Genomic DNA, 72,089 nt, shown 5'->3' with positions numbered 1-72,089 from the left:
TTAAACGTCATATTCTTTCCGAGTGTATGAGAGCAGCAATTCATAAACAGAAAACTCATGAATTTAGTGTAAATACCTTAAACTGTATTGTTGCATGCGCCTCCTGATGGTCCTCTTTGACACACCGAACATCGCTGCAAATTTGAACTGCGGGAACTCCACAAAGAAGTTGATGCTCCAGAACTGCACTCGGTATGTCAAACGCCAAACGCCCGGTCCCTGTGTGTGTTGGGCCTGAAGTGCCCTGGTACCAGAGAAGCGGTGGACAACTTCTTCTAGATTTGCAATCACTCTGTGGTCGATATCTTCGTCGGAAAGTGCGGAAATGACTCCAACAACTTCAATAAGTTCCTCTGCTTTACTAGCTACATGCTCTGGGTCAGCAGGTCCTGCTTCTACATCCTCTGCTAAGTTTAAAATGTCTCTAACCAACTCCCTGGAAAGTTCACGGAGATCCTCCATTGTCTCTATCCAGGTTGGCCTACTCTACTTCAGACCAAAGCAATGGATCAGACTAGATTCGCGTTAGCCCCGCCCACTGACTTTGATGGGTCAGTTTGACAGTTTTAAGTAATTCATGAATCACTGCAATGCAGGATCATGAAATGTAAATGTAAATAGTGAAATAATTATATATGTATTTTACATAAAATGAATCGGTATTTGAATTAATTAATGATACATTTAATTACACATTTATGTATTTAATTCTAATTTTAATTAATTAATGACACATTTAATTAATTAATGACACATTTAAGTAATTATTTAATGGTGTATTTATTTATTTAATTGTGGCACTTTTAGTCCTCCATATTTCCACCGCCATTTCTCGCATAATTAATTATAGTGACACAATAAGATTCCACCATGTCGAACTACCAAATTGTCTGTAGGCATTTATAAAATTGTACTGGCATTACATTTTTCCATCAGCCCAGTCGTGACTTTTTTCATAGGACATGTAATTCATCTGCATGAAATGGTTGGACGGAAACGTGTTTAGTTAAATCTACAGAGCATTCAGAAAGTCTTCAGACCCCTTGACTTTTTCCACATTTTGTTACGTTACAGCCTTATTCTAAAATGGATAAAATAATTTACACACAATACCCCATAATGACAAAGCGAAAAAACAGGTTTTTAGAAACGTTTGCAAATGTATTGAAAAAGAATAACAGAAATACCCTATTTACATAAGTATTCAGACCCTTTGCTATGAGACTCGAAATTGAGCTCAGGTGCATCCTGTTTCCATTGATTATAGATTAATTATTAATGACTAATTATTACACCCTGAAACTGTGTATAATGTGTTAGAAATGTGTGAGTGTAGGACCAGTAAAGACTATGGCATTGAGCCACTATTTAGCAATGTGAGTAAGAGTTAGGCCAGACAACAAAGGACAAGGAGAACTGTCTACAGGCAACTGATAACTGAGGAATTTAGGGAGGAGAGAAACTGTTAGGCTTTTTAATGAGTATGAAAACATGGTGCAGAATATTGTGAGAACGGCGATAACTGAGGAATGCAGGGAGTAGGGTATGATAAGAAAGTGTGTATGTATGAGTGTGTGTATGCATGTGTGTGTGTGTGTGTGTATGTATGTATGTGTGTATGCATGTGTGTATATGTTCGTGTGTGTGAACTGATGGTCAGGAGAGCAGTTTTAGAGTGAAAAACTACAGCCCGCCTACAGAGGGGAGGGATTTTTTTGTATGACATATGAGTATAAAAGATGGACTCTGAAATTGTGATGGCAGAATTCTCAATGAATAAAGATCTCTAACTATGCAGATCGGGACTCTGTCCATTACTTAAATCCCAAAAGACGTACAACCTTTTGGGAGACGCACAGAGACACTGAAATAGTTTGTTTAATAATTCACGTAACAGCTTGGTCCTTCTGAGCCGGACTCCAATACCTGCTTCTGTCATTCCAGGTAACTCTGAAAACCGTCGACGGGCGAATTATACATTCGTAAATAGAAAGTCCTGCCCTTTAACATTAAGGGTTAAAACAGGCCAGAGGACACCTGATTAATGACAGAGACGGTGACGGAATCCAAACCTACATTCAATCTCGGCTGCAAGGATAAGGTCAGTAGTCTTTATTCATTATTTGGTGAAATTGATTTGAGAACTTTCTAAAATATTGACTGAGGGTAACGTCATAATTTAAAGTCAGAGCACGGCGCTTGTAACGCCAAGGTAGTGGGTTCGATCCCCGGGACCACGCATACACAAAAATGTATGCACGCATGACTGTAAGTCGCTTTGGATAAAAGTGTCTGCTAAATGGCATATTATTATTATTATAAAGTAGCAAATTGATCAATGCGTAGCCATTTTAAGGTAGCCAATGTAAGGTTGTAGCCGGTAGCCGATTTAAGGTTGTTAGCCAATTTAAGGTTGGTGGGTCCGTAACGACTCACGGTAATAGGCCAATTACCAAAATAAACTACCCGGTGTTGAGATAGAAGGAACTATTAAAAGTACACCTATGGGATGTAACCTGTAAGAGATTATAGAACAGTCAACAAATAATCTGGGTTAAACAAATACAAAAAGTACACCAGAAGGAATTAAAATAGCATGTGTGAGAAATAGAATATTAGTAAAGTCAAAAGTCACAAACAACTGTAGATTTTGCTGTAACTATCCGTTCTGGAGCCTTACAAACTCCGGGTTACCGATGGTGTTAACCAATAATCATGTAAGGTTGTATACGTGTGAGACCTAATGTTTGCTCAAAAGTCACATCTATGAATAATTCCAGGTGGTTGTATAGAGAAGAGGGAGAACCCATTCCTGTTGTATGAGACTGTCAGGAATTGTCAAGATTACATTGTGGGTATAAATTCCTCCGTAGAGTAGGAGATAATTCTGGGGGACTAGTCAAGAATACCTATACAGGGAGGGGTGATTCCAGGTGTTGTGGTGTGAAGCTGTTTTGAATTACTTGTTATATTGACTTGTTATATAGAAGAGGTGGCTAAGGGATTTTTAACAGTACCAACCATGGGGGGCAAATCCTCACAAGAGGTCCCAGAATTTACTGGGGACGAGAAATACTTGATGTAATTAAACTGGAATCCATGATTAAACAAATGCATGTAAATTGTGGTACTGATCTACAGAAACAGAAAAGAGAGGGCTTAGAAACAGCCAGGGTGTGGCTAAAAGAGAAGTGAGTGAGAGTGAAAGAGAAGTGAAGGTTGAGGTCTCAGTGCTTCCCCCAGAGCAAAGGGCAGAAAGGTTATATCCAAACTTGGCAGACCAGGCATGGAGGGAAAATCCAGATGATGAGTACGTAGTGAGGGGAATAATCTCGGGTAATCGGACCATAACTAATGTGGTTATAGAAGTAATGTATAATATAGTAGACAGCCAATTTAGGGTTCCATTTAACTATTATGGTTTATTGGGCATTTCAATGGCATGGTTTGGGTTGTAACCGGATACTACTGAGTATTTGGTTTGGTGATGTTGAATGGATGATTTGTAGCGTGTTTTGGGTTAAATAGAAAGGCTCACTTATTCAACCGGAATAGGTGCGGGGAGAGAGCTTTTGTGTTGCTGAATGAGGTGAGAGTTAAACTACTGAGAATAGAGAAGTATTATGGACACTCCATTGTAATAAATAAACTGAACCAAACATGACGTTACTACAGCAATAGAGGATGGTTAATGTTGTTACGTTAGTTTTTAAACCTGATGATAGAGGTAAATGCAGAACGCTGTTTGAGAGTGTGTTTTATTTTTGCTACTAGGGGATTTAGTGTTTGAGATGAAAGGGCTGGCTAGTCGGGAGTGATGACGTGGCTGGCTGTGTGACATGGAAGTGGTTGTTTGGCGTGCTTTGAAAGGATTGCGGATTTTGTGGAGTGACTGGCAATGTATGTAGAGGGTCCCTGGTTCGAACCTAGGTAGGAACAGTGGGTAAAGCTTTCGCATTGGGGCTATGGACCTAGATTACTAGGTGGATTGAGAAATGTGAAAGGTTGAATTAGATCGCTTAAGTAGATGAATATTCTAGTCATGTCTATGAAAATATGTTTTTAAGTAGTAATGGGTTGTGGTTACAAGTACTAATGACATGATTTCGCAAGAAGGAAGATGATTAGGGCAGGTCCCCGCGCGTCCCCCGTTGTGTAGGAAGGAGCAGGGGGAGGGGGAAGGGGTGAGAAACAGTACATATTTCAAATGATAGGAATAAAATTAAATGTATGCTTATCAACGATAGCAAGTATTTGTTTTATTAATTAGGGCCTAATCAGAGAGAACAGTTAAAGAAATTGAATAGCGAACTGAAAATTGCTATAGAGACAATTATTTGAATTGAGAAAAAAATAAAATAATTGATGGTTCTAGTTCACGGGTAAAAGAGTTGTACTTGCTTGACTGTATCGAGCAGAAGTTTGAATAGTTGAATGAAAAGCATTTATTTGACAAATTCTAATGCTTATTACTTTATTGTATAGGTTGGGTAACACCAGTGGTGTATGAAAATAATTGGTGATTTCTAAAACGATAATCTGTTTATGGTACGTTGAACAATGGGATATAGTTGTGACTATTAGGATGATGAATTGAATAAACATTGGCTATAAGTATGAAGTTATTAAACAATAGGTTTATATATTTTTTTAAACATCAATGCAACAGGTTGTGATTATTAAATTAATAAAAAGGGGTTATAGGTTTATATTAGAAGGTATAGTGAACTTAATGAAACGTGGTATTATATAGTGTCTTCCAGGATTGATGGAAGTCTCCTATAGCATTATGTCAAGTGGATGCCTGGGATAAAATATAATGTCTTACTTACACGGAGGATGTGATTGTATTGGCTAATGAATGAAATATGACATTTACAGGGGCGACAGGAACAATAGAAGGGGAGACAGATTTTCCTATGGTGTTGATCAAATAATTGATAATGGATCATTTGATATGAGATCACATGGAGCAGATTTATGGGTTCAATAATCATTGTGAGATTTAAAGAGGATACGATCTGAAGGGTAATCAATTAAACATAATCATTGTATACTTGAGGAATTTTGAGTGGTTTTATGGATTAGTTATGAGGAATTAGATTGATACAAACGATTATTGATGAGTTAGGCATTATTTAGGTCATAAAAGGGAGCTACCAAATTAAGTGGGGCCTGGCTATGTTCGGTTGTTCTTTTTTAATTGGGGTTTTCAAATAAAAAACAACACACCTAGTATGATGTTTATAAAGGGTTGTTGTTTCAATTTTGGTTTTTTTTCAGCAGGTCAAGGGTGATAGGTCTTGGAGGACGCACAGTGAATTTTATGGAGTTTTTCGGTTTTGGCTGAGTTTGGGGTATATATGATTTCTTATGAGAATGAATGTCATGAGGACTTAATGAACACTTGGGATAAGTAACATTTGTGAAATATTTAGAATGATGGTAATGTTTGGTATACTATGGGATGGAACAGTTCGTTGAATAATTTCAATTGCCTCTGAACTCTGTTTTAACTTTCTGGTGTTAATTAATCATCCACACTGGTAAATCTAAAGGCATGAGAGGAGGACTTTAAGATAGTTTATTTTACCAAGTTGAGGGTAATTTATAATACTGTGAAAAGTGTGAAGAAGATTATAATTTGGTAATAATATATATGATTTGAACCATAAAATAACAGAAGAGAGAGAGAGCTTTCCCTGAATGAGGGATACCTGTTGCTAGTCAATTGTACTAATCTTGGATTACTTTTACGGGATAGAAGTAAGTTGAGGTATTATCAAATGTTGTCATTTAAATTTAATTTTTATTATGCTTTAATAAACAACAAGTTGGTATTTGAAACTAAATTAATGCAATGAGCTGCAGTAATCATAGGAAGGCACAATCTAATGCGAAACAGCTATTACCTAGATAATTTATTTAGTAATAAGATCAGGAAGATAGGAGCAATAAAGAAGCAAGGGACAGTCTAAAAAATAAATAAGGGATGGCAATTGGATGATAAATTACCAATATTACTAAGTGATTGTTTAGGTAGGTGGTAATATTGACACATGGGCAGTGACATGTGTCAAGAGGAGGGATGGATGGTAGAGCAGATTAGACAACACTTTGTTGCATATGGGATTACTAACTATAAAAAATAAAAAATAAAAATAAAACTTTTGTTCAAGATGTGTTATCTGTGCTCAAAATAATCACCAGGGCAGACAAAGGGCTCCTCAGGGTGAGTATCCTCCGTCTAAGTACCCTTTCCAGCAATTGGAAATGGATGTTATAGAGTTATCACGGAGTGAAGGGAAGAAATTTAGAGTAACCCCAGATAAAGATGGGTTATCCCCCTTTGAGAAAGTGTTTGGAAGACCTTACAGAATGCCACAGTTGGCATATGTCAATCTCCATACACAGTTTAAGGACAGGTGGAGTATTGTGAAAGTAGGGAATTACCAGAAATGGCAGTGCGACCCATATAAGGGTAGGTACTGTCTGAAAGTCCGAATTACGCTAAAACAGGTTACAGACCTGACAAGTGAGATATCCTCTTCAACTGGGGCACCCTATAGAGTAAACCTCTCTGAGGGAGGTAGTGAGACCGGGGCTGTGGTGAAGATAGTGCAAACTATAGACCTGAAGGAAGTAGTACAGGTGGAGACGGGGTATAGGGATCCTAACCTGTGGTTGGAATGGATTCAGTATACGGCAAGAACTATGTCTAAAGAGGACTGTTATGCCTGTGGGACAGCCAAACCAAGGTTAACAACTACTCCGTTCCCCTTGACGGGCTTTAACTCTCCGTCAGGTTTATCCTGCATGATTAAATTGTTCAAGCCACCTGGGAATGTGGTGAAGGAGTCTTGTAGTAACTTGCACTATCTGTATCCCCCGATAACAAAGTCACCCCGACCTAGGTTGCCTCCGTTTGAAGTCTCAGGGGATTCTTATTAATGTTTTTCTAGGACTAATAAGATAGGATACAGGGTAGGGCATCTTAGCTCCTGCTCCCACACAGAGAATGTCACAACTAAAGAGACCATGACTAATCTCTCCTCTTTGTTGCAGCCAGAGGATTTTAGGAACCAAAACCAGGCCCGTGCTGACATCTGGTGGTTGTGTGGTGATAACAGATTGTGGCCTCACCTACATACGCAAACAATCAAACGTGTCAGAGACTGGTGAGTTGTCACGTAGAAAGCCGGACCTCCTCCCGTGATCCTTTAATGAAAGGATATATATTGATGGGATAGGAGTACCTCGAGGGGTTCCAGAAGAATTCAAAGCTAGGAATCAGATCGCAGCTGGGTTTGAATCAAGTCTTTTCTGGTGGATAAATATTATTATTATATAATTATATTTACTATAACCAGCAAAGATTTATAAACCACACTCGTGATGCAATTAAGGGATTGGCTGAGCAGACAGCGGCAACTAGCTTAATGACATGGCAGAATAGAATAGCTTTAGATATGCTTTTGGCTGAGTGGGGCGGAGTTTGTGTTCTGTTTGGATCTATGTGCTGTACTTTCAACCCCAACAATACAGCACCGGACGGGTCCGTGACCAAAGCGCTTCAGGGACTCACCACTCTGGCGAACGAACTGGCTGAGAACTCTGGTATTGATAGCTCCCTAAACGGTTGGTTTGATAACATATTTGGTAAATGGAAAACTATTGTTGTAACTATTCTGGGTGTAGCTATAGCATCTATGGGTATGCTTGTTCTTTGTGGATGTTGTCTTATTCCCTGTGTCTGAGGATTGGTGAGCAAGGCGTTGGAGCAGTATCACAGCAGATGGTGAGATACGGCCCAATCCCGGACTCCGACCTAAGGAATGAAGAATATGACCCACCAGGCTTGGTGGAGGACGACGACGATTCAGATAGTTTGAGACTGGATGTTAACCTAGAACTACAAATCTCTAGTTTAAAAGTTATTGTAATGATTTTTGTGTAAGTATGATGTACTAATTAATCAATATTGCAGGATGTGATGAAGCAAATGTTCTTCACTACAGGCTTAGACTGTTGTTTCCAGATAGTGGGTAAACAGGTTAGGTACCATTGCTAAAGAGTAACGTTACGCTTTTAATCATGGGGTAACCCTGATGAACCTGTATTGAATGAGACACTTTTTAATGTTTTTATATGCAAACCTACTTATATACTTCAATGAGTGTGATTAATTTCTATAACAACATATTTTGTATGTGCGTAATATTTAGTCAAAGGGTGGAATTGATAGATTAATTATTAATGACTAATTATTACACCCTGAAACTGTGTATAATGTGTTAGAAATGTGTGAGTGTAGGACCAGTAAAGACTATGGCATTGAGCCACTATTTAGCAATGTGAGTAAGAGTTAGGCCAGACAACAAAGGACAAGGAGAACTGTCTACAGGCAACTGATAACTGAGGAATTTAGGGAGGAGAGAAACTGTTAGGCTTTTTAATGAGTATGAAAACATGGTGCAGAATATTGTGAGAATGGCGATAACTGAGGAATGCAGGGAGTAGGCTATGATAAGAAAGTGTGTATGTATGAGTGTGTATGCATGTGTGTGTGTGTGTATGTATGTGTGTATGCATGTGTGTATATGTGTGTGTGTGTGTGAACTGATGGTCAGGAGAGCAGTTTTAGAGTGAAAAACTACAGCCCGCCTACAGAGGGGAGGGATTTTTTTGTATGACATATGAGTATAAAAGATGGACTCTGAAATTGTGATGGCAGAATTCTCAATGAATAAAGATCTCTGACTATGCAGATCGGGACTCTGTCCATTACTTAAATCCCAAAAAACTTACAACCTTTTGGGAGACGCACAGAGACACTGAAATAGTTTGTTTAATAATTCACGTAACAATTGATCATCGTTGAAATGTTTCTACAACTTGATTGGAGTCCACCTGTGGTAAATTAAATTGATTGGACATGATTTGGGAAGGCACACACCTGAATTTTCCGTAGAGCTCCGAGACAGGATTGTGTTGAGGTACGGATCTAGGGAAGTGTACCAAAATATTTCTGCAGCATTGAAGGTCCCCAAGAACACAGTGGCCTCCATCATTCTTAAATGGAAGAAGTTTGGAACCACCAAGACTCTTCCTAGATCTGGCCGCCTTGCCAAACTGAGCAATCAAGGGGGAGAAGGGACTTGGTCAGGGAGGTGACCAAGAACCAGATGGTCACTCTGACAGAGCTCCAGAGTTCCTCTCTGGAGATGGGAGAACCTTCCAGAAGGACAACCATCTGCAGCACACCACCAATCAGGCCTTTATGGTAGAGTGGCCAGACGGAAGCCACTTCTCAGTAAAAAGCACATGACAGCCCGCTTGGAGTTTGCCAAAAGGCACCTAAAGGACTCTCAGACCATGAAAATCAAGATTCTCTGGTCTGATGAAACCAGGATTGATCTCTTTGGCCTGAATGCCAATTTTCACGTCTGGAGGAAACCTGGCACCATCCGTACAGTGAAGCGTGGGGATGTTTTTCAGAAGCAGGGACTGGGAGACTAGTCAGGTCGAGGAAAAGATGAACGGAGCAAAGTACAGAGAGATCCTTGATGAAAACCTACTCCAGAGCGCTCAGGACCTCAGACTGGGGCAAAGGTTCACCTTCCAACAGGACAACGGCCCTAAGAACACAGCCAAGACAATGCAGGAGTGGCTTCGGGACAAGTCTCTGAATGTCCTTGAGTGGCCCAGCCAGAGCCCGGACTTGAACCCAATCGAACATCTCTGGAGAGACCTGAAAATAGCTACGCAGCGACGCTCCCCATCCAACCTGACAGAGCTTAAGAGGGTCTGCAGAGAAGAATGGGAGAAACTCCCCAAATACAGGTGTGCCAAACTTGTAGCGTCATACCCAAGAAGACTTGAGGCTGTAATCGCTGCCAAAGGTGCTTCAGCAAAGTACTGAGTAAAGGGTCTGAATACTTATGTAAATGTCACATTTCAGTTTTTTATTTTTAATGTTTAAATTCCTGTTTTTGCTTTGTAATTAAGGGGTATTGTGTGTAATTAAGGGGGGGGGGCTATTTAATCAATTTTAGAAAAAGGCTGTAAAGTAAGAAAATGTGGAAAAAGTCAAGGGGTCTGAATACTTTCAGAATGCACTGTATGTAAACATGAATAAAATGTCATACATTTTTTTTTCAAAAGTCTGCCGGTGCAGTGTGCACTCCTTGTGGGCTGCGCTCATGAAATTGGATACCTCACCCTTTGGAGTCCTTGACCGGCACGCACTAACGCATTCCAAATAGCCTACCAACTATATTTTATATATTCATATATTTAATTAAAACAATTATTTAAAAAAATTCTAAAAATCTACCGGTGCCTGTGCGCTCCTCATGAACTGCGCTTGAGGAAACTGGATGCCTCACCCGTTTGGAGTCCTTGACCAGCATGCGCACTGATGCATTCCAAATAGCCTACCTAGTTTACTTTTGGGCAAGTAGGAAAAATACAATGGGCTACCGCAGCAGGTAAGGCTCTTTACTATGCTTAACGAGGGTTAAGATATCATACCTAAAAGGGCATGAACGTTTATAAATATTTTGTTGAAGGAATGAAAGAAACCTGTTTTTTAGCCTTAAGAAATGTGTTCAGTTCAAAGGTATGACAGAGTTTTTCAGTTTTAAAGTAAAAAAATAATTATATATTTTGATTTGTTTAACACTTTTTTGGTTACTACATGATTCCATACGTGTTATTTCACAGTTTTGATGTCTTCACTATTATTGTACAATGTAGAAAATAGTAAAAATAAAGAAAAACCCTTGAATGGGTAGATGTGTCCAAACCTTTGACTGGTACTGTACATCCACTTGCCATTTGGTTTCTTATTGTTATAGGCTAATGCAAAAGTAGTGATGCAATTAATCTGTAGGCCTTTCTGGAGCATTCACTACGGACAAGTAGCCTATAGGCAATAATTGTTTTGATAATACAGTTACATTCTAGGTCAGCGTTTCCCAAACTCAGTCCTGGGGACCCCAAGATGTGTACGTTTTGTTTTTTGCCCTAGCACTAAACAGCTGATTCAAATAATCAAAATTTGATGATGAAAAACAAAAACAAAACGTGTACACCTTAGGGTCCCCAGGACCAAGTTTGGGAAACGCTGAGTTGGATTGACTCATTGACGCACTGCACTGATGCTTTTTGCCACCATAATTATGCCATGTCTTTTTAGCTGTCAATTTAACCCAAACTTTAAATTAATGGAGGGGAGAGCTTAACCTATGCAGGTAGATTAACTACCGTATGCTATGCTATTTAATTTGACAATGTAATAGTTTGTCTATCTATATTTAGGCTGTGGCGTGCACAAAGATTCCTTGCTAGATTTGCCCATGAGCATATGGTGTCATCACATGGTTGACATTTTGTATCAATAGATTGTAGTCGTGTTACATTTGTAGAAGTGATGGGAACTTCTGCTTTTTTTAATGACTCATTTGCAAAACGTACAATATGTTACAAATTTGCAAAATGTATAATTTCAATTTGGTGTGGTAAACATTAGCTAGCTGGCTAGGTGGCTAACGGTAATGTTAGCTAGCACTAGGGGTTAGGGTTAGGCGTTAGGTTAGGTTTAGGGGAAGGGTTAGCTAATATGCTAAGTAGTTACAAAGTAGCTAAAAAGTAGTAAGTAGTTGCTAATTAGCTAAAATTGACCGGGATGAGATTCGAACGCGCAACCTTTAGGTTGCTAGACGTTCGAGTTATAGGCCACCCATCCACCTCAACCAACCACCCTCCTTTAGTTTTTGACTTAAGTAACCTTCTATCTTATGTAACCATACCAAACGTAACATATCATACTAATTTGAGTGTCTCAGATTTACATTTACCATGTTACGTCTAGTCTATGAGACCAGTCTGCGGAAAATAGATCATGCTGCAGGCAGCATAGAGAAGAAAAAGACATGTTTAGAACTGATAATTGATCGCATGGTGCAAGAATGAATGCAATTAATTGTTTATTGAATGTTATGGACACAGCTTTGTAGAACCAAACACACACAGCCTTCGCTCAACAAACTCGAACTCGAGAACGAATCGTTTGTGGTGCTGCAGTTCGCAAACGATATTGTGCTTATCACCCTCAGTCAAGCAATGCATTCCGCCAAGAGTCGTTCAATGCATTCCGCCAAGAGTCGTTCACAAGCTAGTCCGGTTACGGCCACAACTAGCCCTCGCTCGTTTCAAATGTATCAAGAAATAATCTTGTTTGTATGTCTGGCAATCAACAAATGTACATTGTTTAAAGCACACTTTTACAAGTGTCAGTCACAAATGACAGCTCCAATAAGCCCCTTATGGTGAACGACATTTAAACGAAAAGCTTGTAGAATCATGACTCTCTCGACGAGGCCAAGATGTCGACACAAGTCCAGAGGATAGAATAGATGCCGGAAGGGAAAGGAGGGGGAAAATTGAGTCCTTTGTGAAGGCAAGAAACCGATGGTGGTTAGGAGAAATGCAGTATTATCATAAGGAGACGTATACTTGTATGAATGAGGAGGAATGGAGGGAAAAAGAGAGGCAGAGGAGGTCTAAGAGAGAGAGGGAGGAAGACTGTGAGTTTGAGTGGGGAAAAAATGGCGGGAAAAAGGGAGAAGGTTTGTTAAAGTAGAGTGGTAGGAAATGTAAGCAAAGTGAGCTGAAGACAGGAGGAGAAATTGAAGTGAATGAGGGTGAAGTATCGGAGGTGGTAGGTGTGGTGAAGTACTCGGAGCCCGAGGCTTGCACAGAGGGTCAGGATAAAGATGAGTCTGTGACAGTAGGAGTGAAGTTTGTGGAAAAAGTGGATCCTTGCCTTTTGGCTGATCCATTTGTGGTTTCAAGATGGGTGAAAAAGCGTTGGGTATAGTGGAATCGGAGAGGGTAACCAGAAGTGGTCTAGTGATAATTGCTTGTGTTTCTGTTGGGCAGAGGGAGAAGGCGCTCAGAGTTAAACAAACGGGGGAAATAATTGTGAATTATTTCGCTCTCAAGAAAAGGGCGCCATTGAAAGGAGTGATTACTGGGGTAGCAGTAAATGTAAAAGTGGATCAACTGAAGGAGAAGATTCCCATTGTTTGGTGCGACGCAAACAGGGTGGCGAGAGTGGGGAAACAGAAGAGTCATTGTCTGTTCTTTTGAGTTTTGAAGTTGAGTCTTTGCCTGATAAAGTGAAATTAGGATATATAAGTTATCCTGTACGAGCTTATGTGCCGAGTACATTACAATGTTACAGGTGTCAAACTTATGGGCATGTGGCAGCAGTATGTAGGAGGGAGATTCCAAGGTGTGAGAAGTGTGCAGAAGGGCATGAGACAAAGGAATGTGAAGCAGTGGGGAAAGTGGTGGTATGTGCTAATTGTAGGGGTGGCCATGGGGCTGGGGATCAGACATGTCCAGTGCGAGAAAAGCAGGTTGAGGTTTCCAGGGTAAGAGTAGAGAAGAAATTGTCATATGCGGAGGCAGTGAAGAAAGTAGAGGAAGAGGGGTCAAGGAGGGGGAGTGGTGAGAGTAGGAGATATGTACCAGTCCAGTGGGATAGGCAAGCAAGTGATATATGTTTCAGTAAGATTGGATTTTTAGCTTTTATAGCAATGGTTATTAATTGTACTGCAGGGATGGAACGTAAGTCGAAGAAAATTGAGGTTGTGGTGGCAGCTGCAGATGGATATTTGGGTGTGCGAGACTTGACAGCAGAAGAGTTACAGGGAGTGTTAAGTGGTGATGTCCCATCATTTCAGGTTGAGGGCATGAGGTAGGAGTGAGTATATTTAAATAGTGGAGAAGGGTAGGGTTAATTATTAGTTATAGTTTTGAATGTGTGAGTGTAGTGTCAGATGGTAGGGTATTTCTTTGCTTTGTTTTATTTTTCAAGGAAAATAAAAGGGAGTTGTACTCCAGTCTAGTAGGTGGCGGTAATGCAACAAATTGGATGCCAACCGCCGTTAAACCTCATAGAAGAAGAAGAAGACTCTCTCTCTCTCGACATAGAACCCGTCGGGTGATTGGATGCGCCTTCTTGAGTGCGTGACATCACTCCGAGACCTTACCAAAACACGAAACGTGGCGGACAATTTCTCTCACCTCGGATCTGAAACCAGTAGTAACCACCAACTTCAATGACAGTTAACATAAACTTCAAAAACGAATCTGACATTCCCACTCCCCAATTACATTGTCGCAGAGGAGGGCTTTTTTATTTCTTATAAAACTGCCCTGCTAGCTAGCGAAATGCTAATTCGCGACGCTAGCTTTAGCCTCGGGAGCTCATGGGGACATAGGCTTCAGGAGCCAGTGGGTTATATTTGATTCCACCATGGACAACAACTGGCTACTTGTTCGTTTTCAGCCAAATACACTTATGTTTCAACACATTTAAAGGTTAGTTAGTGACTGAAATGTAGCTGGCATGCTGGCTCACACTGGCCATGCAGTGGTCAACTAGCTAGCTAATCGTGGACGCCAAAAGACACCGCTTTCGAGACTTGGGAGCTCATGGGCACACAGTCTACATTAACCAACTCCGGAGCTCATGGGGACATGTTGTCATTATTGTGCTATATCCCTCAGTGACTGTGTCAGTTTGTCAATGTAATGTCCAGACGAACAGATGGCATTGAAAGGGCAATGATGCTAAGTGCAAACCAATTGCTGCATCATGGCTACACACATTTAATCTTGATTCTTAGTCTTGGTTATAATGGTTGTCAAACAACCATGCACAACTAATATTTCCAGTGTATGGATACAGTTAACCTAGAGACCAAATCAGAATTAATAATAGGTTATAATTAGAGAGAAAACCTGCATCATGGTAGACAAGTTGCCAGGTCTCTCTTGAGACCATACAACAAACAGATCGATAGCCTAGTAGTGCAATCATATACACATAGCCCTATAAGACGATGCACTGTAAAACGTTGGACGCAAACAGAAATAACAGAAGTTCTCGGAGCCTGTAAATCACACGACTAGATAATATTGATAGCTCATTTGAACATATAATTTAAAACCTTGAGGTGCGTGCTCGCGCATCCAATAAGTATATAGGCTTAATAGCCCTATAAATAGCCCATATAATCTTATTATAGTGTCACAAATATAGAGCTTTTTTTATGGTTGACAGTCGAAATGGCCATACAACATATAGCCTGACCCTGACAGACTGCGATTCCTGCGCCCTAGGCTATTTTATAGCCAGACGCATCGCAATTACCAAGTAGGCTAGCTGGCCTAGGCGACACAAAACAAACATGACAATCTGATAAAATTATATAATTTAGGTGGACATCTCTTTGGGTCTGATGAGTCTGTGACCCGTTTTGTTTTTACGAAGGTGTCTGTCTGGAGCGCGAGGCTTGGGCTGGGCTGACGCTCTCTACTCCACCTCGCGGCAGCACCGACTCTGCATTGCGATGCTGTTCTGCCGCTCGGTCTCCTCATCCCCTCAGTGACGCTGTCATCATGGAGGAAGAACAGTTACCTGCTATCGAGTGAAGAGGACAATCGCACAAACGCGAGGCCACCACCGGCGGCAATATATTGCGTCTTTATCCGGCTCTTTATCTGGCATTCTGCTTCTTTCCTGTGAGTGCAATTATTGATCTATTTGTAAATATGTGCATGTTCCTTTTCAGGACGCACGATTGATTTCATTGTGTTACTCGAGAGCTCGTGTTATGCATGGTGTGCCTTGGGTGCCAATTATTAGCTTCGAGAAATAGGCTAAGGCTGCACCAAACCACACAACTGTGTGATTTATTTACCTTATAATGAGATTAAGAATGTTCTTTCCATCATATTGCAGGTAGCCTTACCTGAAGAACTGGTAGGCTAGGCTATATCGATTCAATGTGGTTTACTTGCTCACAACAATGTAGCATATAGCCTATAATCTGACGGCACAACAGCACCATGGAAACTGCCGACCAAATAAGACGCGCCATTCACCAGACATTAAAACGTTATATGCTATCCTTATGTTTCTGTATGCTTGTATTAATAATGTAAAATGATGTTTTTCCCTTCCCACTTGTTTCTTTTTTTATGCAGGAATACATCGGTCATTGGCCGTGTGTCAATTCTAAAGAAAAGAGAAGGAACTCGGCAAAATCATCAAAATGAAGAATTTTTTGAGGTAGGCAAATATACGCTCTTTCTTAAAGGGATACTTTGCTATAGGCCTAGCCTACTAAATATATATTTTTAATGAGTGGTCAGAACTTCTTGTAATGAGGCCTTGCCTATACTGTCAACTCACATAGGCGAAGCCTAAAATGTTGTATGCTTTCTTTTCACTCATGTGGATTGACATTTTGTCTATATAGCCTTAAATGGTAATTTAAGTCCTCCCAGTGGCCTTATTTGCATGTTGTTATTCCATGGTCAAATGTGAATGAATAAGAAGCTAGTTATCAAGAAGCTTGATAACTAGCTAAAATTGAAAAAAGATGAACAACCCAAATTTAATTCACACCATATTGTTTAGATAGGCACGATTTTATGTGACAAACTGTGCCCTTGTGTGTGTGGTGCTGAAAGGACAGCTCCGCCAATCGGTCAGGTGTAGGAGAATAGAGATACTTAGGAGAATAGAAAACAGAGGGCTTTTGCAGGCAACCAGGCCTTTATTCCCGCGCCTTTGCGCTTTTACGAACCTTTCAGTGACGACGCTCGGTTAGGGTGGTTATTGTGCGTAGTGTAGGCCTACCAATCACTTAATTACCGTGTGAGTGTTTGCAAGCACAAGTGCTCTCAGCCTACTCCCGTGTCCCATGGCAGTGCTTATTGCTGCTCCATGGGCTAATGGAGTTGGCTAATGTTTGAATGCGCTCACCGTGCGTATGCTTGGCCTACTTAGCATGCCAGTCTCGTTCTCAGGCAGTGGGGAGAGAAAATAGTCCCCCGGGATTTGTGGTCTGTGATCAATACACTCAGTGGACATGTGTTAGATAGTCTACTGGCTGCTGTGTATCCTTTCATACTATAATCTGCTTCATATTAGTAGGCAGCAGGGCAAACCCGTTTTGGTGATTTCTGGTATATCATCAACATAACACAATCGCAGCACGTTTTTGGACCCATTCAGCAGTTTTTATATGATTAAGTACAATACCATTGGAGATGAATGTTGAAAGTTCAATTTATATTGCTTAAACTTAAGTTGAAAATGATTTTTTGATAAATAGGGTGAATTTAGAAAGAGTGGGACATCATATAAACTGTGACAGCTTAATCCTGACTTGTCTATTTCTTGGTCTGACAAGAGAAAAGCTAAACTATTGTTACTAAATCCTTGCAGAAACCACATGATCAAAATCACATCACTTCATTGGTGTGAATCATAGAGGGGGGCAGAGCAAGCTACAAACAGGGAGCTCACCCTGCAAAGTACACAGTAAGATCAGCGACATAGCTTTTTTCTGTTTTAATGTTAAGGTTATACAACTGTCATAAATAATGCACTGTGCCAAATTGTAATTTAAATGTGCATACTATTTACTGGTGCATCAAAATATATATAAAAAAGTTGCCAATATTATGTTTACATTTTGTAATTGTAATTTTTTTAGTTGTCCCGCTTTACCAACCATAGCTAGCTAAAGTAGGACAGCATGGAGTAGCTAAACTGGGACAGTCTTATGGAGGAAAGAGATCCAGTTTACATTAGGGACCCCCTGTAGCCTACTTAGGTTAGGTCGGGCTCTGGTTCTTGTAATACTATATCCTTTTCATTTTTTCTTGTAGGACTGTTATTAGTACTGGTCCCGTGTGGCTCAGTTGGTAGAGCATGGCGCTTGCAACACCAGGGTTGTGATTTCAATTTCCACAGGGAACCAGTACGAAAAAAACGATGAAAATGTAAAAATGTAAATTAATACTGTTATTTGAGTGAATTCAGACATCTATCCAACATATTAGCCCAACACTATACATTTCTGAAATCTTCAGATGTTTCCTAATCAAACAAAATGTAATTCAATTGTCATTGGTGTACAATTAGGACTATAATAATGGTGTCCCAGTTTATCTAACCTGCTGTCCCAGTCTACCAAAATGCAAACTGAAAATATGGCCTTGACTCAAGTGTCATGCCTCCTGTGAATGTGATATACAGTACCAGTCAAAAGTTTGGACACATCTACTCATTCAAGAGTTCTTCTTTATTTTTACTATTTTCGACATTGTAGAATAATATAATATGCCATTTAGCAGACGCTTTTATCCAAAGCGACTTACAGTCATGTGCGCATACATTTTTACGTATGGGTGGTCCCGTGGATCGAACCCACTACCCTGGCGTTACAAGCGCCATGCTCTACCAATTGAGCTACAGAGTACCAGAATAATAGTGAAGACATCAAAACTATGAAATAACACATATGGAATCATGTAGTAACCAAAAAAGTGTTAAACAAATCAAAATATATTTTATATTTGAGATTCTTCAAATAGCCACCCTTTGCCTTGATGACAGCTTTGCACACTCTTGGCATTCTCTCAGCCAGCTTCATGAGGTAGTCACCTGGAATGCATTTCAATTAACAGGTGTGCCTTCTTAAAAGTTAATTTGTGGAATTTCTGAAACTGGTTCTCATGAGGACCACCACAGGAATGGAAGACCCAGAGTTACCTCTGCTGCAGAGGATAAGTTCATTAGAGTTACCAGCCTCAGAAATTGCAGCCCAAATACAGTGCCTTGCAAAAGTATTCATCCCCCTTGGCGTTTTTCCGATTTTGTTGCATTACAACCTGTAATTTAAATGGATTTTTATTTGGATTTCATGTAATGGACATACACAAAATAGCCAAATTGGTGAAGTGAAATAAAAAAAATAACTTGTTTCCAAAAATTCAAAAAAATTAATAACGGAGAAGTGGTGCGTGCATATGTATTCACCCCGTTTGATATGAAGCCCCTAAATAAGATCTGGTGCAACCATCTACCTTCAGAAGTCACATAATTAGTTAAATAAAGTCCACCTGTGTGCAATCTAAGTGTCACATGATCTGTCACATGATCTCAGTATATATACACCTGTTCTGAAAGGCCCTAGAGTCTGCAACACCACTACGCAAGGGGCACCACCAAGCAAGTGGCACCATGAAGACCAAGGAGCTCTCCAAACAGGTCAGGGACAAAGTTGTGGAGAAGTACAGATCAGGGTTGGTTATAAAAAAATATCAGAAACTTTGAACATCCCACGGAGCACCATTAAATCCATTATTAAAAAATGGAAAGAATATGGCACCGCAACAAACCTGCCAAGAGAGGGCCGCCCACCAAAACTCACGGACAAGGCAAGGAGGGCATCAATCAGAGAGGCAAAAAAGAGACCAAAGATAACCCTGAAGGAGCTGCAAAGCTCCACAGTGGAGATTGGAGTATCTGTCCAAAGGAACACTTTAAGCCGTACACTCCACAGAGCTGGGCTTTACGGAAGAGTGGCCAGAAAAAAACCATTGCTTAAAGAAAAAAAGAAGCAAACATGTTTGGTATTCGCCAAAAGGCATGTGGGAGACTCCCCAAACATTTGGAAGAAGGTACTCTGGTCAGATGAGACAAAAATATAGCTTTTTGGCCATCAAGGAAAACGCTATGTCTGGCGCAAACCCAACACCTCTCATCACCCCGAGAACATCGTTTTTCATCGGCAGGGACTGGGAAACTGGTCAGAATTGAAGGAATGATGGATGGCGCTAAATACAGGGAAATTCTTGAAACCTGTTTTGTCTTCCAGAGATTTGAGACTGGGACGGAGGTTCACCTTCCAGCAGGACAATGACCCTAAGCATACTGCTAAACACTCGAGTGGTTTAAGGGGAAACATTTAAATGTCTTGGAATGGCCTAGTCAAAGCACAGACCTCAATCTAATTGAGAATCTGTGGTATGACTTAAAGATTGCTGTACACCAGCGGAACCCATCCAACTTGAAGGAGCTGGAGCAGTTTTGCCTTGAAGAATGGGCAAAAATCCCAGTGGCTAGATGTGCCAAGCTTATAGAGACACACCCCAAGAGACTTGCAGCTGTAATTGCTGCAAAAGGTGGCTCTACAAAGTATTGACTTTGGGGGTATGAATAGTTATGCACTCTCAAGTTTTCTGTTTTTTTGTCTTATTTCTTGTTTGTTTCACAAGAAAATATATTTTGCATCTTCAAAGTGGTAGGCATGTTGTGTAAATCAAATGATACAAACCCCCCCAAAATCAATTTGAATTCCAGGTTGTAAGGCAACAGAAATGAAAAATGCCAAGGGGGGTGAATACTTTCGCAAGCCACTGTAAATGCTTCACAGAGTTCAAGTAACAGACACATCTCAACATCAACTGTTCAGAGGGGACTGTGTGAATCAGGCCTTCTTGGTCTAATTGCTGCAAAGAAACGACTACTAAAGGACACCAATAAGAAGAAGAGACCTGATTGGGCCAAGAAACACGAGCAATGGACATTAGATGAGTGGAAATGTGTCCTTTGGTCAGGAGTCCAAATTTGAGATTTTTGGTTCCAACCGCCATGTCTATGTGAGATGCGGTGTGGGTGAACGGATGATCTACGCATGTGTATTTCCCACCGTAAAGCGTGGAGGATGAGGTGTTCCCACGGGGGGCCAGTATGAAAAATAAAAAAATGATGTATGCACTCACGAACTGTAAGTCGCTCTGGATAAGAGCGTCTGCTAAATGACTAAAATGTAAATGTAAATGTGTTATGGTGTGGGGGTGCTTTGCTGGTGACACTGTCTGTGATTTAATTAGAATTCAAGGCACACTTAACCAGCATGGCTACCACAGCATTCTACAGCGATACGCCATCCCATCTGGTTTGGGCTTAGTGGGACTATCATTTGTTTTTCAACAGGACAATGACCCAACACACCTCCAGGTTGTGTAAGGGCTATTTTACCAAGAAGGAGAGTGATGGAGGGCTGCATCAAATGACCTGGCCTCCACATTCCCCTGACCTCAACCAAATTGAGATGGTTTGGGATGAGTCGTACCGCAGAGTGAAGGAAAAGCAACCAACAAGTGCTCAGCATATGTGGGAACTCCTTCAAGACTGTTGGAAAAGCATTCCAGGTGAAGCTGGTTGAGAGAATGCCAAGAATTTGCAAAGCTGTCATCAAGGCAAAGGGTGGCTATTTGATGAATCTCATATCTAAAATATATTTTGATTTGTTTAACACTTTTTTGTTTACTACATGATTCCATTTGTTATTTCATAGTTTTGATGTCTTCACTATTATTCTACAATGTTAAAAATAGTAGAAATAAAGAAAAAACCTAAAATGAGTAGGTGTGTCCAAACTTTTGACTGGTGGGGGGGGGGGTTTACATTCCCCATTTTCCAATTTTGCAGGTATTACTATATCACTTCTTTCATATAGCCACATTTCCTCTGTTTGCAAGTACTTTTGGGGGTCAGGGAAATTGTATGGAGCAAAAAGTACATTCATTTCTTTAGGAATGTAGTGAAGTAAAAGTAAAAGTAGTCAAAAATATAAATAGTAAAGTACAGATACCCACAAAAATGACTTAAATGACTTAAAGTAGTGCTTTAAAGTATTTACACCACTGCAAGAGTGGTAGGTGGATCGTTTGTCCAGATCTGGGGGGCGTTAGCTTAGTGGCTAAGAGCGTTGTGCCAGTAATCGAAAGGTCACTGGTTCTAATCCCCGAGCCGACTAGGTGAAAAATCTGCCGATGTGCCCTTGAGCAAGGCACTTAACCCTAATTGCTCATGTAAGTCGCTCTGGATAAGAGCGTCTGCTAAATGACGTAAATGTAAATCTGCAATAGGTTAACTAGCAATCACAACACACATAAAATCATTAAAATCTGCACAAGTTTTCTATATAAAACCAGAAGAACATAGAGGAATAGCTGATAGGCAGCGGAGAGGTCCGGTGCGTCATTGCGCATGAAAGAACAGTGAAGACATGAGATACGCAGCTCAAAAAGCCCCCCTATTGATCTTGTTTAGGCCATACAAATTGAATTTACTATATAACGGATGCCCCTCTTCACATTTCTCAAAATATAAAAAATTAATAATAATAGTGATTCATTTAATTCATATGAAACTATTGTTTTTAAATGATTATTTTTAACGAATTGAATTATGTGTTTCGCCATTGTAGTAGTTGGGGTTCAGTTAAATCGCGGTGAATCTAATCATGGTAATCAAAATAATAATTTGTGAGTCGCAAACAGTAAAAGGATTGTGTCGATGCAAAACGTATTTTGTATATACTTTTAGTTGATTTGGACATTCAATTAATGGGACATTGCAACTCAATAGATGCTAGTAGTCAGCCTGAAGTAAACCCTGCTAAAGTTAAGATATAAAGCCTATCGGCTATATAAAATCTGCGATGCATGCAGAATGTAATTTTCAACCTTTTCCCCAAAAAACCTTCCCAATTAAATGTTGACTGCAAAGTAGGCCTACCCGCCGAATGATATCATGATGATTTTTTGCAATCGGGTGCACATTTGTTTTGCATACTCTGCCATCACATGTGCAGTACAGAAACCTGACAGAAACACTGCTAGCCTAAAATAAATGTACTGTGACTAAAACCTGTCTGGGACAATGTTGCTCTTCAACACCTGTGCCTTCGGAAAGTATTCAGACCCCTTGACTTTTTCCAAATTTTGTTAGGTTACAGGCTTATTCTAAAATGGATTAAATCGTTTTTTCCCCCTCATCAATCTAAACACAATACCCCATAATGACAAAGCAAAAAAAAAAAGGTTTTTGGAAATTGTTGTTATTTTATTACAAATACAAAACTGAAATATTACATTTACATAAGTATTCAGACCCTTTACTCAGTACTTTGTTGAAGCACCTTTGGCAGTGATTACAGCCTCAAGTCTTCTTGGGTATGACGCTACAAGCTTGGCACACCTGTATTTGGGGAGTTTCTCCCATTCTTCTCTGCAGATCCTCTCAAGCTCTGTCAGGTTGGATGGGGAGCGTTGCTGCACAGCTATTTTCAGATCTCTCCAGAGATGTTCGATCAGGTTCAAGTCCGGGCTCTGGCTGGGTCACTCAAGGACATTCAGAGACTTGTTCCGAAGCCACTCCTGCGATGTCTTGGCTGTGTACATAGGGTCGTTGTCCTGTTGGAAGGTGAACCTTCGGCCCAGTCTGAGGTACTGAGCGCTCTGGTTTTCATCAATGATCTCTCTGTACTTTGCTCCGTTCATCTTTGCCTCGATCCTGACTAGTCTCCCAGTCTCTGCCACTGAAAAACATCCCCACAGCATGATTCTGCCACCACCATGCTTCACCGTAGGGATGGTGCCAGGTTTCCTCCAGACGCGATGCTTGGCATTCAGGCCAAAGAGTTCAATCTTGGTTTCATTAGACCAGAGAATCTTGTTTCTCATGGTCTGAGAGTCTTTAGGTGCCTTTTGGCAAACTCCAAGCCTTTTACTGAGGAGTGGCTTCCGTCTGGCCACTCTACCATAAAGGCCTGATTGGTGGAGTGATGCAGTGATGGTTGTCCTTTTGGAAAGTTCTCCCATCTCCACAGAGGAACTCTAGAGCTCTGTCAGAGGGACCATCGGGTTCTTGGTCACCTCCTTGACCAAGGCCCTTCTCCCCCGATTGCTCAGTTTGGCCGGGCGGCCAGCTCTAGGAGGAGTCTTGGTGGTTCCAAACTTCTTCCATTTAAGAATGATGGAGGCCACTGTGTTCTTGGGGATCTTCAATACTGCAGATATTTTTTGGTACCCTTCCCCAGATCTGTGCCTCGACACAATCCTGTCTCAGAGCTCTACGGACAATTCCTTCGACCTCATGGCTTGGTTTTTGCTCTGACATGCACTGTCAACTGTGGGACCTTATATAGACAGGTGTGTGCCTTTCCAAATAATGTCCAATCAATTGAATTTCCCACAGGTGGACTCCAATCAAGTTGTAGAAACATCTCAAGGATGATCAATGGAAACAGGATGCAATTTCGAGTCTCATAACTAAGGGTCTGAATACTTATGTAAATAAGGTATTTCTGTTTTCTATTTTTAATACATTTGCAAAACCTTTGATAAAACCTTCTTTCGCTTTGTCATTATGGGGTATTGTGTATAAATTATTTTATCGCTGTCTGTTGCCAACCATCATTCTCCCAAGTCGTCCTATATATTGTAGCCACAAAGGCCTATGCTCTCAGCAGGCCCAGTTATTCAGAAAAGCTTAACGCGCGTTCTGCCTCCTTTCCGGATCCGAGTGGCTATTCCTTGACCTAGAACTTAACGCTTAAATTATATTTAAGTCATTTAACTTTTTAAATTGTATTACCTTTTAGGTGTAGCATAAACACAACCATTCACAATGTTTTAATCAGATTAGGCTATTTCAAAAGTCTCCTGTAGGCTACCCGGGCACGTTCATCCACTCCACTGTAATATAATTCCTGCATCCAAACTGCGCACCGGCCATTGAAAAGAGGCATCTGTTTCAAAACACCAAAAAGTTTAATGACATTCTGAAATTGTCAAGGCTTAGATACTAAGTAGGGAGGGATGTATTTTCTGTTTGTCGAGATTGACAAACTCTTATTTGATTGTGGTGTTGAAAACGCAAACCATGATGAAAAGCTCAAAGTCGGTAATCGATATGCAGTTATGCATTGCTTATTGGTTGTGTGTGGTGCATTGGCACAGAAAGAAACCTGTTGGTGGAAAATCTTTGCATATATTTTATAATTATAAATATAGCATCAAAATGTTGAAATTCTGATTTCCCCCTACCTGATCATTGTCTGCAGCCGGCTCTGATCGTAGTGTAATGAGACAGGCAAGTAGAGTGAGCTCATCCGTGGTGGTCGGCAAACTCTCAACCTTCTGGCCCGAACTGTTCCTAATTTAAATGAATTATGGCGTGGCATAGGATATCGACAGTGAGAACGTTTAGCTGCTATTTAAGTTTGACTGTCAAATCTGTGTATTGGTGTGTAGCCAGCGACTTTTATAGAGAGACCACCCCGAATTGTCTGTGCCATTCCAAGCCATTTCATTAATCAATTTCACTAAGATATTGATATGTTTTAAGCATTCAATCTTATGTCATCGTAATGACTATAAACATTTATACTAACATCACCAATCTAAGGTAAAAAGGATGTGTAATTCCACTCAATTTTATGGGGATAACACAAACTGTCCACATTAGGGAAATTAGGGCAATATACAATCATTTCATATGTTTCCCACTCACATTGCAACAATGACACCTATTTCTCACTAATTTAACATTTAGAGAGTACAAAAATGATCTCAAACACAATTTAACCTGGGGCTCTAGACTGGAGCCTCCATAGTGTCTGTGCAGAAGCCTGAACGTTTGACGTCCCTAATATTAGGCTATTATCACATTTCAAAGCACTAGTGGTGTTCACCTGTGTTGGCACTTGCTGAACATTGAACAGAACAAGGCTATTTCAAAAACGACATTTAGACAAAAATGCAGATAGAACCTTATAGCTTCCAAGCTCTCTGACTTGGCAGGTACTCAGTTGGGTATGGGCCATGAACCATAGCTCTCACTCCAACTCATCACCTCCAAACAGGTTCAGATAGATAGATAGATAGATAGATAGATAGATAGATAGATAGATAGATAGATAGATAGGCAGGCAGGCACAGGCAGGCAGGCAGGCAGGCAGGCAGGCAGGCAGGCAGGCAGGCAGGCAGGCAGGCAGGCAGGCAGGCAGGCAGGCAGGCAGGCAGGCAGGCAGGCAGGCAGGCAGGCAGGCAGGCAGGCAGGCAGGCAGGCAGGCAGGCAGGCAGGCAGGCAGGCAGGCAGGCAGGCAGGCAGGCAGGCAGGCAGGCAGGCAGGCAGGCAGGCAGGCAGGCAGGCAGGCAGGCAGGCAGGCAGGCGTCAGGGTGTCAAACTCATTCCATGGAGGGCCTAGTGTCTGCGGGTTTTTGGTTTTTCCTTTCAATTAAGACTTAGACAACCAGGTTGTCAAGTACATGGCAGGAGCGAAAACCCGCAGACACTCGGCCCTCTGTGGAATGACTTTGACACGTGCTGTAGGGGGTCCAGATTTGAGTTGTATCAGCTTGAACATTTTGAGTAACGCCCCCACTAAGCCACGCCTCCAATATCATTTCCCAGTATGCTTTGCCTTTTCGAGTGAATTGTAGAGGAACCACCCATGACTGTATTTCAGTCCTGTGGCCTTCACCAAGTGAGTTCCTAGGTGAAGATTATCATTATAATTAAACTCTTTATGACAATCACAGGAGGTTGGTGGCACCTTAATTGGGGAGAACGGGCTCGTGGTAATGACTGGAGCGGATCAGTGGAATGGTATCAAATACATCAAACACATGGTTTCCAGTTGTTTGATGCCATTCCATTCGCACCGTTCCGGCCATTATTATGAGCCGTCCTCCCCTCTGCAGCCTCCTGTGCTGACAATACATTACATATCACATTAGGCCTTATTTTGAGGCAGCTTTACCCTAAACTGATGTTTTACAGGCCACATCAGGCCTGCAAGTAGGGTTGCAAAATTCCAGTAACTTCCCCAAAATTCACAGATTTAAAAAATGATGCTGGTTGGAGGATTTCCAGGAATCTTCCAACCTGGCATTTTTATTCACCCACAACCTGCATTCATAAGGACTGACAGGGTTCGGAGCCTACCTAAGCCATTTAAACTGGAACAAACATTTCAGTAACGGGTGCAAAAAAATCTAACTAAATGATTGGATTAGTTTAGGAAAATGTATGTTATTTATCTTTGTGTAGCATAAGATTAATCAATCACTCACTCATTGTACATGCAAAAACACATATTACAAACATTTCCCAGAAATGGACCTACAGTAGAGCATGCTGGGTAGAAAGTTAATGGGTTGAAACATAATTTGTTTTTGTTGATGTGACTTCTCATTTAGTTTTTAGTCAGTTCCACATACACATTTTAAGTAATAATGACTTTTCATTGACTTTGAGTTCAATTTACTAGAAGTATTTGAGTTAAAAATGCTTTGGGGTTTACAGTGCAGGAAGAGTACCTCACCACACACACACACACTGTGCTAGTACAGCCTACATTAGGAGGCTGCTGTGTATCCGACCCACGTCATCCTTCTCCCTCTGTCCCAGTTGGGTGACTGGAACTACACTCTTATCAGGCCGGGGGCAGAGGCTCCCCTCAGACTGAAATATGGAGCCTGAAGGAGAGGGAAAGGGGGGAGGGAGGGACGGGAGAAAGAGCGAGAGAGAGAAAGAAAGAGGGAGGAAAGAGAAGAGAAGAGCGAATAATGTAATTTTAAACAAACAGCAAATAGTTCTTCACATGCTAAAGAGAGGGAGAGGGAGAGAGTTGAGCAGGCATTCTCTTCCCTGAGCATAAACACTTAACAATGGTGCCCATCATAAGCACACTATGTACAAGGTACAGAACATTATGGGTACTATAGCACATCACTGTACTTCTGGCCTAGATCAAATCAGTGTGTCTTAGTCTATCCGAGGATGAGTAACTTTGACTGTGACCTGAAGACGGGCGGCAGGTAGCTTAGTGGTTAAGAGCCTTGTGCCAGTAACCGAAAGGTCGCTGGTTCTAATCCCCGAGCCGACTAGGTGAAAAATCTGTCGATGTGCCCTTAAGCAAGGCACTTAACCCTAATTGCTCCTGTAACTCGCTCTGGATAAGAGCGTCTGCTAAATGTAAATGTAAGACTTGAATTAGTTCCCCAAGCTAATGCCTAGACTTTAGCTCAGTCGGCTAACACAGTCTTGATGTGGTACGCAGAAGACCTGGGTCGGTCACATTAAGAATGTAGAGAATATACTCTCTCTCTCTCTCTCTCTCTCTCCCTCTCCATCCCTCCCTCTCTCTCTCTCTCTCTCTCTCTCTCCCTTCCTCCTCCTGTAGGGTGGTGACACAGTTCTTTGTGTTCCTGTACTGTAAATGTCTGTGGCGAGGCCTGAAGTTTGTGATCAGGAAGGTCACGGGGCGGTGTGAACTGCAACGGATCTGCCACAACAACAAGCCAGGGGCCCGAAGGACCCTTAAGATCGGTAGGCCTACTTTTTGCCTTAGAGGAATTGTTTAATGCGTCAAGATGTAATTTAATCTGTTATCAATTCTGATTCTGTGTGAGACATACTGTATGTAGGCTATGATAATGATAAAAAGTGATGGGTGGGAACTGGGAATTTGAAATACTGTAGGATTGTTAGCATTTCTTTTTAAACTTGTTTTTCCCCATTCAGAGTCTTCCCTCAGGTACTCAAAGAATGAGGTGAGTGGTATACATTTGACGGGTAATATGGTATTTCATAACTTATACACATTTATACACAACTGTGATGATGCATTGTTCTCTCTTCCTCCTTCTCTTCCTGCCTCCTATTCCTCCTCCTCCTCTTTTTCCTCCTCCGCCTCTCCTTCCTCTCCAGCTATGCCAGTCTGCCCTCAGTGCTCACCCAGACCGTGTGGAGAAGACCATCGATGACATCATGACCCTGAAGAAGGTCAACCCTGACACTAACCCACAGTAAGATCATGTTCAGCACTGGATCTGTTGATCGCTGTGCATCAAGTACTGAGAGCCACCAAGCAGTCTTTTAAGGTTCATAACGTGCCTGTCCTAACTAGAATGCAATTGATTTGTCCTCTAGTCAGACTACTGACCAGGATTGAAAGACCTACATTTACATTTACATTTTAGTCATTTAGCAGACGCTCTTATCCAGAGCGACTTACAGGAGCAATTAGGGTTAAGTGCCTTGCTCAAGGGCACATTTACGTCATTTAGCAGACGCTCTTATCCAGAGCGACTCACAAATTGGTGCATTCTCCCTATAGCCAGTGGGATAACCACTTTACAATTTATTTTATTTTTTTTTGGGGGGTAGAAGGATTACTTTATCCTATCCCAGGTATTCCTTAAAGAGGTGGGGTTTCAAATGTCTCCGGAAGGTGGTGAGTGACTCCGCTGTCCTGGCGTCGTGAGGGAGCTTGTTCCACCATTGGGGTGCCAGAGCAGCGAACCTACATTCGGCCGGGATTCAGTCCAAGGCATGTTATAGCGCAGATCACTATACAGCCGACAATCCCTTTTAAAGTTTTCGGTGATTGCATTTTTGGTAAACCTCGCACGTTGGCTCAAACGCAAATGACCTTTAAGAGACCGTTATAGTGCCCTGCGCTACAATGCACCTTGGATTGAATCCTGGCCCTACAGTACTTACAAAAGGAGCCTCCAAAAAGAGCATGCTCTCACAGACCTCAAGGCTCCTCCAGGCTAAGCCATAGGAGAAGCACTGGGTTGAGTTCATTAGGGTAAACCATAGCTTAACGTTTGAGCATTTTGTATAGGAAAAGACCAGACCCTCCCCATTTCTCTTTCTGTTCCGTTTGGTGTCTATTGAACACAAACCTGTAGTAGTAGGCCACCTCCAGGCTGACCTCCAGGCTGACCCTGGTATGGCTGTGTCTCTCCCCAGGCTAGGCATCTCCCTCCAGGCCAGCCTGTTCCAGATCGTAGGCTACCGTGGCCTGGTGGCGGAGGTGGAGAAGCTACGCAGGGAGCCGTACGACTGTGAGAACCCCGACCATGAGCAGATGCTGATGAAGGTAGGATGAATGGATTAGATTATTACACATGTACATTATAATGTTATTATAATGCATTATGAAGTGCTACTATAATCACCACTATTTAATATCTCTGTTGATATAAAGGTAGAATTTCTGTGCTGTCTATAGTTGGGGAGCTAGAGTGGGGTAGTTACTCAGTGTGGGGTAGATACAGTATATACTGTAATTGGATCCCCTGCTCAGAATGTAAGGCGACTGAATTGCTGACATAATACAAACACTGACAATGCAAAATTGTCATTTGCTCTATTTCAAAAGGCCAGGTATTGAATATCAGGGCCCATATTCATAAAGCGTCTCAGAGTAGGATTGCTGATCTAGAATCAGTTTAGCCTTTAAATCATAATGAATAACAATATATTGAAAGGGGGGACCTGATCCTAGCACTGCTACTCTGAGACACTTTATGAATACGGGATCTGGCTTAATTTACTGATAGCAGTAAGTAGTCTCTCCCTGATTAATGTCTGTGTTTGTCCTGTTGTAGCTGTGGAAGACACTGCGTCCTGATTCGCCACTCACCGGGCGGATCTCCAAGCAGTGGTGTGAGATCGGTTTCCAGGGCAACGACCCCAAGACTGACTTCAGGGGCATGGGTCTACTGGGCCTACACAATCTTCTGTGAGTGTCTCTGTGTGTGTGACAGTGTGTGTGTGTGTGTGTGTGTGTGTGTGTGTGTGTGTGTGTGTGTGTGTGTGTATATGTGTGTAATATGAGTCACTTCACTGTACAAATGTTTTCCTCTGCAGACAAGGACCAGACAATAGTACAGTACTGATTATACATCCAGTAACAATGTGAAGGGACAAAGAGACAATCCTGTACAATTCTAGTTTATGTTTCCCCTGTGTTTTATCTTCCTCTACCATAGATATTTTGCTGAGCATGACAAGGCCACCGCTCTCCAGGTGCTTCATGACTCCCTGCAGCCCAAACACAGGTGGGTCCCTCCCCTTTACCCCTCCTTTACTCGCCCCCTGACCTCCTATGGCATAGAGATTGGCTCTTGATTTATCTCAACCACTTACAACATGCTTTGAAGAATGATCTATCTAGGGTCGAACCAATGACTGCTTGATATGTTGGATGATTTGTACCTATCATGCTTATTTGTCAGCTCACCATCTAATCCCGCGTTCCTGGCTGACTACATTGCAGACGCCTTCCAGATCCACAACACCTGGATAGGTGTTTAACATATTATCTAGCCACATCATATGGTATAGCAATCGGATGCCCAACTGTGCTGTCGATGAAGTGGCACTTAACCATTGGTTGATGCAATGCAACGTCTGCAATGTAGTCGGCCTGGAACGCGACCTGTATGATTAAGCACTGGAGTCACACGAACTCTCAACATAACACAGTCCCACTATTGAAACTCCATGGGAGGAAATCTTAAAAAAAGGGAAATCACTATCAGTAGTCTCGAACTCTATTTCCCATCAGACCTCTCTGATGTTTTGAGTTTCTCCTGGGTCATGTTCATTAGGCACCTAACGGGGAAAAAAGTGCTGAACAGGGAGTAACTACCTGAACTTGCCCAATAAGAAACACACATTTTCGCTTTCCGTTGTGTACAATTTTAGAAAAGTTTCCAGTGTGTGCCCTAATGAACCTGACCATAGTTTCTCCACACTGGTTAGGCTACACTGTGGCTGTGTCAGTCTATAGCTGCAATTTATAGTACACACTTGGATGACTGCAGTTGTGACTAGGGTTTTAAATGTCTATCGTTTGGCACATTTGCTTTGATCTACATCTCACTGGGCACACTCACTTTCTTTTTTTCTCCACCTCCATTCTCTCCATCCCTCTCTCTCACGTGTGTAGGAGCATTCCCAAAGAGGCAAGGTACTACTTCACCATTTCACTTTCATACTGACCAATTGATTTGCAACGTTTTTTGAATGATCTCTATTTGTACTTGTTATAGTTATGCATTCCATTCATTAATTACGATGAGTTATAGAATCTAGATAGTAAAGGAAATTGTCATATGAAACTGCATCATGGCACTTTCTTTGCACTACTCAACTTGTTTCATTAGCTGAGGTCTTTGTAAGTTTCTGAGGTACCTCAGAAGCAGCCTGGTTCCAGTTCGGTTTGTGCTGTCTGACAATGACCATAGGAGCTGGCAAGACAGCACAACCAGATCTGGGACCAGGCTACCTCAGCAGTAAGAAAATACTGCAATGTCAGAGCTCTAGATGCACACTCACACTCATGCTTGTGTACTCCACAGCAAAATGAGCAAAGCAGAATGGGAACAGAAGAATTTTGATAAAGCAATTGGGTGAGTCTCGAATCCCTAAAACACGCAAGAACGCAGAGGAGATGGCAAAGGAGAGAATATCAAGAAGAATCCTTTGATATCCTTGTGTCCTCATCATACCATGGGCATGGCAGTGTCTAAAAGGATTATGGGAGATCTGGGCATGGGGTGGAGGGTTATTGTAGCTCTAGGGAGCTTTGGCTCTGGCAGAGGGGCTGTTTCAGCACTGGAAGTCCTGCTGTGACATCTATATTCAGGCAATGTGTGTGTGTGTGTGTGTGTGTGTGTGTGTGTGTGTGTGTTTGTTTTCAGAGGGTGAAATGTGTGTGTGTGTGTGTGTGTGTGCCAGGATTTGTTTAGATTCAGCTCTTGTACACACCTATTCCTTTAGTTCAATTGTCTCAGTCAAACCATGGCAAAATCAGTTATCATACTTGCACTGCAATAGGCCAAGTACACGTTGTGGATTTCAAATCTCAACAATGCCATACATTATTTTCACCCAATCAAAACCTGTGAGATCATTAAGCCACATTACAATCATAAGACTGTAAACATATTCCATTCTAGTCCATATGCACTAGTGCCTACTGCCTACTTAAGTCAAGTAGAAGGAACAAGTGCAGGGGGCAGCACAGAGGCTTGTGCACAGCTAAAAAGATTGCCTTCATTCCAGCTTCAGATAAAAGGCGATATGTTTATAACTGATTGTTCCAGATACTCCTTTGCCATCGTGGGCATCAACATCACGGACCTGGCCTACTCTCTGCTGGTGAGCGGAGCCCTGAAGACCCACCTGTACAACGTAGCCCCGGAGATGCCCAGCCTCAGCCACTTCCAGCAGACCTTCTGTGAGTGGGAGCCATTTTTCCAAAATGGCACCCTATGCCCTATATTGTACTACTAAATGGCAATGTATTCCCTGTATACTGTACTACTTTTGAACAGAGCCCAATAGGGTGCCATTTCAGATGCAGTCTTTGAGTGTTAAATCTGCTAGTACATGTGACGATATATTGATACTGATATACTGATATAACTTGAGAACCGAACGGCGCACTTATACATTATCAGTCATGACATCGTCTCTTTCTTTACACTACTCTCGATCTGCATGCCTTCAACTTGTCAGACATAAAATACTGTGAGAATTCCTACAGTATCTTTCCCTGCAATATTGTTTTATCCCAATATTGTGATATCATATTTTTTGTAGTATCTTTCCCTGAAATATGATATCCCAAAACAATGTTTTTTTCCATTTTGGTACAATTATTGTAGTACTGTATGAAAATGTTATACTGTCGTCCCACCCTTACCTGCTAACCTACAAGTTTTCGGTTTTCTTCTGGTCCTGCTCTGTGATCCCAGCCGTTTGTACTATATAGCCAACTATGACCATAGGAATTGGCAAGACAGCACAAACAGTTCTAGGACCAGGCTACTGTGGTTCTGTCCTGGCTAATGGTCCACCCCCTCCTCTCCAAGGTTACCTAATGCAGGAGTTCCATCGGTTCTGGATCGAGGAGGACCCCTGTGACATCATGGAGTTCAACCGTGTGCGCTCCAAGTTCCACCGGCGGGTGCTGCGGCAGCTCAAGAACCCCGACATGGCGCTGTGCCCCCACTTCGCCGCCTCCGACCTCCACCTGGTCAACCTGTAAACACACTCCCCTTGACCTCTAACCCCTGACTTCTAACCCCTGACCCTTTACCTCTAACCTCCTCAACACCCCCGCGTCCCCGTCCCCCCAGTCCTCCCAGCTACATCACGTCACTGCCAACCGCTCACCCCGCCAGCGCTCACACACATGCTTACACACACCCATCCCTCCACGCCCTGCCTCTAACCCCCACAGCGACTTCAGAACCACCAGCACCACTAGACGACCATGGCGATTGTAGGGGTGCATGATGAGGCTGCACCACATAGTCATTCACTGACTCATTGTTATTCCTCGCTTTAATGATTTGTGATTGTACGACCGACATCCATTGCCGGTTATGTATTGCTATTATTATGCATTTTTAAAGCGATAGTTTACCCGAATTACAAAACGGATATGTAATTTGGGTGAACTATCCCTTTAATTTAATCATCACGAAACAAGTGCTTTGTTTTCTCCGGTCCGTTAGCTCCTTGAATACATCTCATTGTGATGAATGTTCGGCTGTGACACCAAAAATATTTGAGGACATTTAAGGAGACAGTGCTTCCTCTTTACCATTAGACGGGGCAATAACAGTAGGCCTAAACTGTGCTGTCAGAAGTCACAAACTGAAAAGGCCTCATAAGCTTCCTATGCTTAAGTAGGGAAATGCAATGACATACTGTACCAGAGCCATGTATTTATTCTATATATGGCTCTGTAGTGTACTGTACTGCATTGTACTGTATAAGGAAGTCAGAGATACTGCCCAATCCTATATTGCCTGCCGTATTTAAGTAGGAAGCAGCAAGGCTTTGTGTTGCAATGTGCGGACAGACAATTCTATCAGTTGAGGAGGGGGATATGAAGGTGATGTAAGTAGTCTAATAAAAGAAGATTGCTTTATGATACATGAGCTGGAAAAGGAGGGTAGGCCTATGCACTATACAGGACTGGTTTCATTTGCAGTCAAAATCAATCAAGAGAGATAGCAGACATTCATTCATCCAATTAAATCACTCGCAGCCATCATCTCAGCAAGGCAGTTTCTTTTCTAAATCATTTGTCCAATATTTATCAATTGTAATAGATTGTGTTTAATCACATTTGAGGTAAAATGCATGATAAGAACACTTCACAAGAGCAGAATTATCATTGCCAAAATGTAGACAAATGTGGACAATTCACATTAATCAGAATATCATTTTGAAGAAATTGTAATTTATTTTATGAATGTTATTCAGCTATGTCCATGAATGTTTGATTTGTAAATCTTTATTCAACTATGTCCACGATTGTTTGATTTGTAAATATTTATTGATTTATTGAATGTGACACATTAAATGTTCACTGTATTAGTAAATCAATTATTTACATTCCCCCCCAGAAGACGTAGATATGACTTTGGGTGTTTTCATACTTGGTCCATTTCAGACAATTTTTGTGAACTCAGTGCGGCTGGCTCAATTTTCTATGCAGTGTGAACACTCCGAAGGAACTCAGACCCCTCAAAAGATCCCCCGAAGTGAACCAAACTGAAACCATCTCAAGATGTGGTCTGAGTTCGGGTTCGCTTGAATTCCATGGTCCTGTTCCCTTTTTTAGGGCAATGTGAACACAAAGCTCCCCAGCTTCACTTGTCATTATTCCCGCACCACACACTAGACTACTGCAACACCGTTTCCTCTGCCATAACCCCTCACATTGGTACCACAAAAGAGGGAAGATGATGATGTGCTGGGATGTATTCATTACGCCGATTCTGTTGCAAAACGCTTCTTAAACAGAAGCAGACGGAACGAAACAGAGAGGAACCTACCTGAATTTGTCCAATACAAACTATCGTTTTAGTTGACTGTTAGGCTAATGATTACACCCCAGATTCACTGAAAAACCGTGTGTTGTTTTGGGATATTAATTAGCGATTGTCAAGGATGCACAGAAATTCCAAAATAAATGAGTTTTTAGTTCAGATTATTTGTATGCAATATGTGATCTATAGGCTAAGAGAGCTCCATAAACGGTTTATTCAATTATGGAGTATAAAACTACAATATATAACTTTTTGGGCAACCCTACCAAATTCACATAGAAGTGTGAGTTATAGATATTTAATTCCCATGGAAAGCAAGTCTACGAAGCTGTAGATCTGTTCTATGTGTGCTATTTCTATGCTTCCCGTTCAGAAGTTTTGTTTTTGCGTAGTTTACTTTCGGTTTTGTACACCAGCTACAAACAGCTGAATATACAATATTTGGGGTTATGGAAAATATATTTCACAGCGGTTTAGATGGTACAATGATTCTCTACACAATGACTGCTTGTTTTGTCACATAAACTGAAATTGGGTAAACTATTAGAATTTTAGCAACCATGAAATGTTCTGCGTAGTGCATCTTTAGATAGTGTGAGAAGACAATGTATTTGGTGAGAATCACAACATGGGTAGAAAATAAATTATATCTCTGAAAGGGGCAGTAGCCTATATTGGCTGTACAATTTTCAATTACAGCATTATTTAGTCTGCAGTTATTCGTCTGCTACATGCTGATGGAATGGCTTGTCCTGCACTTTGGAAAAACCCTGAGTGAATTGAGTGAATGTTGGAAAAAGATATTGGTTCCTTTCTAAACATAGAAATGTGAATGCAAAGAGGACTTGAACCACAAAATGGGTGAAGTGAACTGGCAAAAGAGTTGAGTACTCATTCAAAGGCAAAGGCAGCATGAATACAAAGATAACTGAGTTATTTAGCTATTATTTTCACCCCAGAGTCACTTTAAAGAGGACTATATGTGAAAACACCTTAGGTGTTACTGTAGGCTAATGTGTTAGTTTGCACCAGTTCTGTCTGTGTTGTTGTTTTACTCACTGTATGGCATAATTAATGAAAACTAAAAGGCAATTTAACGTAACCAAGGTTTTTGGAAGGAAGAGGGATCACAAGCGTTATTCCCAATAGAGCGAGCTGTGTCGAGTGACTGACTAAAGCTTACACCAATGCCTCCATACTGAATTCACATTTTGCTGTGTTGTATTTTTATTTTTATTTTTTTACTGGAATATTATTCCAGGTGTGCATGTTTTGTACTTTTCCATTCTACTTCTGTTGAATGAGGTAAAGACCACTCATTTCTAATGGTTATTTAAAGGGACATTTTACACAATACATGAAAGTTTGTCTGATGTTTTCAGACCTCAACTACATCGTGAGATGTAGTGTCATTAGACTACTTTTGAGATATGAAAACATCTGCAAAACTTTGATTTAAAAGTGTAATGCCCTTCTGAGACTTTTATGGTTCAGATAGTTCACTGCATGATATTATCATCTAGGGCTTTGAGTGAACACCACAAACGTAATTATCATAGGCCTTCTTTAAAAAAAAAAAAACTTGTCTTGTTGAAATGCCATGCTTGCACAGTTTCTTTATTTGGAATAGTATTTATGAACAGGTTTGTTACCTTTTAAGTGAATGTCAATGTGTGGTTTTAGTCTTGTTGCGCCTTTGCTCTTTCTTTCGCTTGACTGTCGTCAACAGTGCACTTTTGGAAATAAATACGATTTCATGTCACTCAAATACACTATAGTGCAACACTTATTTATTTGTGTTATTTGAGTGTATTTGGGCTTAATGCTCAATAAAGATGTAGATGTTGTTAGATACAAGCTGCTGTACATACTGCTTGAAGAAATGCTACTAAAGAGATAATCTTAAGCAATATGCATGACCAAACCCATGATGTCGCTGCTCCTCCGGCATCTTGTGCTGCTTCTGTTTAAGCCTAGATCATGAGAAGATACATTCTAGACAATTATGAACTTATCTGTGCTTCAATTCTTTGTGCTGTGTAACAGTTACTTTTTGAGACAACAATAAAATATCAATGTAATTAAAGGATCAATGTATTTGTTTCCTCTGTGTCCGTATAGTATCATAATAGTATTTATGTGGTGTTTGTGTGTGTGTGTTTAGGGGTATTGTCGGTTAATCATTGACCAGGTCACCTTGTTATATCTACAATGGCCAGGTCAGATAAAGCCTCATTATCACTTCCTGTACTTGACTTTTTATTTTCCTTTTGCTTTTATAATATGCAATTTGTGAAATGATTTATGATTGGTTATAAGACTTTTAACATGGGATATTCCGACTAGCAACAGCTCCTGATTGGTCCAGGAAGTAGCCCAGTGACGTTTGAAAAACGAAACTAGTTTGAAGGAATGGGAAAATGAAATTTACCGCAGCGGATTTAAGTATGTGGCTACAACTCAGTTACACATACAACCAAAGAACCTCTCCACCAGAACACATTGACTTTGGTTCCATAAAATAGTGTATTTAGCTGTGTTCGAATACCCATACCAACATACTGTATACTTAATGAGTATATACTGCATACTATATTCTATTAGTTCATTTTAGTATACTGTAAACGAACGGTATCCTTTCAGTTGAGCGTACTAGCGCTTCGCCTGTCTACTGGAAGTTGATGCTGTTGCTATGCAACCTCTTGCTAGCTTGTTAGCATAACAAATAACTAGCTAGACATTTTACGACTTAGGGTGTGTTATTAAATTCAATCTGGAGTGCCAGAGTGCGCTCAGAGTACGCTCTGGGCGTTCGTAAATTCAGAGCGCACACTGGATGTTCTGGCCGAGGAGTAGGGTTGATCCAAGGGTTCTGACCTCACAAAGGCAGTCAAGCACCCAAGCTAACTGGCTAACTTACTAACTAAACTCAGCAAAAAAAGAAACGTCCTCTCACTGTCAACTGCGTTTATTTTGAGCAAACTTAACATGTGTAAATATTGGTATGAACATAACAATATTCAACAACTGAGGCATAAACTGAACAAGTTCCACAGACATGTGACTAACAGTGTCACGATCGTAGAACGGAGTAGACCAAGGCGCAGCGTGATGAGCGAACATACTTATACTTTATTTAGTGAATACACAAACAAAACAATAAACGATGACGTGACGTCCTAGGTAACACAACCTATACGGAACAAACCAAAAGAAACAAGATCCCACAACTACTGTGGGTAAACTGGCTGTTTAAATGTGGTTCCCAATCAGAGACAACCAGCCACAGCTGACACTCGTTGCCTCTGATTGAGAACCACACTGGCCAACATAGAAATAGCACCCATAGAATTTACACCATAGAACATAAACACATAGAATTTATCTGCCTACGTTTACTGACACTGGCCATATTCAACTGGTGTTGAGCGTTAGTAAATTCATCAGTTATTCTGCGAATTTACGAACACACCCGAATGTCCATTGAGAACGTCCAACGACTATATCACTTAGCTAAACTAAGAATGACAGGAATACTCATGTCAATAAACGTTGGGTAGTTAGTTAGATAGCATATAGTTAATATACTGGCAAGTTCGATGTATTAGTAGCCAACTAACGTTAGGTAGCTAGCTAACATACCGGTACATACTGCTGTAATGATATGCTATGCGGTTCGTAAGGATAGCGTAGCTAACAAATTGTCAGCCAACATAACATGCAAGGTAACTTATTTGAAAAGTCATTACTTTATTACATTGCTAAAACTTTTCTTAACATTTGTCATAATTACTTAAAGCAATGAATTTGTATCTGCTCTCGTTGGACTTCGGCTGCATATTTTCCGCCATTTTCTTCAAATCTGAAAACGTTGTGAAGCCACGCCCATTTTCTGAAGAATTGCATAATGGGCCCTAAATGCACGGAAATAGTGTCCACTGCTTGTATACTTCGTATTTTGGCGAAAGTAGTATGACATCCGGGAACTTTTGACATACTAACTATATCCATACTATGACCAATAAGCATACTACATACTCAATTTATGTCACAAATAGTATGGTTAGTGTGGTTAGTATGAGTATTCGAACACAGGCTGTGTTACACAGTTTTTGTCTTTTATGGATTCACTGGAAACCGAATAGTTTTCTCTGCATCCGTCATGTTCTGATTCTCTTCAAGGTGACAACAACAGGCCACCACGGTCATCAGACGAGAAAAGGGAGAAAATTATGGATGGTATGTCTGATGTTTATGGACATTATTATCGAAATTAAGCTGAAATGACATGTCAATTATTTTCCATGATTGAACCCTCAAGTGTCAGAAGCCTTTAGTGTACAGGTGTTTGTGGCTGTCAGATTTCATTGAAACATGTCTTTGTTCAGTCAGTATGTATAATAAGAAAGAAAGAAAGTCGCACACTTTATACACTGAGTTTACAACACATTATGAACACCTGCCCCACAGCTAGAACAATGAGACAGATATTTCACTGGATGTATAAATGTGAAGCATCCGCTTGGCATTTCCACTCACTATCAAATATGGTAGTGAGAGGAAGCCCAGTGGCCGGCAGTTGGAGAAGATAGAAGGAGATGGATTCTGGCCAACATTCTGCACATTTTCTCATCAATGAAACATTTGATCTCAATACAGTTTTCTGTTCCCAAAACTAGAATCTGTTATGAACAGACAAAGCTTTGTAGACTTTACCCTTTGCCAAAAAAAATTGTAATCGTATGTTTAGAAGGGGTGCAAAAGCGAATAGAGTTATTGCACACAAGAACGTCACAGAGTAGGTGTTCTCTAACAGAAATATGCAGATGCATGCTAGAACGGGCCAATAGGATCTTGCTAGCTCGTGCTTGGCTCTGCCCACCTCCTTGCTTGTTCTGCCCACTATGACTCATTTGTTCCCATTGGAAATGACAGGCTGTGGTCTATGTTGGTTTAGTTATAAAAAATCTTTGCCTGCCCTTTCCATGACATAGACTGACCTGGTGAATCCAGGTAAACGCTATGATCCCTTATTGATGTCACCTGTTAAATCCACTTCAATCAGTGTAGATGAAGGGGAGGAGACATATTAAAGAAGGATTTTTAAGCCTTGATACAATTGAGACATGGATTGTGTATGGGTGCCATTCAGAGGGTGTATGGGCAAGACAAAATATTTATTAAGTTCCTTGAACTGGGTATTGTAGTAGGTTCCAGGCGCACCGGTTTGAGTGTGTCAAAAACTGCAATGCTGCTGGGTATTTCACACGTTTATCAAGAATGGTCCACCACCCAAAGGACATCCAGCCAACTTGACACAACTTTGGGAAGCATTGTAGTCAACATGGGCCAGCATCCCTGTGGAATGCTTTTGACACCTTGTAGAGTCCATGCCCCCACATACTGAGGCTGTTCTGAGGGCAAAAGTGGGTGCAACTCAATATTAGGAAGGTGTTCCTAATGTTTTGTAAACTCAGTGTATATGCTCCCAAAAATGTAATGGGAAAAAATGAACAATTTTATGTTTACCCATTAAATTGTTGGGAGCATATAGTGACTTTTTCTTTTTTATAGAGGCTTACTTTCCATTAGTCAAGTCAGCACATCTACAAAAAAATTTGGGATGTGCGTCAGCGCATGCTTTTCAATCAGTATAATAACACCAATGTCAGGGTTGTGTAGCCATATTTAGACTCTACTGTAATCCATGGTTCAGTTTTCTTTAAACAGCCACTACAAACTTCAGCTAACATTAGCCACCATACGCTAACAATCAATGGAAGTGATGGGGGCATGTGCGCATGTATTTTAAAGAAAAATGTCCAAATCACCTGAAATCAATTAAAATCAACTACATCTTTGGTTTGATATTACTTAAAGGTGATTTGGCCATTTAAAATAAAACACATGCTCACATGCCCCCATCACCATGGATGACAGTTTCTCCTGGCCCATAAACTACTTTCAGGATGAGGAACCATCTAACATCAAGTTGTAAATAGTGAACTACTCCTTTAAACAGTTCTCATAACAGCTATTGAATCCGGAAAAGTTACCCCAAGCGAGGCCTTATTTGCACCCAATTTTGTTTTAAGATTATACAGTTTAAAAAATACCTTGCAATCCCCAAAGGCCACTATTATAATAATAATGATAATAATACAAATGGCTGTTGATACATCCTTCGGTTTAGTAGTACACAGCACACTGTCATGCCAGACTCTTTCTCTCCCCTCAAGGATCCGATGAACTAAGGATTGTGCTGCTCGGGAAAACTGGGGCTGGGAAGAGCAGTGCTGGAAACACCATCCTGGGATGGAAATTATTTGATGAAAACTGTTCTTCCAAATCTCAAACTAAAGACTGTAGTAGAATAGAGGGCACAGTCTCTGGGAAACGTGTCACGGTTATCGACACCCCAGGAATCTTTGACACCAATAGGTCTGAAGAGCTCAGATATGAACTGGTGTCGTGCCTGGCAGAGTGTGCCCTTGGACCTCATGCCTTTGTCCTCGTGTTTGAAGTGGGGAGATACACAGAGGAGGCCAGACAAACTGTGATGACAGCACGGAAGTGGTTTGGAGAGGATGCCCTGTAGCACACGGTTGTCCTTTTCACACACGAGATGACCTGAAGGAGGACATGACCATAGACAACTTTATAAATGATGGTAGTGGGGACGAGACAAGTGGCGGTAGCGACAAAAGTGGTCAAAAGAAAAATGACACGATGAAAACGTTGAAGAATGTGGAAACCGAGTTCATTTCATAGACAACAAGCAATGGAAAAATAAAGGCACCAGCGAGCTTCAGCTTCCCAGAGGACTGGATAACCTACTTCAGGGGAGGATGGGGCAGATGACAGGGGATGTACAGATGTGGCTTTTCGGTAACAACTGGAAAGAATGACCAATTTGCCCGAGGTCACTGTCTGGAGCGACCACTGGTCAAGGGTTAGATGGTGCATCAAACATCAGTGGTAGAGAGTACAGAAGCAACGGCTTTCAAGTTTCTCAGCTCATGACCACCATAGATACCATGGTGAAAGAGAACGGGGGTCACTACACAAATGAAATCTCAAGACAATGGAGTCAGAGGTGGGGAAAATAATAAGCAATAGGGCATTAAGACTACTGTCAGGTGTTAGCACCGGAGCACTACTCAGAGTACTGCTTAGCGTGACAGTAGCGCCTGACCTTTCCAGATGTCCTGTTGGCTGGACTCCTAAGTGCAGTGGGAACCAAATTAACCATGGATGTAGCATGTTTCGTTGGACAAGGAAAACCAATGGCTTTAGCTGTAGTAGGAGTAGCAGGTCAAATGTGCAAAGATATCAAAATGTCTGTCAATGCAGGTAAAGATACAGTAAAAGCACCACAGTCGGGAGCGTAGCTAGAATTGGATCAGCTGGGTCTGCAGCAGGTGTAACGGGGGCAGGAACAGTGGTAGCGGGGGCAGGTACAGGTGTAGAGGTGGTTGGGGGAGGACTTGGAGCAGGGGCTATCAGCGGCATAGTTCTTGGAGCAACCGTCGGGGCGAGTCTTGTCACTGCCGGGGCAGTGGGTGGCGTGATAAAGGGAGCCCAATCTGCAGATATATCGGATTCTCCAAATGAGGCAGTGAAGAACGCAGCTCAGTCTGTGGCCAAGGAAGCTGGGAGTGCCATTACTGCAGTGTGGGACTTGACTCAAAACCTTTTCTAGACACAAAGGACACCACAGTACCAACAATGTCATAAGCAGTGAATGAGGAGAGCTGAGACGACACAGAAGATTCATGCAAAAGTAACAAGACAATTGGATTAAGATGTATCAGAGTTAGAGAATTGCTGGTCTACTTTCAAATAAAAACCACTTTAAAATTAAGATTATTTTAACAATGTTATTTGTTGGTCTTTAATTGATACTATAATAATCTATGGTTCACTTTGGCAACATATTTTGCATTCCAATAAAGTGTAATTGAAATGAATGAGGAGAGCTGTAACAATGCACAATGTTTGATGGTCTTTACTTGTAAATATTTTTTATATTTTTTATGAAAGAAATTAAAATAATGACAGTGTTATTTGCGTGAGTTTCATTCAATGTTTTATCATTTGATTGGGTTATTGAAAGAGATGTTCCTGTGTTGTGATATGTGAGAGAGAAATTAACATGTAACATGTTTACCTGCTTTGTTTAATATTAATAGTTAACAATTATATACTTTTCTACTAATGCTGTGTTTTTGTAAAGGGATGGTTTCTACTCCAGCTCCCTGCAGCTAGTCTAGGCATGTGGTCAATGACATGGGTTTTACTCAAGGTTGGGGTATATGGAGCTGACAATTGATTTTGGGATGGCTAGATGATAAAATCAACAGCCACATTCCATTCTATGATTAGTGGGTGTGTGAGAGGGAGATGTCCGGTCTGACTGAGCCTGCATTTTCATAGACTGAATTGGTGTCTGTGTGTGTAAGTTACCAGGGACGAGATCTGTCATGAATAGTTGATAAGAACCTCGTCTTGGGGGCCAAACCCTGGTTTCCATACAATGAAAACAGTCTTCACTACTGCTGTGAATTATTCATTTCTTTCACACACATCCTAACCTTTTGACTCATTCCACACATCTGATGTTTGTCATGTAGACTGAGAGGGTGTATCTTTGCTATAAAATATATTTGTATTGTCTGTATGTCAGAGCTCTCGGCCCAACACTTGAGTGTTGGGTCGACCAGCCTCACTTACTACCTTATTAATACGTTTTGAATAAAGTAATATCCTGATTGGTGATTGACCTTGTCTCTCGTCATTATTGATTAGAATTTCCACGACAGATGTTTTGTCAATGTTTTTCCTCTTATGATTTCATTTCACTGTTGAGTAATGGCTGTGTGTACTATTATTAGAATTTTACAATTTTACCTTAATCTTGGCTGCTAAAGATTGAAACCATGTCAATCTTAACAAATAAAAAGTGAACAATTCAGACAATCTTGTAGATGGGAAGACACTAATAAAAATAGTTGCAAATGATTCCTGACAATGTTTTTATTTTGTATTTTTTTTATTGAATATTTAAAACATACAATATACTTGCAGTGAAGCGGCTCAACAACTACATCACATTAGTCATCTAACAGACTCCCATCCAGAGCGACACACAGAAGCAACCAGGGTTAATGCCCTGCTCAAGGGCACGTCAACAGATCTCCCACAAGGTCAAAAACGGGGACCCGAACCAGTGATCCATGATCCACCTCAAAGTTCCCCAAGAGCTGCCCCTCAACCATCCCTTCAACCATAGATCAATGTTATGCATTTTCAGCCATTCCTGAACCTGAGACCAGAAACAGGCTACCTGAGGGCAATACCAAAATAAATTTTCTATTTATTCTGTATCCTCACAACAAAATCTGCAGAGCTTCGATGATTGTATGCCCCAAATATTCAACATTTTGTTGGTGGCAAGAGTTCTATATAATAACTTTAGCTGAAAAGCACGAAGTCCTGACTCTTGCGTCATTTTATATATCAACTCATACACCCTGTACCATGGAATTGGTACATCAAAAATCTCTTCCCAACTAATGGATGAGCTTTTCTTAGTAATCTACTTGAGAACCATTTAGGGTTCAAGTAATACTTTTGAATAAGTAATGCTTTTAGAGAGAGGTTTAGTGCTTTTATATATAATAATCTCAACCCACCCAGTTCATATTCATTATATAGGTAGGCACGCTTTATCTTGTCTGGTTTAGTATCCCAGATAAAGCGAAATATTTTTTGCTCATATGATTTGAAAAACGAATCATCAGGAGTAGGCAGCACCATAAGTAAGTGAGTAAACTGAGATATGACTAAGGAGTTAATCAGGGCAATCTTTCCATAAATAGACAGGTATTTACCTCTCCATGGTTGCAGGATCTTGTCTAAGTTTTCTATTGAAATTCATTGTGGAGAGCTCATTTATATATTTTGTTATATGAATACCAAGTATGTCTACTTCACCGTCAGCCCATTTTATAGCTAAATGGCAGGGTAATGTAAAAGTTGTATTTTTAAAAAATCCAATAGGTAATATTGGACACTTATCAGACCTTCCTGCTGAGTACCTGTCAGACTACCATTTCTATATTTCCTGTCAGACTACCGGTATGCCATCAAGCCCTGGGGTTTTTCCACACTGAAAGGATTTAATAGCCTCAAAAAGTTTTTCCTCTGTAATTTGGCCTTCGCACTGATCTTTCTGTACATTTGTTAATTTTCTCTTTTTTTTATTATTTGGAAAGATTTCCTTACAGTAATCGTCATTCAGTGGGTGAGGATGAGACGGAAAAGAGAACATCTGCTTAAAATATTTAGCTTCTTCTTTTAAAATATCATTCAGAGAATCATAGACGACTCCGTCTTCAGTAACGAGTTTCTGTAAATTATTTTTATTAGCATTCCTGTGTTGGAGATTCAGGAAGAATTTGGTGCATTTTTCTCCATATTCCATCCATTAGATGGTTCTTGAATAAGTTCTTCCAGTTCTTTTTGTTTTTCCTCTAACTTATTTTGTATCTCTGTAGTATCGTTTTTATTGTTGACATTGTTAGTGTTGTTTATTTAAGTACTGTACTGTTGCTATGTACTCTAAATCAGTCAGATTGGAGTTTAGTATAATCAAAGTTGATTTGTTCTCTCTATGGCTTGTCTGAGGACCATGTATGACATTCCACCAAACAAATACGATCAATGAACAACATGAAGAAAGTAACTATTATCCTTACATTGGTCATTTCTATCTCTCCTCAAGGACCAGAGGAGCTGAGGATTATGCTGTTGGGAAAGACCGGAGCCGGCAAGAGCAGTGCCAGCAACACAATCCTGGGTGAAGATAGTTTTCCGACATCCTGCCGTTCACACGCTGTAACCAAACACTGTGAGGTCAATGCCAAAATGATAATCGGGAAAAGAGTTGTCGTTATCGACACACCAGGGATTTGTGACATTTGTATTTATTATGGATCCCCATTAGCTGCTGTCAAGGCTCTTCCTGGGGTCCAGCAAAATTAAGGCATTTTAAAAACATTACAATATATTCATAACAGATTTCACAACATATTAAGTGTGTGCCCTCAGGCCTCTACTCTACTACGACATATCTATAACACAAAATCCATGTGTACATGTGTGTATAGTGCGTATGTTATCATGTGTTTGTATGCATATGTTTGTGTTTCTTCACAGTCCCGGCTGTTCCATAAGGTGTATTTTTATCAGTTTTTTAAATCAAATTTTACTGCTGGCATGAGTTACTTGATGTGGAATAGAGTTCCATGTAGTCATGGCTCTATGTAGTACTTTGCACCTCCAATAGTCTGTCCTGGACTTGGGGACTGTGAAGAGACGTCTGGTGGCATGTCTTGTGGGGTATGCATGGGTGTCCGAGCTGTGTGCCAGTAGTTCAAACAGACAGCTCGGTTCATTCAACATGTCAATATCTCTCACAAATACAAGTAGTGATGAAGTCAATCTCTCCTCCACTTTGAGCCAGGAGAGATTGACATGCATTTTATTAATGTTAGCTCACTGTGTGCTTCCAAGGGCCATCCGTGCTGCCCTGTTCTGAGCCAATTGCAATTTTCCTATGTCCCTCTTTATGGCACCTGACCACACGACTGAACAGTAGTCCAGGTGTGACAAAACTAGGGCCTGTAGGACCTGCCTTGTTGATAGTGCTGTTAAGAATGCAGAGCAGCGCTTTATTACAGACAGACTTCTCCCCATCCTAGCTGCAGTTGTTTTGACCACGACAGTTTACAATCCAAGCAGTTTAGTCTCCTCAACTTGCTCAATTTCCACATTATTCATTACAAGATTTAGTTGAGGTTTAGGGTTTAGTGAATGATTTGTCCCAAATACAATGCTTTTAGTTGAAATATTTAGGACTAACTTATTCCTTGCTACCAATTCTGAAACTAACTGCAGCTCTTTGTTAAGTGTTGCTGTCATTTCAGTCGCTGTGGTAGCTGACGTGTATAGTGTTGAGTCATCCGCATACATAGACACACAGACTTTACTCAAAGCCAGTGGCATGTCGTTAGTAAAGATTGAAAAGTAAGGGGCCTAGACTGCTGCCCTGGGGAATTCCTGATTCTACCTGGATTTTGTTGGAGAGGCTTCCATTAAAGAACACCCTCTGTGTTCTCTTAGACAGGTAACTCTTTATCCACAATATAGCAGGGGGTGTAAAGCCGTAACACATACGTTTTTCCAGCAACAGACTATGATCGATAATGTCAAAAGCCGCACTGAAGTCTAACAAAACAGCCCCCACACTCTTTTTATCATCAATTTCTCTCAGCCAATCATCAGTCATTTGTGTAAGTGCTTGTTGAATGTCCTTCCCTATAAGCGTGCTGAAAGTCTGTTGTCAATTTGTTTACTGTAAAATAGCATTGTATCTGGTCAAACACAATTTTTTCCAAAACTTTACTAAGGGTTGGTAACAGGCTGATTGGTCGGCTATTTGAGCCAGTAAAGGTGGCTTTACTCTTCTTAAGTAGAGGAATAACTTTTCCTTCCCTCCAGGCCTGAGGGCACACACTTTCTAGTAGGCTTAAATTGAAGATATGACAAATAGGAGTGGCAATATTGTTCGCTATTATCCTCAGTAATTTTCCATCCAAGTTGTCAGCCCTCGGTGGCTTGTCATTGTTGATAAACAATAATAATTGTTTCACCTCTTCCACACTTACTTTATGTAATTCAAAATTAAAATGCTTGTTTTTCATAATTTGGTCAGATATACTTGGATGTGTAGTGTCAGTGTTTGTTGCTGGCATGTCATGCCTACGTTTGCTAATCATTAAAGTAGTTGGTAATATCAGTGGGTTTTGTGATGAATGAGCCATCTGATTCAATGAATGATGGAGCGGAGTTTGCCTTTTTGCCCAAAATTTCATTTAAGGTGCTCCAAAGCTTTTTATTATAATTTTTTGTCATGTATCTTTGTTTTATAGTGTAGTTTCTTCTTCTTTTTATTCAGTTTAGTCACATGATTTTTCAAATTGCAGTACGTTTGCCAATCGGTTGTACAGCCAGACCAATTTGCCATCTATTTTGCCATCCGTTTGCCGCCCGTTTTGCCTCAATTCCTCATCAATCCACGGGGATTTAACAGTTTTTACAGTCATTTCCTTAATGGGTGCATGCTTATTAGTAACTGGGATAAGCAATTTCATAAATGTGTCAAGTGCAGCATCTGGTTGCTCGTCATTACACACCACGGACCAATAAATATTCTTCACATCAACAACATAGGAATCACTACAAAACGTATTGTATGACCTCTTATACACAATATTAGGCCCAGCCTTTGGAACTTTGGTTTTCCTAGATATGGCTACTATTTTGTGATCACTACATCCAATGGATTTGGATACTGCTTTCAAACAAATTTCTGCAGCATTAGTAAAGATATGATCAATACATGTTGATGATTTCATTCCTGTACTGTTTGTAACTACCCTGGTAGGTTGATTGATAACCTGAACCAGACTACAGGCACTAGTTACAGTTTGAAGCTTTCTCTTGAGTGGGCAGCCTAATGAAAGCCAGTCAATATTTAAATCACCCAGAAAGTATACCTCTCTATTGATATCACATTCATTATCAAGCATTTCACACGTGTTATCCAGATACTGACTATTAGCACTTGGTGTTCTATATCAGCTTCCCACCGTAATGGGCTTTAGGTGAGGCAGATGAACCTGTAGCCATATTACTTCAACAGTATTTAACATGAGATCCTCTCTAAGCTTTACAGGAATGTGGTTCTGAATATAAACAGCCACACTTGCACCTTTGGCATTTCTGTCTTTTCTGTAGATCTTATAACCATGTATTGCTACCACTGTATCATCAAAGGTATTATCTAAGTGAGTTTCAGAGATTGACAGAATATGAATCTCATCTCTTACTAGCATATTATTGATTTCATGAACCTTGTTTCTTAAGCTACATATGTTGACGTGGGCTATTTTTAACACTTTTCTGGGATGCTTGATTGTTTTTCTTGCTTAGCAGAGGTAGACATTTTCTGGTTATTTTTATTAGTGCAGGGTGAGCTGCACACAGTGGACTTCCTACTAGGGCACGCCACCTCAGTGCTAACAGTATTACTCTGGTTCATAGGCATATGATTACTGCATACAATAGCTGTAGGATCAGCAGAGGCATTCAGGGCAGTAAGAGGGACATCAATTAGGTTACTTGTGTTGTGTCTTCCAACGCCCCTAGGATAATGTACATTTGCTGAAGCATTATGTGTCACACCCTGGCTCTGGGACTCATTATGTTGAGCCAGGGTGTGTTCATTTCTATGTGTGTAATTCTATGTTGGTGTTCATTCTAGTTTGTTGTATTTTATGTTTGCCTGAGTGACTCCCAATCAGAGGCAACGAGTGTCAGCTGTTGGCTGGTTGTCTCTGATTGGGAGACATATTTAAACTGTATGTTTTCCCTTTGTGGTTGTGGGTTTTTGTTCCGTGTTCGGTCATTGATACCGTGGACGTCACGAGTCGTGTTTTGTTTTGTATTTTGACGCTTTAACTAATTAAAGTAATGTTTGTTCATCACGCTGCGCCTTGGTCTACTCCTTACCTCGATCTTGACAGAAAAACCCACCATGCAACGACCAAGCAGCGTGTCCAGGGGCAGCTCTTGGGCTGGACATGGGAGGAAGCGCCGGGAGAAGAGACGGTGGAGGCGCGCCGTAGAGAGGAGCTACGGCGTGATCAGGGTCGTCGTCGGACGGTCGTGAGGCAACCCCAGAACATTTTTAGGGGGGGGCACACGGCATGGACGACGGGGCTGACGGAGGAGAAAAGGGGGCGGATCCAGAAGGCCACCAGGCCAGGGGTACACCGCCCTGTACGTCCTGTGCGGATGCCTCACACAGAGTGTGTGAGGGTAGGCATTCAGCCAGGACGGGTGGTGGCCGCTCTTCACTCCAGGCCTCCTATCCGTCTCCACAGCCCGGTTCGGCCTGTCCCTGCTCCATGCACCAAGCCTACGGTGTGCGTCGCCAGCCCAGTCCGGCCTGTCCCTGCTCCACGCACCAAGCCTAAGGTGTGCGTCGCCAGCCCAGTCCGGCCTGTCCCTGCTCCACGCACCAAGCCTACGGTGTGCGTCGACAGCCCAGCCCGGCCTGTCCCTGCTCCACGCACCAAGCCTACGGTGTGCGTCGACAGCCCAGTCCGGCCTGTCCCTGCTCCACGCACCAAGCCTACGGTGTGCGTCGACAGCCCAGCCCGGCCTGTCCCTGCTCCACGCACCAAGCCTACGGTGTGCGTCGACAGCCCAGCCCGGCCTGTCCCTGCTCCACGCACCAAGCCTACGGTGTGCGTCGACAGCCCAGCCTGGCCTGTCCCTGCTCCACGCACTAAACCTACGGTGCGCGTCGCCAGCCCGGTCCGGCCTGTTCCTGCCACCCGCACCAAGTCTACGGTGCGCGTCGCCAGCCCGACCCGGCCTGTTCCTGCCACTCGCACCAAACCTACGGTGCGCGTCGCCAGCCCGGTCCGGCCTGTTCCTGCCACCCGCACCAAGTCTACGGTGCGCGTCGCCAGCCCGACCCGGCCTGTTCCTGCCACTCGCACCAAACCTACGGTGCGCGTCGCCAGCCCGGTCCGGCCTGTTCCTGCCACCCGCACCAAGTCTACGGTGCGCGTCGCCAGCCCGACCCGGCCTGTTCCTGCCACTCGCACCAAACCTACGGTGCGCGTCGCCAGCCCGGTCCGGCCTGTTCCTGCCACTCGCACTAAGCCAGGGGTGCGAAGTCAGCCTGGTAAGGCCCGTCCCTCTTCCACGCACCAAGCCAGGGGTGCGAGTCGTCCAGCCTGGTAAGGCCCGTCCCTCTTCCACGCACCAAGCCAGGGGTGCGAGTCGTCAGCCTGGTAAGGCCCGTTCCTCCTCCACGCACAAAGCCAGGGGTGCGAGTCGTCAGCCTGGCAAGGCCCGTTCCTCCTCCACGCACCAAGCCAGGGGTGCGAGTCGACAGCCTGGTAAGGATCGCTCCTGTTAAGTCCAGTCCTGCTCCAGCCGGCGGGGCCAGACTGGACCAGGGGCACTATGGGGGGTGTATTGGAGGGTGGTGGTCAAGGCCGGAGCCAGAACCGCCGCCGAGGAGGTATGCCCGCCCAGCCCTCCCTGGTTTGTTTAGTTGAGGCGCGGTCGCAGTCCGCGCCTTTAGGGGGGGGTACTGTCACACCCTGGCTCTGGGACTCATTATGTTGAGCCAGGGTGTGTTCATTTCTATGTGTGTATTTCTATGTTGGTGTTCATTCTAGTTTGTTGTATTCTATGTTTGCCTGAGTGACTCCCAATCAGAGGCAACGAGTGTCAGCTGTTGGCTGGTTGTCTCTGATTGGGAGCCATATTTAAACTGTATGTTTTCCCTTTGTGGTTGTGGGTTTTTGTTCCGTGTTCGGTCATTGATACCGTGGACGTCACGAGTCGTGTTTTGTTTTGTATTTTGACGCTTTAACTAATTAAAGTCATGTTTGTTCATCACGCTGCGCCTTGGTCTACTCCTTACCTCGATCTTGACATTATGAAAACTCAGCGACACAAAAGGTAGGGATTAAATGAGCTGTACTTGGGTCATTGATGAGTCACTGTCTCAATGCAACCTTAAAATGCTGTGAAAGGATCCAGGAAACCAAATGATTTGGGTGGATCCCATCCTCCTTATAATACGAGCTTTGTTTCCAGAAGGTATCAAAATAAATGTTACACCCACAGAGCTGCAATAGTCTCGTAGCCAGTTATGGAGGGCTAAAAGTCTGCTGCACCGTTTAATGCCACGATTTAGAGGGGGGAGGGCCAGATATTATGGGGCGTTTGTTGGTGTCAAGTAGAGACCCAATCAGTTCTTTAAAATCCATATTCAGCTGTTCTCAGCTGCCCTTCATAATGTAATTTGACCCCACATGAACCATGACAGTAACAGCCCCCGGAGACTGACTCACAGCCTTGTGAAGCAACCTGGTGATATCCTGAAATTTTGCTCCAGGAAAACACAAAGTCTTTGCCCCAGGTACAGATATATGCCTCACCATCGAACTCCCTATCACAATCGCTGTAATGATCTGGCCTCTGACGTGTCTCGAAGCAGATTGCTAGGCCAGAGCTACAGAACTCACCTGAGAAGAGGGTTGCTGAGACGCCGGCTGCATGCAGGCCACAACAGCCAAAGGGACAGAGCTCTGATCCAGAGAGCACGGCCCAGCGGAGGGGGGCCGCGGTGGTCCAGGCTGTGCCCAGGCAGTTGATTGACTAGGACAGGAAGAGGTAGCTGGAGGGGTATCCACAGCCATGGAGGGAACACCCAAGCCCCCGGCAGAAGACAGCCATTACAGCGGCTGAAAGCGATTTGAAAGTCTTAAGTCCCGACGCGGGGGAAGAAGGCTGGTGCGGCGAGAACGATTCTTCTCCTTCTTTCTGGTTCCGACACGCATCCATTTACGCTCACCTGGAGTCGAACAATGAGCAGCCATTTTCTGGTTCAAGCTAGTAGAGGGGTGCAGTGGCAGAAATGGATCATAGTCCAGGAAGGTCCCATTATGATCCTCTTGGATGTTTTGATAGGAAGCATTTAAAGATGCCGATAGTCTCATAGAATCCTTATTTTTCAGTTGAAGGCGCTTGGTCACATTTTTTATTTCTTCATGAAGAGTAATAATCCTTTCTTTAGCTGCATCAAGTTCAATATATTTTTCACAAATGAAGGTATCCATTGGACCTTTCCCTGTGATAACAACGAACATGTCGCAGATTATACATTTAATAGCACGCGAATCCCCAGCGGATTCAAATGAGTTTTCACTGCTGCACGCCGACAGTCCAAGGGAACAAACATTTCCCGGCTCTGCCGGGGACTTAGATGCTCCCTCCATGGCCGCGGACGCCCCCACCAACCCCCCTGCACAACTGTGTTGTTGTCTGTCTCTCGTTGAATGTGAAGAGCGAGAGAGAAGCGTAGGGGTGATGTCTGGGTCGGTTGTCAGTGGCAAGTCGCTGGCTGTTCCTTGCTACGCACCGGCCTGGCTGCGTGTTAGTGTTTGGTGTAGCCTCTCAGAGCTGTGTCGGGTGTGTCCCCAGTGTCTTAGCTAGAAGTCTTCTCGCCTTTATCAGCTGTGCTGTGGTGGACACACTCTTTTCACATCACTTCGATGGACAGGCCTGAAAAGGACATCAGAAAGGAAATTGTGTCTGGACTAGACTACTGCTGCGCCCCCGGACCTCACACCTTTGTGCTGGTGTTAAGAGTTGGACGGTTCACCGAAGAGGAGAAGTCTGTGTTGAAGAACATAAGAAGCTGGTTTGGAGACGCTGTGTTGAAGCATACAGTCCTGCTCTTCACCCATGTTAATGACCCAGAAGAAGGCATGACCATAAGGGACTATATCCAGGAGAACAATGACCTGGATATAGTACTGGTCGATGCTTGCAGAGACCGGGTTCACGTCATCAACAACAAACACTGGACCTCAATACCTCAGACCTCGACACCTAATGCGATCACGGCTGCTCTACTCCAGAGAATATACGACAATCTGAGAGAGAACAGGGGTGACACAAACATTACCACTGCATTAGAAAAGACATCTTCAGCGCATGTTGTTCTTTACAATGGAACAACAAGAGGTAACATCAGGGTTGAACAACACAACCGCTGGTCAGCAGAATAATCAGGGTTCAGCAGAAGAGATCTGTGGGAAGGAATAGGAGAGAAGTAACAATTTACAGGTCAGAGAACTCATAGGAACCATAGAGATGTCAAAAGAGAACTGGATTTCAAAAGAGAACGGTGAACATTATACCAAGAAAGGAAGTACTTGCTGCATTCTGTGAGGATTGTTTGTTGTCTCATGACCATCATTTGTGGCTTTAATAAGGAAGATTTATTGGCCTGAGGCAGTGGTATGTTCTGTAATATGATCATAAACCAAAACAGTCAGCTCACTGTCCAAAAACAGAGATGTTAAGGCCCTGTACACAGCAGGGGGCCTTGTTCCAGTTGCTGACTCTGGTTGGAACAACTGAGTATTCAAACATGCATACAAAAATTATATATATATATATTTGAAAGACAATGATTAACCTTGATTATTTTATTTTCCCAAAAGCAATAACTAGAAAAGGTCAATTGTCTTTCCAATTGTGTGGTTTTTACATGTGTTTTGGATAGTAAGTAAACATACTTTATTAGGCCTAGATTCCATCAGTAGAGTCCATTAAATAACATTTCCCAAAGTACAATGTGTTAAAAGTCTCTATATGAAATAAATTATTAATGCTTATTTTGCCTCTTCGCTAAATGACCTCAGACATAAAGGCTATTTGTATCAAAAGTTGACAGCAGGATTTGTTTTAAATAATTTCAACTTGTCTTTCTATATTTCCAGTATACAGTGGGGGAAAAAAAGTATTTAGTCAGCCACCAATTGTGCAAGTTCTCCCACTTATAAAGATGAGAGAGGCCTGTAATTTTCATCATAGGTACATGTCAACTATGACAGACAAATTGAGATTTTTTTCCCCAGAAAATCACATTGTAGGATTTTTTATGAATTTATTTGCAAATTATGGTGGAAAATAAGTATTTGGTCACCTACAAACAATCAAGATTTCTGGCTCTCACAGACCTGTAACTTCTTCTTTAAGAGGCTCCTCTGTCCTCCAATTGTTACCTGTATTAATGGCACCTGTTTGAACTTGTTATCAGTATAAAAGACACCTGTCCACAACCTCAAACAGTCACACTCCAAGCTCCACTATGGCCAAGACCAAAGAGCTGCCAAAGGACACCAGAAACAAAATTGTAGACCTGCACCAGGCTGGGAAGACTGAATCTGCAATAGGTAAGCAGCTTGGTTTGAAGAAATCAACTGTGGGAGCAATTATTAGGAAATGGAAGACATACAAGACCACTGATAATCTCCCTCGATCTGGGGCTCCACGCAAGATCTCACCCCGTCTGAAGTTTGCTAGAGTGCATTTGGATGATCCAGAAGAGGATTGGGAGAATGTCATATGGTCAGATGAAACCAAAATAGAACTTTTTGGTAAAAACTCAACTCGTCGTGTTTGGAGGACAAAGAATGCTGAGTTGCATCCAAAGAACACCATACCTACTGTGAAGCATGGGGGTGGAAACATCATGCTTTGGGGCTGTTTTTCTGCAAAGGGACCAGGACGACTGATCAGTGTAAAGGAAAGAATGAATGGGGCCATGTATCGTGAGATTTTGAGTGAAAACCTCCTTCCATCAGCAAGGGCACTGAAGATGAAACGTGGCTGGGTCTTTCAGCATGACAATGATCCCAAACACACCGCCCGGGCAACGAAGGAGTGGCTTCGTAAGAAGCATTTTAAGGTCCTGGAGTGGCCTAGCCAGTCTCCAGATCTCAACCCCATAGAAAATCTTTGGAGGGAGTTGAAAGTCCGTGTTGCCCAGCGACAGCCCCAAAACATCACTGCTCTAGAGGAGATCTGCATGGAGGAATGGGCCAAAATACCAGCAACAGTGTGTGAAAACCTTGTGAAGACTTACAGAAAACGTTTGACCTGTGTCATTGCCAACAAAGGGTATATAACAAAGTATTGAGAAACTTTTGTTATTGACCAAATACTTATTTTCCACCATAATTTGCAAATAAATTCATTAAAAATCCTACAATGTGATTTTCTGGATTTCATTTCCTCATTTTGTCTGTCATAGTTGACGTGTACCTATGATGAAAATTACAGGCCTCTCTCATCTTTTTAAGTGGGAGAACTTGCACAATTGGTGGCTGACTAAATACTTTTTTTCCCCACTGTACATCTTATTAATGGGTTATTGTGAGACACATCCTGGTTTACCAAGTGACACCACTATACCACAGCGTAACCTACCCTTATTTTTCTGCCACCTCACAGTTTGGGAAACCCCGTGTGTCAAATAACAGGTTTATCTGGTCTGATCAGACTCTAGACAATGGTATCAGCATGATCGTTTGCGTGTTAACCTACTTCTAAACGGTATAGTAGCCTAATAACCAGCTTTGGAATTTTATTACAAATAGTGCTTGATAATAAGCGCAACAATCAATCAGAATTCATCCCCGGTTGCTGTGTAGCTGTTGGCATGGCACAAGGAAAAGGAGGGACTCGGAGGAGGATTCTGTTTTTGTTAACACTATGTCTGCAACACTTCACTGCTCAATGCCAAGGTAGGTACACACACACACACACACACACACATAATTATATTTCTTCCATTCAAGTTATGTGATCAACTTAAGTATCCCTCAACTTCTTGTCTGTGTCTTCTTGTATTCAGGACAGTCTGATCTGAGAATTATTCTGGTGGGTAAGACTGGATCAGGGAAGAGTGCAACAGGAAACACCATCCTGGGAAGAGAGGCCTTTAGAGTGGATCAATCACCAAACTCAGTGACTGGAGAGTGTTGGAAGCAGAGTGGCGAAGTAAAAGGAACCAATGTGCACGTCATTGACACCCCAGGGCTCTTTGACACAGCAAAGACCGAGAAAGAATTGAAAGACAAAATAGAGGACTGTATCTACATGTCTGTCCCGGGACCCCACGTGTTCCTGCTGGTGATCAGGCTGGGGGTAAGGTTCACAGAGGAGGAGAGAAACACTGTGAAATGGATCCAGAGGAACTTTGGAGAGGACGCTTCTCTGTACACCACGGTGCTGTTCACTCACAGAGATCAACTAGAGGGGAAATCAGTTGAGGACTTTCTGAAAGGGAGCAAGAAACTACGGAAAATAATCAACAGCTGTGGTAGCAGATATCACGTCTTTAACAATAGAGAGAAGATTAACCGTAGTCAAGTCACAGAGCTGCTGGAGAAGATAGAGGAGATGGTGGAATGGAATGGAGGAGAGCACTACACCAATGAGATGTACCTGGAGGCCCAGAAAAAAATCACAGAGCAAAATAAAGCAGTTTTTCTCCGTACATTAAAAGCAGGTGTTGGTATGGTCGCAATAGCAGCAGGAACTGTTTTTGCTTCGCCATTGTGTGCGGGAGTAGGTTCTGTAATAGTCATGAACGAAGTTTATGAATTCACAAAAAATACTTTTTATAGTTAACTGGTAAAACATCAGATGTTGGCCATGTGCAGTTTAGTGGAACTGGTGGTACTGTGTTAAGTTGAGGCTATGGTTGCAAAATGCCGGTTACTTTCCCCAAATTCCCCGGTTTTCTAGAAATCCTGTTGGACTTTTCCTGGACTCAGGACGGATTAATCAGGAATCCTACAACCAGGATTTCTGGAAAACCTGGGAATTTTGGGAAAGTTTAATACCAGAATTTTGCAACCCTGGTTGAGGTTTATATATTTAGTTTTAGTGATTGATGCATGTATTTAGTGGAGATGTTTGTATTAAGTCAAGGTGTATCAAATGTGGGTGTATTATGTAGATGTGGCCTATGTATGTTGTGGGGTTGAATGTATTTACACTTTTCACATCTCTAACAGAACATCAATTACTGTAAGTATATTGTACGTACTTATGTAGCTGACATTTACGTACTGGTATATCAATATCTTCACATTCTTGATTTGTAAAAAAACACCAACAGCACATTGGCCAGGATGTGCTGCATTGCACTACAGAGATCGCATTCACATTAAACGCTCAAGCATAAAGCCTGTCACATACTTCCCAGTCGAAACTGTTTGCGCATATATTATGACTACATTTTGTGACGTTTTTGTTAGTTTTGCTGTTCGGCAGGTATTCTTTTGGCGGTTGGTGCACACAAAACATTTTCTTGAGGAAAGTCGAAGTTCGGTAGCCGAAGTCTACGCCCCTTTGTCGGTGATTGGTCAACAGTACTACTCCTAGTAGGAGTGGGAACTATGGAAGGGAGACAACTAGTTTTCATGCACATTTCTTCACTTGAGAAGTACTGCACCAAACATCTTAGCTAGGTGTAAAATTGCACTACTAAGACCTCCTTGGCAAAAACATTTTGAGGAAGTGTTTCTGGCTATGTTGTTGCTACGGTGGTTCAAGAAGGACAAACAACAGTAATATTGCCGCTTTTTTCTTGTTTTTCAAACGAAGGACTTTAGGGAGCATGGAAGTTCTGCTAGGAGCAAACAGAATCAATGTATTCGGACACTTTAAGGGTGAATCGCTGTGTGCATGTTTGAACCTTTGATTGAATCCCGGCCATTGTCCGCTCTTATCCTGTACTTGATGAATATTTGTTTTGTGGTTGTTTCATAAGTAAAAACAGATTACCAGAACATCACAACCATCAATATAGCTTTTCCAGTGACAGACACGAAATCACTGTGATATTGGAATTGACTGCAAATAGTTTAAGTTAAAGGAAGTCCAGTTTGCAGCTGTGTGTTTGTATTTTCTTTTCTGTATTAATTGTATTCGACATACAGTGCCTTCAAAAATACTTTTTCAAAAAAAAATTACGTTACAGCCTTATTCTAAAATGGATTAAATCGTTTTTCCCCCTCATCAATCTACACACAATACCCCATAATGACAAAGCAAAAACTGGTTTTTAGAATATTTTGCAAATGTATATAAAAAAAAATAATCACATTTTCATAAGTATTCAGACCCTTTACTCAGTACTTTGTTGAAGCACCTTTGGCAGCGATTACAGCCTCGAGTTTTCTTGGGTATCACGCTACAAGCTTGGCACACCTGTATTTGGGGAGTTTCTCCCATTCTTCTCTGCAGATCCTCTCAAGCTCTGTCAGGTTGGATGGGGAGCGTTGCTGCACAGCTATTTTCAGGTCTCTCAAGAGATGTTCGATCGGGTTCGAGTCCGGGCTCTGGCTGGGCCGCTCAAGGACATTCAGAGACTTGTGCCGAAGCCACTCCTGCGTTGTCTTGGCTGTGTGCTTAGGGTCGTTGTCTTGTTGGAAGGTGAACCTTCGCCCCAGTCTGAGGTCCTGAGCACTTTGGAGCAGGTTTTCATCAAGGATCTCTCTGTACTTTGCTCCATTCACCTTTCCCTTGATCCTGACTGGTCTCCCAGTCCCTGCCGCTGAAAAACATCCCCACAGCATGATGCTGCCACCACCATGCTTCACCGTAGGGATGGTGCCAGAGTGCTGCAGAGATTGTTGTCCTTCTGGAAGGTTCTCCCATTTCCACAGAGGAACTCTGGAGCTCTGTCAGAGTGAACATCGGGTTCTTGGTCACCTCCCTGACAAAGGCCCTTCTCCCCCGATTGCTCAGTTTGTCCGGGCGGCCAGCTCTAGGAAGAGTCTTGGTGGTTCCAAACTTCTTCCATTTAAGAATGATGGAGGCCACTGTGTTCTTGGAGACCTTCAATGCTGCAGAAATTATTTGGTACTCTTCCCCAGATCTGTGCCTTGACACAATCCTGTCTCGGAGCTCTACAGACAATTCCTTTGACCTCATGGCTTGGTTTTTGTTCTGACATGCACTGTCAACTGTGGGACCTTATAAGTGTGTGCCTTTCCAAATCATGTCCAATCAGTTGAATTTACCACAGGTGGACTCCAATGAAGTTGTAGAAACATTTCAAGGATGATCAATGGAAACAGGATGCACCCGAGTTCAATTTTGAGTCTCATAGCAAAGGGTCTGAATACTTATGTAAATAAGGTATTTCAGTTTTTTTTTTTTCATAAATGTATTATAAAAACCTGTTTTCGCTTTTTATTATGGGGTATTGTGTGTAGATTGATGTGTAGAAATGTAAAACATTTTTTAAATCCATTTTAGAATAAGGCTGTAACGTAACAAAATGTGGAAAAAGTCAAGGGGTCTGAATACTTTCCGAATGCACTTTATTTCATGGGTATCCGATAAGCAGACAGATGTTCCCATTTACTTGTTTGGAAGAACTTTCTGTATACTTTTACATAATGGGAAAGAGTTTAATAAATCTATTTTGGTGAAGGGTTGAATAAATAAATGCTTCTCAGAAAGCACTCTTAGATTTCAAAATGATTTGTGTCCACTGAAATGTGTTAAGTCGATGTATTTTTATTTTGGACACTTTTCTGTGTGATTATTTTTCTGCCTGTTAGTTTGGAACTCGGGTGGGTTGGGTCATATGACATTGAAATGTCAGTATATGTGTTCATCTGATCATGGAATAAAGCCTAAGTGCACTGTCTTAAAGCAGTTCTCTGGACCCCCGCAAGGTTGGAGTTGGGGCCAGACAGCCACTCACAAAGCATTGACTACCAACTCATCTTTGTAAATTATATCATAAATAGGACTGGTGGAGTTATGTCACACATGCAGCTAACAAAAATATATGGAAATGTCTGCTCTATCCAAAATTACAACCAACTAATTGAAGCATTTCTGCAAAAATGGAAAAGACAAGTGGAAGGGGGAGACGGTAAGGAACTTGTCTGTCGGCCCTGCATTAAAGACCAAAACTGGTTAAAGAAAATTGTGGTAAACAAAAAAGTATACCAGTTTCATTTAAGGAACAAAAAATGTACAGCTGTGCCATACAGGTTGCAAAATAGTTGGGAAGAGATTGTATAAGCTGGAAGTAGAAGCCTGAATGTTGTTGTCCATTAGTTTACTCCAATTAGGGAGGGGTGGTAGGGTTAGGGGAAAATAATAAAGAAGGAAAATATATTTTTAAAAATATATATATTTACCAAAGATATATGGGGGATTGGAAATTATGCAGATAATTACATTGATAGAAGCCACAATCTATCTGCAATATTAAAACTGATCTACCCCCTAATTCTTAATTTTTTAAAGTATAGACTACCGATTGCTGTCCATGGAGACAAAATTGCGACATGTCTATGCATCTGCCTAATGAATAGATGATAAGCTTTCTGTGGTGCCAGGGCATGTAGCCTATAGCCTTGCTTTAGATAATGGATAATGTTTATTGGTGCCTATTTGGTCATTATTTTCTCATGTTAAGCCTAACATTTCACGAAGCTATACACGGAGTCGCAATGCTGACATTTAGGCTGCTGGCAGCCGGTAGTAATCGAATTACTTGTTCTGTTCAATAATTAAAGTAGTAAATTCAAACAATGCCAATTGTAAAACGCATTTTCGATGCAACTGCATACTAATCAGCTACCAATGTATTATTATTTTTTATACATGTGTATTTTAATGATTCACTTAATTTCTGTATTACAAAACCATCACCATGTACATCCCCATGTGCATCCCCACTGGGCACAGACGTCAAGTCAACGTCCATTCCACGTTGGTTCAACGTTATTTCATTGAAATTACATGGAAACAATGTTGTGGGTCTCCATGTTCATCTTCCTCAGTGTGTGTAAATAAAGTTCCCTGTGTGTGTTAACTGTTGTGCTGCCTTACTCTCCTCTAACCGGGGGCGGTGTCAATGGGTCACAGGTCAGCAAATACGCAGAGCCGGGTCTCTCTCTTTCACTTTGTATTTAATTAATTTATAGCTCTAGCACAGGGTTGCCCAACCCTGTTCCTGGAGAGCTACCCTCCTGTAGGTTTTCACTCCAACCCCAGGTGTTACTAACCTGATTCATCTTATCAACCTGCTAATTATTAGAATCAGGTGTGCTAGATTAAGGTTGGAGTAAAAATCTACAGGATGGTAGCTCTCCAGGAACAGGGTTGGGCAGTCCTGCTCTAGCAACTTGGCATAACTTTGTTTTACCACCAGAATTGTATGTCACAGGTAAAGGTGTGAACAGTTATGACGTTACTATAGGGTCCACAAAGAGGATGAACTAATTATGAATTTCAGCAAATATCTACCTAGCCACAACACGTTGATATAAGACACCTGGTTGGGGTCACAGTCTTTTTATACTCCAAGGACTCATCCCTGCCAAATCAATGTCTGTCTACAGCATCCCTCCTACTGTATATCCCTCCCTTCTCCCTACTCGTGTTGACTCTCAGTGAGGATGTGACCAAGGTCGGGCAGCTGGATCAGGCTGATCTTATGTTGCTTTCCCCTGGAGGTCAGAACCCTTCTGTCTCCCCTTTCTGACATACACTATATATTTACATTTACATTTTAGTCATTTAGCAGACGCTCTTATCCAGAGAGACTTACAGGAGCAATTAGGGTTAAGTGCCTTGCTCAAGGGCACATTTACGTCATTTAGCAGACGCTCTTATCCAGAGCGACTCACAAATTGGTGCATTCACCCTATAGCCAGTGGGATAACCACTTTACAATTAATTTTTTTTTGGGGGGGTAGAAGGATTACTTTATCCTATCCCAGGTATTCCTTAAAGAGGTGGGGTTTCAAATGTCTCCGGAAGGTGGTGAGTGACTCCGCTGTCCTGGCGTCGTGAGGGAGCTTGTTCCACCATTGGGGTGCCAGAGCAGCGAACAGTTTTGACTGGGCTGAGCGGGAACTATGCTTCCGCAGAGGAAGGGGAGCCAGCAGGCCAGAGGTGGATGTAACAAAAGTATGTGGACACCCCCATGCAATCTCCATAGACAAACATTGGCAGTAGAATGGCCTTACTGAAGAGCACAGTGACTTTCAACGTGGCACCGTCATAGGATGCCAACTTTCTAACAAGTCAGTTCGTCAAATTTCTGCCCTGTTAGAGCTGCCCCGGTCAACTGTAAGTGCTGTTACTGTGAAATGGAAATGTCTACGAGCAACAACAGCTCAGCCGCCAAGTGGTAGACCACACAAGCTCACAGAACGGGACCGCCGAGTGCTGAAGCCCGTAGCATGAAAAAATCATCTGTCCTTGATTGCAGCACTCACTATCGAGTTCCAAACTGGCTCTGGAAGCAACGTCAGCACAATAACTGTTCTTCAGGAGCTTCATGAAATGGGTTTCCATGGCCGAGCAGCCGCACACAAGTCCTAAGATCACCATGAGCAATGCCAAGCGTTGGCTGGAGTGGTGTAAATCTCACCGCCAATGGACTCTGGGGCAGTGGAAACGCGTTCTCTGGAGTGATGAATCACGCTTCACCATCTGGCAGTCCAACGGACGAATCTGGGTTTGGTGGATGCCAGGAGAACGCTACCTGCCCGAATGCATATTGCCGACTGTAAAGCTTGGTGGAGGAGGAGTAATGGTCTGGGGCTGTTTTTCATGATTTGGACTAGGCCTCTTAGTTCCATTGAAGGGAAATCTTAATGCTACAGCATACAATGACATTTTAGACGATTCTGTGCTTCCAACTTTGTGGCAACAGTTTGGGGAAGGCCCTTTCCTGTTTCAGCATGACAATGCCCCCATGCACAAAGCGAGGTCCATACAGAAATGGTTTGTCGAGATCGGTGGGGAAGAACTTGACTGGCCTGCACAGAGCCCTGACCTCAACCCCATCATATAATATAATATAATATGCCATTTAGCAGACGCTTTTATCCAAAGCGACTTACAGTCATGCGTGCATACATTTTTATTTTTTTGTGTATGGGTGGTCCTGGGGATCGAACACACTACCTTGGCGTTACAAGCGCCGTGCTCTACCAGCTGAGCTACAGAGGACCATCAAACACCTTTGGGATGAATTGGAGCGCCGACTGCGAGCCAGGCCTAATCGCCCAACATCATTGCCGACCTCACTAATGCTCTTGTGACTGAATGGAAGAATATCCCCGCAACAATGTTCCAACATCTAGTGGAAAGCCTTCCCAGAAGAGTGGAGGCTGTTATAGCAGCAAAGGGTGGACCAACTCCATATTAATGCCCATGATTTTGGAATGAGATGTTCGACGAGCAGGTGTTCACATACTTTTGGTCATGTACTGTATGTTGTCACGTCTGTCTTACAGCAAACGTCCTGTCCCCTTGGCTCCGCGCATCTTGTTCTTCAGCTGCCTACAACCACCGCAGCCTGCTCTGCGTCCATGTTTACATCGCTAGTAGCTATAGTAGAGCTGTACACAGTGTTTTAGTGCGAGCATGACCATGGTTTGACCGTGATATGGAGGGGAAGGTCAAGGCTGAACATGAGCAGGGTTGGTCTGCTTTAGTTAAGCCTAATTCATACCGTATGCAACACAATAACTCAATTAGCTACACAAAATGGCCACTTGCACACTTGCATTTTGTGCAGCCCCAAAGTCCATGGGCTTGTTCCTCTGCCCAGGTGTCGTTGACGCCGGCCAGATCTTACAATGCCTGGATAGATATGTTACGTATCAGCTAACCACATCATATGCTATAGGAATCTGTCAATCAATAACACAGTCGATGATGTGTCACGCAACCACTAGTTGATGCATGCAACGTCTGAGCAGGGGAACGCAACCTATAATTTGACGCCACTATGAAGGGTAGCCATTTTGCGTAGGTTAATGATGAGGATTTATAGTCACTGTTCGGTCACTGCACCATCCACCTAATGGTTTCAACACCGTCTCTTGGACCATCTGTCATGTTTGTGTTCAGGTCATAGTGCCCGATAGAATACTGCTGTTCTTTGAGGATGAGGCACTGCTACATTAGGAGGATATAAAATGTAAGGCCCTGTACACACTCAGGTTGTACTATTCATTTATCACAATGGTTGTGATACAACTGATATTTTTTGGATACAAAACTGATACAACAGATATATTTGTGATGAGTTGTACAGTACCAGTCAAAAGTTTGGACACACCTACTCATTCAAGGGTTTTGCTTTATTTGTACTATTTTCTACATTGTAGAATAATTGTGAAGACATCAAAACGATAAAATAACACATATGGAATCATGTAGTAACCCAAAAAGTGTTAAACAAATCAAAATATATTTTAGATTTTAGATTCTTCAAAGTAGCCACCCTTTGACTTGATGACAGCTTTGCACACTCTTAGCATTCTCTCAACCAGCTTCATGAGGAATGCTTTTCCAAAAGTCTTGAAGGAGTTCCCACATATGCTGAACACTTGTTGGCTGCTTTTCCTTTACTCTGCGGTCCAACTCATCCCAAACCATCTCAATTGGGTTGAGGTTGGGTGATTGTGGAGGCCAGGTCATCTCCATCACTCTCCTTCTTGGTCAAATAGCCCTTACACAGCCTGAAAGTGTGTTTTGGGTCATTGTCATGTTGAAAAACAAATGATAGTCCCACTAAGCGCAAACCAGGTGGGATGGCGTATCGCTGCGGAATGCTGTGGTAGCCATGCTGGTTAAGTGTGCCTTGAATTCTAAATAAATCACAGACACTGTCACCAGCAAAGCACCCCCACACCATCACACCTCCTCCTCCATGCTTCACGGTGGGAACCACACATGCGGAGATAATCCGTTCACCTACTCTGCGTCTCACAAAGACACAGCAGTTGGAACCAAAAATCTCAAATTTGGACTCATCAGACCAAAGGACAGATTTCCATTAATGTCCATTGCTCGTGTTTCTTGGCCCAAGCAAATCTCTTCTTCTTATTGGTGTCCTTTAGTAGTGGTTTCTTTGCAGCAATTAGACCATGAACGACCTGATTTACGCAGTTTCCTCTGAACAGTTTATGTTGAGATGTATCTGTTACATTTATTTGGGCTGCAATCTGAGGTGCAGTTACCTCTAATGAACTTATCCTCTGCAGCAGAGGTAACTCTGGGTCTTCCTTTTCTGTGGCGGTCCTCATGAGAGCCAGTTTCATCATAGCGCTTGATGGTTTTTGCGACTGCACTTGAAGAAACTTTCAAAGTTATTGAAATTTTCCGGATTGACTGACCTTCATGTCTTAAAGTAATGATGGGCTGTCGTTTCTCTTTGCTTTTTTGAACTGTTCTTGCCATAATATGGACTTGGTCATTTACCAAATAGGGCTATCTTCTGTATACCACCCCTACCTTGATACAACACAACTGACTGGCTCAAACGCATTAAGAAGGAAAGAAATTCCACAAATTAACTTTTAACAAGGCACACCTGTTAATTGAAATGCATTCCGGGTGACTACCTCATGAAGCCGGTTGAGAGAATGCCAAGAGTGCAAAGCTATCATCAAGGCAAAGGGTGGCTACTTTCAAGAATCTCAAATCAAAAATATATTTTGATTTGTTTAACACTTTTTTGGTTACTACATGATTCCATATGTGTTATTTCATAGTTTTGATGTCTTCACTATTATTCTACAATGTAGAAAATAGTACAAATAAAGAAAAACCCTTGAATGAGTAGGTGTGTCCAAACTTTTGACTGGTACTGTATAACTGATGAGCCAAATGCATTTTACATCAGTTGAACAACTTGAGTGTGTATGGGTCCTAAGGCCTAGATTCAATCAGATCAAGCGTTAACCGGCGATAGCCGACACCTACATAGCTTATGTTTTGGTATTGTCAGAGGTGTAACTGCATTGGAGCTGTCAAATCGGTGAGCAGCTGCTCTTGATCATTGTCACGAAGCCACACCGTCCCACTCGCGTTGCAAGTTCAGAACGAGAAAGTGAAGGATATATCGAAATGACGCTCAAATTGAAGATTATTCAACAAAATAATGAGGATTTCTATCATCCTAATAGAGGTATAGATTACAACTTACATTCCAGTGTTTAAACTTGTAATCAAGGCTGCATGGGGTTTATCTTAATGCCAATGGCAATGTCTGCTTTGGGTATAATGCCGGGAGCTGCTTGTGGATTTGACAGCTCTAATGCAGTTCCTCCTCCGACACAGTCAAAACATCAGCTATGCGGATGTCGGCTAAAGCCGATCTGATTGAATCGGGCCTTATAATGCTCACGTAAGCATGACATGAGCGTGAGAATTAAACCTTGGTTAGAAATTACATATAGCCTTTACATTAGACTGGGTGCATCTTATTACCAGTTGAACACAAATAACAGTTAAAGTAAATGGAACATATTGCATTCTTATTTTAAAAACGTAATTCATGATGCAGATATAAGCCTTTTAAATATAATACTCTCCCCAAGAGTCCAGCTATGCCCTCCGACGAACCATCAAACAGGCAAAGAGTCAATACAGGACTAAGATTGAATCGTACTACACCGGCTCTGACGCTCGTCGGATGTGGCAGGGCTTGAAAACTATTACAGATTACAAAGGGAAGCACAGCCACGAGCTGCCCAGTGACACAAGCCTACCAGATGAGCTAAACCACTTCTATGCTCGCTTCGAGGCAAGCAACACTGAAGCATGCATGAGAGCACCAGCTTTTCCAGATGACTATGTGATCATGCTCTCCGTAGCCGATGTGAGTAAGACTTTTAAGCAGGTCAACATTCACAAGGCCGCAGGGCCAGACGGATTACCAGGATGTGTACTCCGAGCATGTGCTGACCAACTGGCAAGTGTCTTCACTGACATTTTCAACATATCCCTGACTGAGTCTGTAATACCAACATGTTTCAAGCAGACCACCATAGTCCCCATGCCCAAGGACACTAAGATAACCTGCCTAAATGACTACCGACCCGTAGCACTGACGTCTGTAGCCATGAAGTGCTTTGAAAGGCTGGTCATGGCTCACATCAACACCATTATCCCAGAAACCCTAGACCCACTCCAATTTGCATACCGCCCCAACAGATCCACAGTTGATGCAATCTCTATTGCACTCCACACTGCCCTTTCCCACCTGGACAAGAGGAACACCTACGTGAGAATGCTATTCATTGACTACAGCTCAGCGTTCAACACCATAGTGCCCTCAAAGCTCATCACTAAGCTAAGGATCCTGGGACTAAACACCTCCCTCTGCAACTGGATCCTGGACTTCCTGACGGGCCGCCCCCAGGTGGTAAGGGTAGGTAACAACACATCTGCCACGCTGATCCTCAACACGGGGGCCCCTCAGGGGTGCGTGCTCAGTCCCCTCCTGTACTCCCTGTTCACCCATGACTGCATGGCCAGGCACGACTCCAACACCATCATGAAGTTTGCCAAAGACACAAGAGCGGTAGGCCTGATCACCGACAACGATGAAACAGCCTATAGGGAGGAGGTCAGAGACCTGGCCGTGTGGTGCCAGGATAACAACCTCTCCCTCAACGTGACCAAGACAAAGGAGATGATTGTGGACTACAGGAAAAAAAAGAGGACTGAGCACGCCCCCATTCTCATCGACGGGGCTGTAGTGGAACAGGTTGAGAGCTTCAAGTTCCTTGGTGTCCACATCACCAATGAACTATCATGGCCCAAACACACCAAGACAGTCGTGAAGAGGGCACGACAAAGCCTATTCCCCCTCAGGAGACTGAAAAGATTTTGCATGGGTTCTCAGATCCTCAAAAAGTTCTACAGCTGCACCATCGAGAGCATCCTGACTGGTTGCATCACCGCCTGGTATGGCAACTGCTCGGCCTCCGACCGCAAGGCACTACAGAGGGTAGTGCGTACGGCCCAGTACATCACTGGGGCCAAACTTCCTGCCATCCAGGACCTCTATACCAGGCGGTGTCAGAGGAAGGCCCTCAAAATTGTCAAAGACTCCAGCCACCCTAGACATAGACTGTTCTCTCTGCTACCGCATGGCAAGCGGTACCGGAGCGCCAAGTCTAGGTCCAAAAGGCTTCTCAACAGCTTCTACCCCCAAGCCATAAGACTCCTGAACAGCTAATCATGGCTACCCGGACTACTTGCACTGCTCCCCCACCCCCACCCCATCTTTTTACGCTGCTGCTACTCTGTTAATTATTTATGCATAGTCACTTTAACTCTACCCACATGTACATATTACCTCAACTACCTCAACTAGCTGGTGCCCCCGCACATTGACTCTGCACCGGTACCCCACTGTATATAGCCTCCCTACTGTTATTTTATTTTACTTCTGCTCTTTTTTTCTCAACACTTTTTTGTTGTTGTCGTTTTATTTTACTATTTTATAAAAATAAAAAAATGCATTGTTGGTTAAGGGCTGTAAGTAAGCATTTCACGGTAATGTCTACACCTGTTGTATTCGGCGCATAAAATTTGATTTGATTTGAACAGTCGACAATGCGCAATTGATTGAATCCCAGCCTGTGAGTGGGTTATATCAAAACAATTATCTCACAAACACACTCAAGTAAGTTCATTAATTAACACAGAACCCTCTCACCCCCGTCCACAATGAAGACAACGTGACAAAGCCTTTGGATTTCCTTTTTACTAAAAAAAGATCAAAATAAAGATGTACAATTGAAACCAAAATAGGATGCCATTTTAATTGTACAGACATATGGCAGGACCAAAACGCATGGGCTGAAATATTTTAGCTGGTTTATTCTCTCAAAGCAACAAGGTCCATCCGGAGTGTGTGTGTGCGTGTGTGTGTACCAGAAGAGGCTGGTGGGAGAAGTTATAGGAGGACTGGCTCATTGTAATGACCGGAATGGAATCAATGGAACAGAGTCAATCATGTGATTTCCATATGTTTGACATGTTTGATACTGTTCCATTGATTCCATTCCAGCCATTACAATGAGCCCGTCCTCCTATAGCTCCTCCCACCAGCCTTCTCTGGCATGTATGCGTGGTGTACATGTGTGTGAACATGTATAAGGGCAAAAGACAGGGGCAGCAATTGATAACATTGCACATATTTGTCCGACAACAACAATAGCAGAAGCAGGTTTTGGGGCTAAAAAGTTGAAAATGAAAGAGACAAAAGGATGACACAGTGAAAGTCAGTGTCCTATTGCTGCCCACGGGCCAAGAGATTGTCCTTCCATCAGCCATGAGTTGATACCTCCACTGCACTGATAACTTCAATGAGAGGAAGGAGACCATAGATTCTGCTACAGTGTCCAGCCTGCTACTGAGGATCCACAGTGTTCGGGACCAAGAGGGCCAAAGCTTTGACCATGGCTCAATAATACAAACATTCTTCTTCTTCTTCTTCTTCTTCTTCTTCTTCTTCTTCTTCTTCTTCTTCTTCTTCTTCTTCTTCTTTTTCTTTTTCTTTTTCTTTTTCTTTTTCTTTTTCTTTTTCTTCTTCTTTTTCTTTTTCTTTTTCTTTTTCTTTTTCTTCTTCTTCTTCTTCGTCTTCTTCTTCTTATTATTATTTTTTACTCAATAAATACTGTATAGATAAGCTTTGACTCTTAAAATAATGTAGCAATGAGAAAAAAATCTGCGTTTCTCATTTCACATTTAAAAAAATGTTTTATACTCTCCATACACAATAATCTACAATATCTACCCAGACAACAGACGTTCAACAGCCGCGAACATTGAAAAAACATTAAAAAATCAGGAGACAGACAGATTTGTTTAAATGTAATTGATCGTTACAAAAAATAGATCAAACCACCCCCCAAAAATTGTTTGCTTTCTAGTGGAAACGCGAGTAAAACGTTTAAACATCAAATCCGGTCTATCAGCCCCTTTCTGGTCTATGACTGCACAGTGAGGGGTGTGGCTAGAGGATGGGGTGGGGCAAGATGATGGGGGTGGTGCTAGAGGATGAGGATGGAACTAGTTAACATTCATCGCTGAATATATTAATATGTAGAGAACAGGAATCTAGATGGGCAGAGTTGATACCATGCCCATGGAACATTGCGCTCTGAACTCAGTACTGAACGTTGAAGGAATAAAACACTGTCTCGATGTCTCTCCTTTTTCAACGTCATCTTGTTCATTATTGCAATGAATTATTTATTTAAAGATGGTTACAAAAAGAGAACTGTCCTCTGTCCACTACTAAATCAGCTATTTACATCTGCTTAAAAAGCAAGCATGTTATACAGTCTCCTCTATGTACAGCAAATCTTTTTTCTTTAGCTTTGTCTTCACAGAATATACATATTTACTAAATCTTCACAGTTTATTTATCATATATTTATTATTAATATAATTATTGTAGTTTATTAATAATTACAGTTTTTATCTCCATGGTGACAATGGGAGACACTCCCCCACATGATGTCAGTTATTGATATTCAGTGAGATTGTTGTCTGACAGTTGTCTTTTGAACACTGCTCTCGTCTGGTAACAATTGTCCACTTTTGGAAAACAATCTTGATTGTGATTCAGTTTGCCAATTCAGTCAGCAACCCACGGATCCACAGTTACACGTTTCAAGTTGACCGTTTTCTGGTCTTTATTTTTCAATTTCACATCACTCTCAATTCCTCCTGCACTTTCTTCACAAGTGGGAGGTATGGTAAGTTGGCACAGGGTCTTGAGAGGAACATCTCAGATGCAATCTCCACCTCTGCACCTGAAAATGGCAGCTTGATTAAAATTAGCCCTCACTTGGCCACACAGTGAAAATCCAGATTGTACTTTTCCACTGAACTCCTTCCAAAATGGCCACCGATTCACTACATCCTCAAATTGCAAAGTCCAATCTCTGCTACATTAAAAAACTTCCACAATGTTAGTTAGTCCCTGTCTGCCCACACACTGGTGGTGGTGTCCGGTTAGGGTGGTGTTTGTCCTGTGTCTTTGTGGTATATGGTGGTTGTGGGTTTGTCGTTTTTAAGGCACTTGGAAGGTTTTTGGTTTTCACGGGAGCTCAGAGGAGACCAAGGCCAGGCCGGAGCTCTGGCGGAGTGAGGGGCCCGAGTGGACCGCTTTGGGACAGTCGGGCGTCAGGACGCGCCCATTCTCCCCCACACTGCCTGTGATCGACAGGCGTGCCTTGTTCCTCATGGCCTCCGTGAAGGTCAGCTGGGAATTGGAATGGGGGGGGGGGCAGAAAGAGAAAGGGGGGATAGAGACAGAGAGAGGGGGACGGGGGTAGTGAGAAAGAGAAGAGATGGATATAAGAAAAAGAGAGGGGGGGACA

At 42.2% G+C, this 72,089-nt stretch overlaps 3 protein-coding genes across 6 annotated transcripts in view; 2 read left to right on the top strand and 1 right to left on the bottom strand.

The window, feature by feature from the left end:
• The first annotated feature begins 15,347 nt into the window (after window positions 1-15,347).
• elmod1 (ELMO/CED-12 domain containing 1) lies at window positions 15,348-35,793 on the top strand. Of its 2 annotated transcripts, XM_045224165.1 has the most exons (12): window positions 15,348-15,600; window positions 16,066-16,150; window positions 27,921-28,066; window positions 28,262-28,290; window positions 28,448-28,545; window positions 29,498-29,627; window positions 30,139-30,272; window positions 30,523-30,591; window positions 31,485-31,505; window positions 31,897-31,947; window positions 32,644-32,777; window positions 33,415-35,793. In XM_045224165.1, the coding sequence occupies exons 2-12, from the start codon at window positions 16,134-16,136 to the stop codon at window positions 33,588-33,590; spliced, it is 1,005 nt and encodes a 334-aa protein (XP_045080100.1). In that variant the 5' UTR covers window positions 15,348-15,600; window positions 16,066-16,133; the 3' UTR covers window positions 33,591-35,793. The 2 variants fall into 2 exon arrangements, with proteins under 2 accessions (XP_045080100.1, XP_045080101.1); XM_045224166.1 differs by lacking the exon at window positions 31,485-31,505 and having other exon boundaries at window positions 15,353-15,600.
• A 20,740-nt stretch (window positions 35,794-56,533) lies between these two features.
• LOC123492216 (GTPase IMAP family member 9-like) lies at window positions 56,534-58,870 on the top strand. The gene is made up of 2 exons (XM_045224550.1): window positions 56,534-56,642; window positions 56,753-58,870. The coding sequence occupies exons 1-2, from the start codon at window positions 56,558-56,560 to the stop codon at window positions 57,529-57,531; spliced, it is 864 nt and encodes a 287-aa protein (XP_045080485.1). The 5' UTR covers window positions 56,534-56,557; the 3' UTR covers window positions 57,532-58,870.
• An 11,430-nt stretch (window positions 58,871-70,300) lies between these two features.
• gria4b (glutamate receptor, ionotropic, AMPA 4b) overlaps window positions 70,301-72,089 on the bottom strand; it is a 176,033-nt gene continuing 174,244 nt past the window's right edge. For 2 of the 3 annotated variants that reach the window (XM_045224158.1, XM_045224162.1), the window contains exon 16: window positions 70,301-71,971. In XM_045224158.1, the coding sequence (XP_045080093.1) occupies window positions 71,807-71,971 (165 nt within the window). In that variant the 3' untranslated portion in view covers window positions 70,301-71,806. The remainder of the gene's footprint in view (window positions 71,972-72,089) is intronic. The other variant, XM_045224160.1, reaches the window with a different exon arrangement.

Source organism: Coregonus clupeaformis, chromosome 13 (genome assembly GCF_020615455.1).
Source record: "Coregonus clupeaformis isolate EN_2021a chromosome 13, ASM2061545v1, whole genome shotgun sequence".
Classification (NCBI taxonomy): Eukaryota; Metazoa; Chordata; class Actinopteri; order Salmoniformes; family Salmonidae; genus Coregonus; species Coregonus clupeaformis.
The sequence above is the reverse complement of the archived record's forward strand: the minus strand, read 5'-3'. Positions and strand labels throughout refer to the sequence as shown.

Bases quoted from the DNA above. Each gene is read 5' to 3' on its own strand.
- elmod1 (XM_045224165.1), top strand. The intron at 29,628-30,138 runs GTAGGATGAATG...GTCCTGTTGTAG, and splicing joins ATGAGCAGATGCTGATGAAG to CTGTGGAAGACACTGCGTCC. The intron at 32,778-33,414 runs GTGAGTGGGAGC...CTCCTCTCCAAG, and splicing joins CCACTTCCAGCAGACCTTCT to GTTACCTAATGCAGGAGTTC.
- LOC123492216 (XM_045224550.1), top strand. From the start codon at position 56,558: ATGGCACAAGGAAAAGGAGGGACTCGGAGGAGGATTCTGTTTTTGTTA. The intron at 56,643-56,752 runs GTAGGTACACAC...TCTTGTATTCAG, and splicing joins CTTCACTGCTCAATGCCAAG to GACAGTCTGATCTGAGAATT.